Source organism: Oreochromis niloticus, linkage group LG20 (genome assembly GCF_001858045.2).
Source record: "Oreochromis niloticus isolate F11D_XX linkage group LG20, O_niloticus_UMD_NMBU, whole genome shotgun sequence".
Taxonomy (NCBI): domain Eukaryota; kingdom Metazoa; phylum Chordata; class Actinopteri; order Cichliformes; family Cichlidae; genus Oreochromis; species Oreochromis niloticus.
In genome coordinates, this window is record NC_031984.2 from 22,539,879 (window position 1) to 22,595,820 (window position 55,942).

Below are 55,942 nucleotides of genomic sequence, written 5' to 3' on the forward strand. Positions count from 1 at the left end.
TTTACGTTTCCCAATTTTTGCTTTAAGTTATTTTGTTATTTACATAATAATGTAAATAACCTAATAATGATCCTTATTGCTGTTTTAGAGGAGCGGTGCTTCAAAGGATAGCTGCAGATTTCTGTCAGAATCTGCAGATTATACAGTACAAATAAAATGTTCACGTTGTCTTCCCAACAGTTTCACTGACATCTACACTGGATGGCCAGGAAGCGTTCGCGATGTCTTCTCCGGCGCTGATAATTGGCGTCTGTCTTGTGTCAGTGACGTAAAAGACGGATTTAATGCGACATGACCGTTCAAACAGCAGTCGCTTTCTAAAACATCGGATATGTATCGGATTCAGTACCACATACGAAAGTGACCCAGATCGGATTTGAAAATATCGGATTTGTGCCGTTCACACTGTCATACCATGATCGGATATGGGTCGGATAGGGTCAAAAAAATCGGATTTGATGCGCTTTCGCCTGCAGTGTGAACGTAGCCTAGGTGTGTCTTCGCATCTGGTAACCAGGCAGCTGCTTTATTATAAATTAGCTCATCAGCATTAAACTGGTTTGACAAAATAAGCTTCACTCATGGAGCTTTCAGTCGACAGGAGGAGAGAAATGTAGCTGAAAGCTTCCAAACAAGCAAAGAGACTCCTTAGTTCAGATTATTTGTGTCATTTCTTTAAACTGTATTACCTTACCTATATAACTCTATCATAGAGATGCTATACCACCCTTGTGCGTGCATTAACAACAGAACCAGTGCCAAGCTCTGTTAGGAAAGAGCAAATTCAACCATGTCGGAAGCATAAGAATTTTTCTTTGACACCGACGTGAGGTGTAAAATGCAATAATTGTCCAAGAGAGACTTTGAGTCTTTAACTGAAAGTACTGGCAATGTTTCCGTGTAAACACACTGGTGTTTAACAAATAAAAGAACGCGGCAGAGAAGTTCAAACCCAGCTTGCTTTCTCACCTCCACACGGCTGGCAAATCACAGCGTGAAGTGGGTGTGAAGTGATTGTTGATATTGTCAGTTTAGTCAGATAGAGAAATTTGTTTGTTCCGACTACCTGACGTGCCCCGTCTGATGAAGTAAACAAATAAGTGAGCTTCAGAGGTGCTGGCTGTGAATACTGGACAAAGTCAAGCTGACGGTTTGCTAAGCTATGCTTACGCACTGGTCCCATTGTCAGTGTGCTAACATGAGAGTGGTATCAGTCTTCTCTTTTAACCAACCGTGGAAATATCCATTTGAATGTGACATTAGACTGAATGACATTTTGCTTCTCTTCGTGCTATCAAAGGTCAGTAACCAGCGGCCTGTACTACAAAGCAGAGGATTTCTATCCAGGTAACTTTAGGTTAACCCTGGGTTTTCTGTACTATGAAGGTGGTTCGCTTTTTATCGTCATAGTAACTCATGCTGTGAAGCTAAAGAAGCTTTTGTTCCATTTTAGCAACCAACAGGTATGAAGTCACCTCCTACTGATTAATCAATTCTCCAAAAACAGCATCATGATTCCTGAAACATCCCTCACATCTGTGGATAACAGGAGGGTCTAAAGGGAAATCTTTGAGTTTCCCTGATCAGCATCAGGAATAAATTTAACAACAATTTTATTGTTCTGAAAGCGTTAATATGTGATCCTAAAATCCTAAAACAGAGGAGCTACTTATCTATATTTTATATTTATTCTTAACTCTCGGACCGTTAAACACCACCAGGACTGCAGCAGAAAGAATAAAACCTAAAACTGTCTTTTAAACATTAATTAAAGGGAATATTCAATTATAACCCATCAGATTCTCCTGGGTTTTAATGATAGAGCTGTGATATTGATAATTCAGTAAACTTACACAGTGGGCATTTTTTCAGTCCTGGCTTCAAACAGGCTAAATGCTCACGCTTTCATACAGCGCTTTTAATACTAAACTACTGTACAGCGCTTTTCCTCACGCTGCAGCAGCTGTGTTGGTTTCAGACTGTTTCATTTTTAACCTCTTCATTTTTTTCCCATTGCATAGTTTTATCTTCTTTTCTCTGTGATTGGCCAAATGCTGCCAGTGCCAGAGAACATGCAGATCATTTTGCGAGAACGTGCAGGTTAAACCCTGGGTTGACTTATCAAGTTGATAACCAGCTTACCAAGCGTAAGGATAACTGAATTCTGATACTGGAGAAATACCCGGAGTATGCTGAACTCACTTTGTAGTACAGGGTCCAGGCAAAACCTTTAGCCTAGCGAGATAAAGGAAATACTGCATATTCCAAAAAATTAATGTGAAAACAGGAAAGTGAGATTAGAAAATCCGATACAAAAGTAACTAGATCACCCTCTAATTTTGATTTCATATAGTGGTTTGTTGGCAGATCATTGCAATCCCATTCAAAGTTGAACACTGTGGAGGGAAATGTAATAAAAGGTACACCTTGCTGTGTTTTACATCTTAAACAACAAAGTCTCACATCTGAGAAGCTGAAGCCGGTGAACATTTGTCATTTTTCTTTGATAAATGACTTCAATGACTGCTGTTTAAGTTTGCTGAAGCACTGGTGCTGGAAAAAAAGGAATTACATTGGCAGTTACACACCTCTGCCGGTACTGCTGTATACAAGCAAATGTAAAATTTGTGAACGCAGAGCAAAGTCAAATCCATCATTCGGCAGGCTATAACTATAACTAGCGTGAGGCATTAAAACTTTTAGGAGCTTTCATGGTACATTCAGCTCCGCACAATCAAAAGATAAAAGGTAAATGGAGGACAACGGCACTATGAGGTGTTTTATGAGTTTCATCTGGGACACAACCGACTTTTAAAGGATCACGTAAAGATGGAGATGGCTGCAGTATGTTCTGAAAAGTACCACTAACCAGTGTCTATAAGTGACGCCGATACAAGAATCTCCAAGGCACGGGCGCAGGTGAATGAACATGTCCCTACTTTCTGATTTTGGAGAGAACTGAAAACTCAGAAATACAAGGAAACAAACAAACAATCATAAACTTCTCTTCAGGGCTTTCTGCAAGGTTCACTGAGACCTTCGTGATAAGAAAAGTGAGGAATAAAATGTTGAGGAAAGCATGTAGCTATCTTAGCAATAACAACGAGAAGGCTGAAACTACTTTGGCACATGAATGGAAGTAAGGCATCTGTATCATTCTAGAGTCAAAAAAGAGTTGAAATGGAGCATTGTTCCCAACCAGCAAAAGTGGCAAAACAGACTTATGTAAGAAAAAAAAAAGCAAGCGTTTACTGTTAATTAAGTGTCTGACAGCACACTCTTCTCTTGTGCTGCTGCATACTTGCAAAATAACACTTGAAAAAAATATGCGGTACTTTAAAAAAAAATGCAAGAAAAGAAAAAACCTTGACCACTTTCACAAATTAAAGAAAACAAAACAAAACAAGAGCCAATAGTGAATGCTGAAAAAACAGAGCAGAGTCTGTTTGTGTCACAACGATGACCTGAATGAGGATACTGCGATGGTGAGGAACAGGGAGAGGGGGGAGATCTCCACACTGCAGGCTCTGGAGCCACGGGCGCTCATACCTGGGATACAAGAAAAACAAGGTAAAAGCACCGTGGCTGACATCCGTCTGAAATACACATTTCTAACCCAAAGTTTCAATTCTCTGCTCTGTCAGCTGCTGAGAATAACACGCTTAGGTTGTCAAAACATAAAATATGCATGCTGACGTTTCATGGGGGTACTTAAAATGCGGTCCAAACTCGTTTATGTGCTGGCTTTTAAGTGCATGGGTAAAAAATGTATTAGAGGAAGTGAGTGTGAAGGACCCAGAACACTGATGCAGTTTGCTTCAATCGCTGCTTTCTCACTATATAATATACTTGATAAAAATGACTCTGCCAGACAGCGCGTTTCCTGCTTCTCTGGGAACGATGAGCCCATTTAACAAAAAAACCCCCCAAAACATGTTGAATTCTATCTCTCTGAACTGCTGTTTTCAGGGATACGACACAAAAGTTCAACAATGCAAAGTAGCATTTAGGGCAGGGGAACAGCCCCCGCTGGAGTCCCACAGGACACCAATAGCATCTAGCCAAAGCGAGTCTGTGACAGAGATGGATTGTGTTGCATATTTCAGCAAACTATAAGCGCCGAAGAGCGCAGCGGGGGTGGGCTGGGGCCTTGAGTAATGGTAGGTCAGGGGAGGACAAAGTGTCCCTGTCAGATTGACAGTGTTAAGTGACTTTATTTACAAAAATGGGCAAAAAAAAGAAAGAAAAAGGTCCCAGTGAATTCATATGTCAAATTTTGGCATTTGTCTGTGTTCCTCTGTGGTACGAGAGCAGCATATTTTAAAGGGAAGGGTATGAGGAAAACTCAAATTATTCTTTCAGCCTTTCATTTTTGATCATTTAACCACTGCAACTTAACAAAACATGAACACCGAGCTTACTTAGCTGGTGGATTCGTATGGGATCTGATGCCGGCCCTAGTCCTCCTTCACTCAGTGTCTGCACAAAGATGATGTACTCCTCATCGTCCTCAGGGAGAGTCAGCTCTGCTGTTGCGTTGACCGTTGTGAGTGTGATTACCTCTTTGTGTCGCTGCCTCTGGTATGACAGCTGAAAGGGGAACACAAACAAGGTTGTAAATATGTTTTCTAACACCATGACAACTTCAAACGCATAAGCTTCGTGGTTACCCGGTGCACCAAGTTCCTGTGAAAGGAACTGAGAAAGTAAAACTCACTTGATAGCCTAAAACGTCTGATTCTGATTCCATTGCCACCACGGGTTCCCAGTAAACAGACAGCTGAGAGCCCATTAGGTTCCATCCCACATTCATTGGCGGCTGGGAAGGTGCTGCGTGACATAAAAATTATTAACAATTTTATATCAGTGCAGAAACATTAGTGTCACATTGGTGTATAATCCCAATTCCAAAAATTTTGGACACTGTGTAAAATATAAATAAAAACCAACAGTGTATTCACAATAAAACAAGGCAAACATAACAGATAATTAAACTGAGACATTTTAATATTTTATAAAATATAATAGCTCATTTTGAATTTGATGGCAACAACACATCACATCAAAGTTGGGAAAGTAAGTGATATTAAAAAGAAACGGCTAAACAGGTTCATCAGCAACAGGTCAGTGACATGATCTTAAAGAGGCAGAGCTCCTCTAAAGTAAAGATAGGCAGAGGTTCATCAATCTGGAAAAAAAAATGTGTCTGCAAATTGTGGAACAATTTCAGAATAATGTTTGTCAAATTGTTAGGACTTTGAAAACCTCATCATCTGCAGTACATGATGTTATGCAAGATTCGGGGAATCTGAAGAAATCTCTGTGCACAAAGGACAAGGGCAAAAATCAACACTGCATTCACGTGATCTTCGTGCCCTCAGCCAACGCTGCACATATCATGCAAAGAAGCTGTATGTGAACACGATCCAGAAGCATCTTCCCTGGAAAACTGTTCTGTGGTGAGACAAATTGAAATCCGAAAATCTTTCTGCAAAACATGGACACTACGTCCCCAGATTAAAAAGGAGAGGGACGATCAGTGATGGTACGGGGCTGCGTTTCTTGCCTATGGAACTGTCAGCTTGTTCATCTGGAAAGACACCATCAATGCTAAACGGCATGTACAGTTTTCAGAGCACCTGGAGCTACAGTACGTGTTTTAGCATACTATTCCAACAGCATGGCTTTGCAGTAGGAGAATCTGGGTGCTGAACTGACCTGCCAAGTGAAAACATCTGGTACAACCTGAAATGAAATATGCGACAAAGAAGACCCAGAAGTGTTGAGCACCTCGAATCTTATATCAGACAAGGATAGGACAACATCAGTCCAGCAGCTTCTCTCCTCAGTTCCCAGACATTTATGGACTGTTGTTAAAAGAAGATGGGATGCTACACAGTAGGAAACATGGCCCTGTCACAAGTTTTTTGAGACTTATTTCTGCTGTCAAATTCAAAATGAGCTAATATTTTTTCAGTTTAAACTTTTGATATGACTTCTATGTTCAGCTGTGTACTAAATATGAGTTTATTGGGATTAGCTAACCATTGCATTCTGCTTTTATTTGCATTTTACACACCACCCCTTGGTGAGATTGAACAAGAAAGATTTTATTTCACTTACAGGATAACACAACTTAAAAAAATTGAATTAAATACTATTATTAGATGACACTAATCTTTGCCCACTTTGGAAGTACAAATAAAGTGTGGATAAAAGCAGAATGGAACCAGTTCACTTTAAGGTGAATTGGTTTGCAGCTTCAAAATCATTTTGATGCTACACTGATCTGTTAAATGGCAGGTGGCATCTGTTTAATCCCCACTCCCCGACTACAATGCCTGTTTTGGCAGTAAGTAAATTCAGTGAGAGGGTAACACCTCCTGGGAAATGCAAGTTGCCAAGGATAATAAAGGCAAAGCCCTGCAGATTGTGACTACTGAGGACACAAGGCCCTCGTCAAGGGACTGACAGATCAAGGTCCGGTTGCACAGAGTCAAGAGGAAGCAGTGTGCTTGGAAGCAGAAAAGATATAAGCGGGTCAGGCTGATGACTAAGCTAAAGGCTAACAAAACCATGTTGGCTATTCCTTTGGGGGGTTTTTTGGAGGCAACTTTTGCTCACAGGGCATTAAATCAGACCTGCTTCAGCTCTTGTACAAAGCAAACTAATGGTGTATAAAACAGCTTTATTCGGGTTAAGCACGCTAATCTGCCTCCTGCTGCTGACTTGAAATTGCCGGCATTGAGATGAAGACTCTGTGTTTGTTACATGAACTGTTGCTAGTCTGTGTTCCAGCACGTCTCTAACCACTGCTCAACAAATCTTCATATTCTGCTTTAAATTGAAACTACTATGTCAAATGTGGTAAATGAGATGCCTTAGTGTTTTTGAATAATATGCGATCATTATGAACTTAATGTGTTTTTAAAGATTCGCAACAGGGCACGTTTGCCACTACATCTCCTTTTAACAACACTTTGCAAGCATTTGGGAATAAAGGGAGACGGCAGTCTTAAGAAAGATATGTTTTTTATATTTTTTGCATTAAATAGAAATCAACTGCTCGACAGCTCTGCGCCTCGATTGTTTGCTGTGTGATAAAATATGCCATCAACCTGGGAGGGACTACAGATTAAAATGAGACTATGTAGCTAAATCTGGAATATTTACATGATGAATTTAAGTGCTCATAGAGAAGTACAAGCTACTCACGCTATGTATGTGGACATGCACTTTTTGCATGCAACCATGTATATTTTGAAAGCAGTGATACCCGAGGGCCTGCAGAGCATGGTGCTATCCAAACTGGTTTTCAGCCCTCTTCCCCTGCACACAGAGATTTCTCTGGGTTCTCTTAATCTTTTAATATTTGGTCCTGTCGATGATGAAATCCCCAAAGGCTTTACAATTTTACACAGAGTGATAAAACCCTTCCTATCTTTACATCCTCTCTGGGACTTTCCTTTTATATTTTTTGATCTAACTTTTTTGGCACGTGTTCCTGTGAAAAAGACCATATTTTTTCACAACAATACAATCTCTCAGATTTAGCATTTTATATTTGCATAGATATCCTTTACATGCAGTCTTGCAGGGCTCACAAATCATTGCATTCTGTTTTTGTAACACTGCACTGCGTTACTGGACTTGTGTGACTTCTGAGGATGCGGACACGTTTCAACACATGCTAGATTTCCCCAGCATTATTGGAAAAGCTAAGAATAGACTTCAATTAAACCACTAAACGTTTCCACCTCTGAATTCTAAGCAGTGTAGTCACGAAAATCAAACCCCTGAGCAGCAGTATTGTGTGCCGCAACTTACGTGGCTTTTTTGTGGTGACATTGATTGCAGGGAGGAATGGGCTAGTGCCTGCTGTATTGAAGGCGCTGACTGTTAGGAAATACTGTGTATTTCCTGCCAAGCCACTCACTGTGGCCGAGGTTTGGTTCCAAGGCACTCTAACTTTCCCCATGGTCTCTGGTTTAGTGTCATCTTCCCAGTAAGCCACCTATTTTCAGAAAGAGAGCACGTCATTCGGGATAGAAGGCTTTGGATTGGAGCAAAATGTGTACATCTGTACTTTATGTACTTTCTAGCCCATATGGCATAAAAGGATGCTTGTAAATACGCTACATTTGATGTCTTGAAAGAGCTGTCATGATTTTAAATAAAAGGCTTTGATTGTATTCTCTGAAGAAAGATCACAGTTTTCTTTTACCTTTCCAGCTGGATATTTGATATCTCACATTACAAATCCTTACAGTTATATACATACATTCCAACATAAATGAATGATTAGTCCCCTTGCTGATTAATTAACGTATATTAATTGCCAAAAAATAATAAAAACAATATTCAGTGTAAAAGTGTTTTCCCAGCAAACACCCAAAAAGAGAAAAGCAGCAAATACTCCCAAGTGTGGAGCAGGGAACTATAAAGCCTCTGTACTTAATGACTGAAACTATTCATTGATATTAAATTGCCAATCAGTTCTTTTGATTGTTGCTTGACTATCTAATTGTTTCAACAATACCTCATGGCTTTGTAATGTGGCAATATTTTTTTTCCTTAATGGAAAGCTGCCAGATTAAAAATGGCTTTTAAACAGTTATGCTACAGATCGAGTGCCAGCAAAATGTATTTAAAATAAACGTAAGAGATTTTTGTTATTATCCAAACCATTAGCCTGGAAATAAATGATCCCAAATGAAATCCTTTTTAGCAGTCATTCACTTTTCCGTCATCATTATTCAGTGTCTGACATCATAGAAGCAGCTCAAGTATAAAAAGCAAAAAAGAAGAAGACAAAAAAGAAATCTACTTTCGCAGATGGAGTTATGGCAACAACTTTGACTTTATTGAGCAAAAGAATAACAACATCTTTCATTAAAGCCCTTTGATCATCCTGATTATTCCATCAGAGGCATGTGGACGAGGCAATCAGGGTGTCCTAGTTTTTAAAGGTAAGACAGGATGAAATCAGCAGTTCCTGGTTTGAAGTGTAACAGTTTAATGTTTTACTCAGAGGAAAGTAAAAACACGCCACATCTAGACCCGTGTTGCTGCTGTGCTCCATGCATTTCCAGTGTAGCATTTCCCAGTGCCGTGACATGAGGCCCGATATTGCTATCATGATATCCCATGAATGACAGCAACATGAAAAGGCATGTGGCCAGGCAATTTTCTTTTGTTCTCTTAAAAACGCTCTGACATGTTTTCCTGTCGTGTTGCCACAAAGAACTGTATAATTTTGGCAATAACAGTCGGCCAAGTGAAACAGCCATTTCCATGGCGACGCAGAGTTTGGAAGTGATGGTTTTGAGGTACAACAGGGGTTGATGGTGAGCATTTGAATCGTGTTGCTTGTGAGAATGTGTGTGTGATTTCTATTTCCATTTAAAAGAGTAAAATGTACCTCATAGCCCAGAACCCTTTCAGGGATGAAGGAGAGAGCCTGCCAATTCACCTCAATCTCAGAGGCTGAGACACTTCTGGCCCTAACTCCCGCTGGCTTCTCACTTGGCTCTGAAAACAGACAACAGGAGACTGAGCTGTGCCGCCGTCTTCCAAAAGCACAGAAACGAGCAGAACAAATCTCTTCAATTTTTACATTTATAACTGTGCGCATTCTTTTGATCTCTACTCAGATGAATCATCACACACAGGTGCTGCTGGTAAATTGACTAACACTACACTACACACAGAGACACCCCCCACCCCCACCCCTCCACCCCACACCCTTCAGCATACTGAGAGGTAGCACAGATCTAAATGCCAACCAGTTTTTACTGTGGCGCAGCAATTTAATACAGCGGTGATATTTGGAGGCAATCTGCCGGTTCCTACATAAATGTGTTCCCATGATTTTGTACCTCGTTCATATAAAGATATTTCTGCAGATTTATTTTGCTGCGTGTATTTTTATCTACCGAGCACTTTTAATCCAATCCAATAAAAAACAAAAAAATCTACTTTGGGGGCTTTGCTCAGATTCCACTCACGCCCAGCCTTTTACCTGTCTCCGCAGAGTAGATGGTGACCACGGGGCTGAAGGGACCCTGTCCTTTGCTGTTGTAAGTGCCAACCTTAACGTGAAACGGAGAGAAGGGCGCGATGCTGTCGTTGCGGTACACGTAGCGCGACGCGCCAGGGGCGGAGGTGGCCACGTGAGTCCAGCTAGCTTCTCCGAAGGCGCGGAAAGCGATGATGTAACCAAAGCTCTCACCATTCTGTAGTTCTTCGGGAACAGGCTGAGAGTGAAACACAAAACTATAGTGATATTAAAACATATACAAACCACTCACGTTCACACCACCGCCGGGCTCACACAGTCACCACCGTCTCTCATAATGTCAAAAAAAGTGCATGACCCACAAATTGCTTTTGCGACCCACCTGATGAAATAAAAGGAGCAGTAAAAATGCCATTTTAAAAACCTGCGCTCATTACCGAGCATCCGTGCAGCTTTTAAAATGAAAAGTTATTCTGTATATAATGAAATGGGAAAACTCCAATGATGAGATAACATAGAAAGTAATGACTTGTACAATGCCAGCACTGTTATTCTTCCATTCGACTCCTTACTGCTATATTTGAGCATTGTAGATTAGTCTGAACAGTAATTCATCACAGATCCGAGACTCACAAATGAGAATATCTGTCAGATTTACTTCTCTGTTGTATACGCTGCCGCTGCCTTACATGCAAGCAATTTGAGAAATTACAGCGACGACAGACTCCCATTGACCCCAAATTTATGACACCCACAAGCAAAACAGAGCAGGTGCTTTGGTTTAGCGAGGAATATTTAGAACCTCGTTCAAGATGAAAACGACACTGACTCTGGGCACTTTGAATAACAGACTAGAGCATAAGACTGATGATTTACCTCCCACGTGATAACCAGTTCATATCTGCTTCCACCACCTCCACCCACATCACCTGGCACTGCATCTGGAACTACAAAACACAGACCATGATCACATTTCAGTATAAAAACACATATATATAAAGCCGCATAAAGGCAAGTTACAGCACAAAAAGGGAGATCAATACACTGTACCTGCATCCTCTGTCCTGGTCTTCACGGACACTGGGCTGGGTTCTCCGACACCAACGCTGTTTTTTGCCAGTACCCGAAAGTCATATTCAACCCAGGCATTGAGGTCCACCACGGTGGCTGTCAGTGTGTTCCCATCGATTATCTCCGGGACTAAGAATAAAAGAAAACATTGCAGACAGAAGGTCTTTGCAAGAGCCTACATGTATACAAGTGAAGAGCTACAACTAAAGCAAGAGAACAATTATGCTCACATACACTGTTTAAGCAGCGTAGACTGGTCAATAAAGTGTTGAATGCAAGCTGGTTTTGAGTCATGACTGTAGAAGGTGGATGGAGGATAGTGGATTTCAAAGGACAAAGGACAGTAAGTGGTTTAACTGTCAGCCCTGCTGTGTACAGCAGCGTCTTCCTTCATAGTAACACTGAGGGATCCAATGAAATGCCAATAAAAAACCTACAGCCATTGGCTTGAAATGTGCAATGACATTTGTTCGTTACTTCAGTACAGCACAAACAGCTACAGTGAAAAAGCTGACTCCTTGTGGTGTTCTCAAATGTCCATCTATCCATTCATTCTCTTCTGCTTATCCTTGTCAGGCTCGCGGGTTTGGGAGGGGTCTGGAGCCTATCTGAGCTACCCTAGGGCGAGAGGCGGGGTACACCCTGGACAGGTCGCCAGCCTGACGCAGCTTCTCAAATGCATTATACGATTATATGGGCAGGTTGTCAGCAAACACCTGCCAATGCACACCTCCAGCACATACAGGCCAATGTTAGATATCATAAGTGATTTCTCAGTTGTGTTGATTTCCAGTGTTTTCTCTCCTTTTAGCTTTGCTTTGCTCTCAGCTAATTCTGGAGGGAAACATCTAAGCTTTTTAGATGTGATTTTTTTCCCCACCGCATTCACCAGGCAGCTGGCTTTTGTTTTTTGTGAAATGCAGACTTTACACCGTTTTGACTTAAATTACAGGACTGTTTTAGCCGTAATGAGATTGGATAAAACCAATGAAAGGAAACCAAACCAGGTGCAGTCCAGAAAACCAAAACAAGCTCTGTAGTGCTCAGAAAGTTCTGTGATCAGCATTTGACCTCATCACGTCAATTCATCATGCCTCTGTTTTGTTACAAACAGTTGCAGGATTTGTAAAAATTTGATTACAGGAATTTTACCGTGAAGCAACTCATACTTTCTCATTCAGGTCAAACTTCTATTTTGAATTTTGTAAAAACTTTTTTTATATAAAATCTGTACGATATACTTTTAAATTAAACTCAATTGCCTCAAAAAAGCCTCACACATCCGATGATGCCCTATGAGCAAGCACTAGTTGACAGTGGGAAGGAAGAACTCCCTTTTAACAGGAAGAAACCTCCAGCCGAACCAGGCTCAGGAAGGGCCGGCCATCTGCCATGACTGGTAAAAATCTGCCTTTATGCTCACCCCAGCTGATTTATTGTTATTATAACTGTTATTATTTATACTGTTTATTATTATAAGTCTTACCCTTTTTAAGTAAACTAATAAAAACAACTGCAGTATATGCATTCAACCTTTTCTAGACACCTGGACCCAGATGCATTAAGAATGCAGAAAAAGCCTGGTATTTGCCTTTTTCACACAATCACACATTTATAAGATGAGAATAAAAATGAGAGCATGTGTACCTATGTTTAAGTTTTCCCGCATAAGTACAATGTAAAATGTTTCATTTAATGGAATCTGGTCAAATGAAATGTACTTGATTGCAATGTATTGAGTTTATACCTTAATGATTAATTACTTGAATAAATAAACCTTTCGTTTTGTGCATCTCAGTTGCATTTTAATCAAAATTATTGCTACATGTTTACTGATGGTGAAGAACATTTTTTGAGTGTGTTACATTTTGAAAACCTTAGGAAAAAGCTGCAGCTGTGTGTAATGACTGGCTGTCTTTCTCCAAACTCCTCTTGCCTCTTGTCTGCAGTGCCTTTTCTTTCTTTGTTTATTTTCTGCTAGGGTCCTTTTACTCTGAACTTAACAGAGTTGATAGCTTCAGTTATTTTTTCCCATTCAGTGGGTTTGATTCTGTTTGTATTTCCAAAACTGAGGGTACCAAATAAAACACATTCCCTTTTCTCCACTTCTCAGATGAGTGTCTCAGTTTCACATTCTGTGAAATTGCTTGTTTGCTGTTTTGTTTCTTTGCTATGTCCAATAACTTCTGGTGGAAATGGCAATTTTATATGCAAATGATGTTTTCATCCATTCATGGCTGTGGATGGGAGTAGAAATCAGGCTTGTGTAGATGCTTCAGGACCAAGCTGTGAGAAAAACAGACTTGACTTGAAAAGATGAAAAGGACGCTGGTGTTGACTTAGCATGAGTACACAGAAGGTCATCGAAGTGGCTACAATGAAAAAGTACTAATGAAAAAAATACAGAGTCCCCACATAAGCCTCATCTCTTTATATTTTTCCTAAGCAGCCAGATTTTCTTGTCATTTTTAAAGTGGTCTTGAACACCAGCTCTCCGGGATTTCAAAGTTCTCCACTGGACACCAGCAGATTTTTCACTCTTTTTCAGTTCAGACCTTGCACCTGACCATTTTCATATGTATGTCTTTTTGTTTGTTAAGACACTTATCACTAGCATAAAAAGGCACCTAAATCAAGGGATGAACCAGTGTTCTACAGACAACTTGGAAATTTTTTATCGTTAGATACTTTGTTACCAACAGACTGTCATAAGAACACATAATTTATTCTCAATTCTTTAGTTGAATCTCCAAAAAATGCCAAAGATAACAGTTTGACAGGCATCAAATCATATTTTTCGCCCCAACAAGGTGATTCCCAAAGTGCTATTAGCTGAAAACTTGGCATATCTCAACGTGGTGTGCAGAGTGTCCTTAAAAGGACAAGTGGAAGACAAAAGAAGAAGTGGCAGGCCTAAGAAATTATCTACAGTAGATGAACAATATCTGAAAATCATGCCCTTAGAAAACTAGGAAAAAAAATCCACCAACTGATAGAGGACCCGAGAGATGCATCCTGCCCTTCAGCTGATCCATCTGATTAATCCAGATGATTTTTTTTTGTACTGTAAATAGTTGGTTTTCAAACACATGAAGGTGTTTGAAATTTAAAAGTCTCATTTCTAGAGAAAGAACTAGTGACCTAAGTGACTGTGTGTTAGAAATAGTATAATACTAATTGTTTAAAATATCATTTGCAGGTATTTGATGCATATCAGGTTGCAGCAAAGCTGGTGCCAATCCCTGCACAGATCACTGGTACATCTCAGGGCCAACAGTTCACACTCTTACATGATCTAATACTTATTTGTCTTTCCTGAACAAGTTTGCTCTTAAACTTAACTCCATTCTGGGAGTGTGAATCTTAATCTGCATCTGCTCAGCTCTGCTGAGAATCATTAAAGCAATGGTTAGGACTTCTAGTCAATCAAACAGTTAAAACAGATTATTATGGATTTCAAAATCTTCTTTGGGTTTCTTATGTACCTATTTTCAGGCCACTCCTATGAAAAAATTCTGGAGGTGCCCCGACGGTCTTATTGAAACCCTGCAGGTCAAATTTGACATTTTAGGTTCAAATTGTCATCGATATGTAAGAAGGAGGTGAACAGTGAGTGTCTATAGCCATCTGCAAAACACAGTGGAGGCTCTGTCACGGTTTGGGGCTTTATTTTAGCCAGTGGTGTTGATGATCTTGTCAAAAATTAATTGAATTATGAACAGAGAAAAGCAAACTTTTGATTCACCATGTAATACCACTTGGAAAGCTTCTGATTGGCTTCTGCAGTTGCCAATGCAGGCAAAAACACACAATGAAACACTATCATTCATGGACCGGTCTCCTCAGAACCTCAACAGTGAAGCAAGTGTGGGATCATCTAAAGGTATCTAACATGCAAAGAAGAGCTTTGAATGTCCTTCAAGAAGCCTGGAGAGCTATTCCTGAAGGCTACTTAAAGAAATGACAAGAAGGTTTGCCTACGAGAGGCGATCATAATAGATATAAACTTTTAAGCTCATTAGAACTGTGCTACAAACTGTCTTATATTTTCATATATGTTTCCAATTTTCTCAGCAACATATGAAAGCATCAGCGACCGCTCAACACTTTTGCACTTTACAGCAGCAAGGAGAACCTTTCACTGTCTTGAGTAAGAACATGAATCCGCACCATCTCTACCATCTACAACCCTTTTTTCTAGATGACCCCATACTCTGACCCACCTGCCAACAGGGGAAGAGAAATAACAGCATTTCCCTGTGGACATCTGTGAATTATCTGAATAATATCTCATGTGCTATAAGATGAAAATTTATCGTCAAGTGCTGTGTCACCTGTGTTAACCCTCTGCCAGCCCACAGTGAAGGGAGTTCGGGTTTGAATGAGGTAATTGGTGATGGGGCTGCCGTTGTCTCTGCCGGGGCTCCACGCCAGCTGGGCTGTACTGTCTGTCACCTCCTCCACCGTCACTGAGTCTGGAGGGCTGGGAGGGCCTGGCTCAATCACAAGAACAGATACTGTGAGGTATTCGCACATGCAGAGGCACAGACGACGCTACAGAATGTGGACGTAAATGTGTATACTCGCACATTTTGCAAGGAAAACATGACATTTAGTGGCATATAAAGGAAAAGCACACACACACGCATTGGCCAAAATGATATCGCTATACAGCCTTCATATCTTTCAATCAACATCAGCGAGAGAACATTCTGAAAAAAAGCTTTCAGCTGAGAAGAGGTAATGCCCTTCACAAAGTATTAAAAGTTAATTCAAGATTTATTCTCCAATATTCACCCAACTTGTAATCCTTCCCTTTCTCCGTAATCCTCCCGGTAATTGATCGATGAAACAGCAGACGTAAGTGGATGCAGGGAGTCAAATTAAAAGGTAAAAGATGAAAAAGGGGCCTCACAGCCCCAAGGAAACAGAGTTTTATCATTTATTTTTATTATCCCACCAATTAAGCGGTGTGATGTTTTACTTTAGTTTCATCTGCGGGTTCCTATTCTAATGAAGGTGTCAGCTCATCAGAAATAATAGACCACTAGAGAGCTGTGAGATAGACCGCAGAATAATAACGCCCCTTGCTCTGCTCGCACTCCCCACCAGCTCTGAAGTGGTTTCTAATCTGAAGCAAAATATACTAATTATTAAAGTGTAGCATGATTATTTTAGTAAACAATCAATTGTCTGGAAGCACAAATCCTTTTGTTTTCATATCTCCTGCAGCATATATGTATATGTCTGTGTATACATGCAAGGATTTATTGGATTAAGCTGAGCAAGTAACTGCTGAGCGACATCCTTTTGTTTACTGAAGCCTTGGACGTTACTGCCCTCATACATTTGGCCTTAAAACCGTGGCTTTAGAGATATTGATCTCTGTAAAACTCATTAGTGGCTATTGATTAAAAAAAAAGCAACTTTAATACACTGGCCTCATTAATACATATTAATAGGACACACAATCAAAGATCAATTCCTTATCCTCTTAATTACATTTCATTGGCTGAGGCAAGAGGCTCCTGTCAGTGTCTCGAGGGTGTTCAAATAATCTGTTATTAATATGGACAGACTATCTGAGCCTTCATTGTGAACTTGTCTGAGGGAAAATTAATAACCGGCTGTATTTACTGACACGGCAATATTATTCCGATCTCAACCAAATATTTCCCAAATTCTCAAAATGTGCTGCAACACGTGCCAGAAGTGAATCTAAACAAGAGCATATCATAAGCGGGTTGAAATAACAGTGTTAAAACACATCGTTCTGAAGTGTTACATTGACTGTCATGAGTTGTATTTCCCTAAAAACTATCTCTCGGGATAATGATGATGATGGTGGTGCAGCTGTCAAACAAGCACAAGTGTTCCCCAAGTGGTTCGAATGCTAATGACTGTGATATTATCCTTATATTGTGACCTTCTCCAGAGCCACCATCACCACCCAGTGGAGTGTTTGTGAGGCATCTAAAACAGGGGGTTTTTCCACACCCATTGTGAAAAACAAGAACCCAGATGATCACTCAAGAGTCTTTGTGTCAGGAGCGATTATCATTGACCTTCAGCGCTGCGAGAGGAAAGGAGCGAAACCCGATTGTAAATAACACCCTGCGAAATTATCGAGCTGACTAATATACATGATTGTAACAATATGTCTGATGCCAGTAACGCCAACGATCACTGTTACCGCGATAGTAAACGGCCATGCGTGCTGCTGCAGAATCCCGGTGAAAGGAGACGTCTTGCTGTTGTTTGTCTTAACATTAAAATAGATTTTTCCTTTTTTTTTAAAGAACATGCAAATGCAGCCACTGGGGGAAGCTGGCTGCGCTTTCATGTTTCCTCACCTTCCTCTTAAATTATACAGCCACGCAGAATGGTTTGATCTTATTTGTCAAGGTTTTGAGCTATTTATCTCTAACATTTCGGCATCCTTCGCAAAAGAAAGGGGAGTGAATTTAAATTAGAAGAAAAAACACTTTAAAAAAACATAAAAACAAAACCAAACTGCAGATTCAGTCTACCCGATGCTTTAAATATTCCTCACAACATGGGACAGTTTCTTTAGACAAATTAGTTCAATTAAAATCAGGGACAGACAAGGACAATTTCTCTGGGAAGATGAGAGGTGGCAGACAGTGCATTTAGTTGTGAATTTTATTTAAATAATGAGGTTCTTATTCTTTAATTGCCTATTTGAATGATTTAAGAAAAAATGAACTGTGCTACATTTCAAATGTAATGCGAAATAAGCTTTTTTATAAGTTCAATAAGGGAGCCTCTGCTCCTCCTTACTGATTTGGACTATTACTACTATTTTTTTTGTCACTTTCATTTTCCCACGCTGTCAAAATCAGCTCTTTCTCAATTTCAGCTCACTACTTTTGCCCAATTAGCCCGGAGACACTGTTCTCACTCTGCCTGTCAGCAGCCTGTCTATCACAAATACTTCTTCCATTTACACAAGTTGTCCAGGGTATCTTTACTGAACTCATCTGATTACTCTGCTCCACCATCATCAGGGTTTAGTCCTGTCACTATCTTCCACTTTCATCTGAGCCTCAGCTCTAACGTTCTTATTAGATTTGATCAAACTGTAAATACTTACACCTGCGAGCTACATTTCCTTTCCTTCCAAATGACCTCTTCTCATTTAATGACACGTAGCTACAAGCTACAACAGTTTGAAGACAAACAGCTAAACTGGCAGACATCCAGAAAGGAATGTCATCCTATATTTCCCCAAAAAACAAAGACTAGAGAAAATCTCAAGTACTCGCATAGACATGTATTATGATACTCTATCGATACAGGGACACTAAATGTTAATATTTTATTAAATAAATCTAAATATTCTGTGAATACTATATACAAAAGGGCTCATTTCATGCACTAAAATCTTGAGTTAATGTTACTCAAACAAACGTACATGCTTACATCTGCTTACATGCTTACAAAAATTAACAAAAGCAGCTGCCAGCTGTTTGTTTTGAATTTTCCTCACATTCTAGGACCGATTTCAGCTTCCGGTGACTAAATGGTTGCACAGAACTTGAGAATGTTGCACACCCACTACACATTTTGATTGCAAAGTGATTGCACAGATTGCCTGATAGGAGGTAACCTTTCTGCAAACAGTTGCAGTCTGATTTGGAGTGACTGCAATCACTCTCAGAGAGAATGTCGAAGGTTTGCAATTAATTGCTGTCTTATTGGTAACATGTTGCCATCAGTCTGAATGAGGCTCTGTCAAAGAGTTGAATGTTGTACTTTGGTTGGTATCCTTGACAATCTAATTTTGCCTTAAAAAAACAAACAAAAACAAAAACAAAACTGAAGCGAGATAACTTTATCTTCTTGGAAAAACAGATATTGACAAAGTTTAACTTTGAGGACATCATTTGCAGTTCAAAAAAAATGTTGATAGTTCACAATATGTGTTATTGCAACGCTCATACTTCAAAATGTAACAAATGATAATAATATTTGATTGTGCATTAAGTGTTGTGATAATATCGCTCATGACATATCTGGTGAGTCTTACCTGTATGAAATACACAGTTTTTGGAAAATAAAAATTAAGTTAATGCCCCATGTTACCATGAAAATGACTTCAAATACATCTACTTTATATGCAAACCGCTGCTTACACATTGGTGCTTTGATAGTAAAACTGTCATTAATCCATTTTTCTGTCAAGCCACCATTTTTTTGTTAGTTTTGATATTTTTCTTAAATTGACTATTTTATCATCACTGCATTGCTGCTTTCACCCATGTAAAAGGTGCATTTGAAAACTGGCTCTTATCTGTTGGTTTCTACTCCACGTGCTGCGTTAATATTTTGTATTTTGGGATGTCAACATTTGCTTGCTGAATGGTTCATGTGGTATTTTCTGTACCTCACTGTTTAAGTTACTTATCCTCTGACAGGGATAACGACGGTTGGGGTTTCCAAACCCGGACAAAAACGGAACAAACTGCTTGCACTGCACTGCAGCATGTCTCCGGTTGTCTGGAGTGGTATAAAAAAAGCATTTTTTTTTTCTACCTTGATGATTTCTTTCCTGTCCACCTCTTGCTTTGCCACCCAGAATTTGAAGCTATTCGATCCAAACTTTGAGACATCTGTGACAGCTGCCGCGAGCAGGAAGTGTAAATAATGCACAATCTTGAGTCACACTCGAGCTTGTCTCCAGTCAGGAGGCCAATCCATTTCCCTGGACTTGATATTGCTCCAGCTGGATAAACAGCATTACTTCCTATTTTTCTTTGTCCGGAGTCATTCGTAAAGAAATGCTTATTAAGAAGAGCTTCTGCACGTCGAGTTAAATAGCAACTTGGTATCCTTGCAAGATAAAGCTATGGATTCAACCTTTTCAAATCCTGACACTAAAATCATCCCTCACCTCATCTGACATTTAGCATATTTGGGTAGTGTCAATTTGCTGGGCTATTTGGTGTATTGATCCCACCCCGAAACATCCCTCCTCCAATTCCACGAGCAACACAAACACACCGCTCCCTGAAATAAATAACAAAAGTTATTTTGTTCTGCCAAATGTAGCTCTCGACAATAATGTCTCTCAGGAGCTATACATACTGCATGAGTGAGCGCAGACAGGCATGTAAGCATTCTGCTGTCAAGTACACTGCAACAATATTGAAAACTGGTCATTAAAAGACAGGGAGAGGGAGAAAAAGGAACACATCTTAAAAAATGTATCGCTCGTATTCTTAGAATTTCACACAGTTTTGTGAAGTTTCTGCTTCCAAAAACATCTCTGAGTGCAAGAGAAAAGGGAAGCGGCCTCCTCTGTTTGATGTAATGAAGCGCCTTGTAGTAGAAATAAACACTCTGATGATATCCAGGGTGATTCTGATGAGAATATGGGCACTTTGGTCGCACTGCAATCTCAATCTAAAACAAACCTATTTGAGTTTAAAAACCCTATCGAAAACTGCACGCCTCAAAAGATTTTTTTTTTAATTCTCAGCAAAGCATAGCGATGTAATCTCTCTGAAATCTCTTTAACACTGCTCTGCTCAGTAACACTTAAAGACTACAGACTTCTTTTTACTGAGGCTGCATCCATCATCCACTTTACGTTGAGTCTACTTTTTTTAATTTCTCTCTCTTCCTTTTTTTACCCATTAAACATCCCTGGCTGTAAGCCCTGTTTTAATTGGTGACTGCAGAGCAGAGACGAGCTTTTCTTACCTTTCACAATCAATACAGCCACGGCTGATAGACTCTCCACGTCCGTGTCCACCACACAGATGTATTTGCCAGCATGGTAAAGCTGAATGTTCCTGATCATAAGATCTCCTGCTGTTCTCTACCGAAGGAGGAAAGAGAGCTTTATGTAGCATGAAAGATAATGGACCTCGTGACAGCTTATTAAAGAAGGTAGCAAAGCATATATAAAGACACAGTAAATAGCAGCTCCAAAAACCGTTTGCATATCCTTTAGTTACAGTATTTAGCTTGGAAATTGCTGAGGAAAAGTGGCTGCACAGTGTTTCTGGGAGAAATTCTGTGTATATACAGTATCGGGTCACAAACAGCTGTTCAACATGAGCTCGAATGAAAAAGAAAAAGGCCAAAATTCACAAAAACAACAGAGAGTAAATTGAGTTTTTGTGTCTGACAAGGTCTCGACTGCTTTACCCGCCTTTTGCAGAGGTCAGTGCTGTGACCTTCAAGACCTGTTGCAAGCAAATACATAAATAAGCTTTTACTACTGAGTACAGCAGGCAGCTTTTGCTCATTTGGAGAAGGAAACAAAAAAAAAAAAGAAAAAAGAAAAGAAAAGGCTCTCATCTAAGAGGACACCCGTAAGCAGAAAATGGTAAATTAGTGGTGAAATCGTTCTCTTGGCTTTGGCAGGGAAACGTGGCAGCACAGCCAATGTGGTTTAATTATGGAAATTAAATTCCCTGAAGCAGCAAAGTTAAGTTGATAATCTCTTTGGACTGGGGACATTTGAGCATTTCTGGGGAAGGAGTCTCTTTTCAGATAAGAACATTGTCAGTCAAACACATACACACACACACCCAAGAAGAATGGTTAATCTCAAAGGGTGCGAGGATGTTCTCAAAGTGTTTTGTCATTTGGGTCCCTGCCATGCTTTGATTCCTTTACAAGGCACCTCTAATAATACGTATTCCTTCCCGTTATGAAGAGGCTGTGCAGCAGGCCATGTCAAAGCAGAATTTGAAGAGACCAGCCAACGTATTAAAAAATAGATGACTTCAGAAGACTGAGCAAGAGTAAGAGAAGTGTGCTCAAATAGAAGACAACCTGTCACAATGGCTGAGCAACTAGCGCATTACCTACATGATGATTTCTATGTAGGAAGTGTATTTTGACACGACGGCTGCCATGTTTCCATTCACAAGAATACAATTAGAAGCTAAGAGGTCTTGAATGATCTAATAGCGCTTCATTGCAAAGACTTTTCCCCAGCCTTCTTTGCCACCAGAGAGAAATTTAAAATAGCAAAAGAAAAAGGATGGTATCACAGCAAGTGCAGCAAAACTTGCCATGCTCTATCTCTCCAAGAAATACCAGGGTGTCAAACCACAAGCTGTCCCTTTAAACTAATGGCAGGGATGAAGTGAAGCAAGAGAGGTGCCAAGTGCCCATTCGCACATTAGAAAAAAAAAAAAACTACGGCTGCGGGTCACTCACCCCACCCACAAATTCAAAGTGACCGTCTCCCTTGGCGATGAGCTGTCCATTGAAGGCCCAGGAGAAAGAAACATCAAGGACGGGATCGCTGGCGACCTGGCAGGGTAACACAATGCTCTCGCCCACAATGATCTCTGTGTCCACTGGCCCCTGGATGATTCTGGTTGGATCTACCCAGGAAAAATAAAAATAAAAATGTGAGAGCCAGCCATTTCTAAAGGGGAGGGTGGCAATCTTATGTGAGACATGAGACTTTTCACTTCCAGCAGATGAGCAGCCCTTTTGTTGATTTTCAGGAAATAGAAGCAGAGTAGTGACACAACACTTCCCGAGACACAAAAAACATGCTCCGCAATACAGTGAGTCACAGGCAGAGCAGTCCTGTGTATATAAAGGAGGGTCTCATGAAAAACTCAGTCAAATAATGTGTGATAACATGCAGCCTTGCCACCACTAAAACGGCTCACATAATCTTCTGAAATCCTGATAGCAATTACAATACACCATGGATCAGATAAAACTTCATGTAATGAGCTGCTCTGCACAACTAGTACAACAAAAAAAAATTAAAAAATGAAGAGCGCTGCTTTAAAGTCTGCCATAGCAATCATTTGGCTAAGCCTTCTGTGCTTCAAAAAGTCAAGATAATGAACGGCAGGAATCAAATCAAGAAGATACAACACAAAGCAAGTGGATTTGTACTCTCACATCTTACCTTGGAGAAGCTGTCAAGGGATAAAAAAAAGTGTCCCCTCAGTTCTCAAGCTACTAATAATCAATGTGTGGGTCATGGCTCTGTGCCGCCGAATGCTTTACGGCTGTGAGAAAATACTCCGGTAATTTCAAAAAAAATAACTGGCCTTGGCAGTTACAGCGGCAGACAATATCATTCAGCACATTAATAAAAACCAATAAGAAACTCACAGAACATTCAACTCCAATGGAAAAAAAACCCCCAACACGCTCAACAATAACAGCATCTGTAACACCACCTCACTAATGTGCTCACCGCTTCCACTCAGGGCACTTTCATTTATTGCACTAAATTGGTTGCCTCAACTGCTTTGAGGAAAACAATGATCGAGTGTTTCGTCAAACGCCTTCCAAGCACATTACTGCAGCCGCTGCAAAACGCGTCTGGACAAAACGACTCAATAAAATACACGCATAAAGTTTTTTTGTTTTTATTACCTCCCTTCAAATAAAAACAAAACAATCAAATGATTATCTGAAATATTTAGTCTACTTAATCGCAAGAATAGAGACCTTACAAAGTATAGACACACACCTCAGCGCAAAACTTCAAAGTTTATTTTTTATTTTTTTTTAATGTAACCAGTTATTGACCCGGGTCCTCGCGGTACGCTAGCTCTCGTGTGTTAATCCATAGTGTGCAATAAATTCTGCTTACTAAGTGGAGCGCACAAACAATCTGCTATTTAACAGGAGAGCTTACCGGTAACGAGGAGCCTTCCAGTTGTACTTGACATGCCAAATCTATTCCTAGCGAAGCACGTATAGCTGCCTGCATCAGACTTGCTCACGTTGGCAAGCCTCAGCGTTCCATCTGGGGACAGTGTGATCCTATAGGAGTGTACAAACAGAGAGAGCAGTTTACAATCCGACTGCCAACAACAAAGACTCATTTTACCATCAGATAAACACCGACTTCTGGATTTTTCAGCATTCTACATAATGGACATCTTCCAGTTAGGCAGCGTGTGTGTGTGTGTGTGTGTGTGTGGTGAATATTGATTAGACCAAAGATGGCTTAAGATGAGTGTAGCTGGGATAGATAACTGGCTTATATACGGAAAAAACAAGCCTATTAAAGTGTGTACATTGACTTTTTCAGAATAACGTTAACCCTGTTACTACCTGTCATTGGTGTGGATTGGCAGGTTGCCTTTCTTCCATAAAATGCTAGCGATGGGATAGGCCTGGGGTTTACATTCTAAAGTCACTGTAGTTCCTGCCTTGGCTTTGAGCAAAGCTCTGAGGAGGTTCCCTGTGAAGTCTGGAGGAGAAGCTGATGGGAAACAGCAAACTGGCGTTAGTGCAAGACTGCAGCAAATCTCACTGAGCATTTCAAGCACCAGTTTGATCCATGAAAATCATCAAATCCTACAGTAATTGAAACACATCATTTTTTAAAACGGACGAATCAAACCGACATAAAAATCAAGGCTGGAACTGTGATTTTTAGGCAGTTTTATGTATTAATAAAAGAAGAAGAATTGAGCAGAAAATATTCTTATAACTTTTAATTGGTTTTGCAGTAAAAGTTCATGTTTACTATTCAGCTAGGAGTTTGGCATCTATTACACCATCTTCATCCCCACATCAAAGTAAAGGGGGTGAAAAAAATATATATTTAAATGTGTCTGACCCCACAAAAACATCCACATTGACCCCATTATCTGCTAATCCAGACAACCTTTAAGAATGACAGAAAGATGACCTTTAAGATTCTTTGGCAACAAAGATTTGAGGATTTAGAAGAGAGATAAATGCCATCCTACCTAAAACCATTAGTTCAGCAGCAAAATATATGACACCGTGTTTATTCTCGGCCACACACTGGTACATGCCAGCGTCAGACAGGGTCAGCGCAGACACTGACAGGACTCCGTCCTCCACATGGATCCTGTCCTGTGAAGAAACGGATGGAAGAAAGCAATTATTGCCTTACACTTACAGGTAGCTTCTGCTTTCTGCGGCACGCTCTTGCAAAGCTTGACAAGTGCTGGATTTGTTTAGAGGTGCTGTCAATGGACGCGGATCAAATCAGGATGCTGTTGCAAAATAATTTATCGCTATGAGCACAAAGCACAATTTTGTTTTCTAAGTATGGAACATTCATTTTTTTCCCTATCTTGTACACTTTTGGTCCAGTCTATGCAATATTTGAGCTTTTTGTATTATATTTGTACTTTTTTATTTATTTTCTCAGTGTTAACCATATACAGTACAGCACCTTCTAATGTTTTTTTAATCATTAGCTATATTCTGTACTATAAATATGAAACAAATTAGATAAAACTGCAACTTTCATGGTGAAAATCATATTCTGAATCGTACAACAGTAAAAACAATAAACCTCAAATAAAAGAAGGATATTTAAACATTAGTTTTGAACAATATCAGGATGGTTATTGCTACAGTATAATGCATAAGAGGTAAGAAATTAAGTGTCAGAGGCATATCGAGGTCAGCCAAATTTAAAAATCTCAAAATATGCAAGACCACATGTATTTCTCTGGTGGTCTAGAGTTAGGTGTACTGCTATATACAGTGTATTTCACAGAAGATTAAACCCATTGTCCCTCAATATGAAGGAGCTTAAACATGCACCATGAATAATGAAAAACAACCACTGACTCCATTCAGATAAAATAGAGCAATCTCTCGGGAGCCGTACACATCCACTTTCTAAGACTCCGTAATCTGCCAAGGTAAAGCGGAATACGAGACAGTTACATCCATGTCTCATCACTGGCACACCTTAGCAAGATGTTTACCCTCTCCTCTCATCACACTCTGAATTACACTCGGGAAAACAGCAGTGTGTTTTATGCCAGGCTCTCGGAAATGAAAGGATGAGCTGAAGCTGAAGATTAAGTCTTTAAAATGAAACACTTGTAGGTGGCAGACGACAGCCGGTAATTTACCTCTGAGAGGAGCTGTTGGCCGTTCTTCAGCCACGTGTAGGAGGGTTTGGGCCTGCCGTTGGCTCGACACTCCCAGTAAAGTCTCTCCTCAATGGCTAGAGCCGTGTCTTTCATTGTCTGGACCCACTGAGGCTTTGCTGAGGACACAGAATTATCCTCGAGTGAATTATCTGACAAGAACCAGAGGGCAGATTTCGAGGAAGGAGCATTATCGTATTAAATAAGCTGCATCTAAATAAGTTCAAAGGAAAGCGTGTGCAGATTGGCAGCCCAAATTAGGGGGGGATCGTCAATGGGTTTTCCTTTAAGAGGCTAGAGGAGAGAAAATTGAATGCAGTCTATCAGTTACATCTCTTAAATGTGTCAGCAGCCCGAGGCAACCCAAAGATTAACACAAAGGAAGAAGCTCTCATGACCGGCGAAGAGCACCCGATACCAGCACTCACCCCCCCAACTGTCACCTTAATTCTGCGTATAATAAATGTCAGGTCCTGTTTGTTTCCCATCCAGCACACAACCCCCCCCCGATGTCTCTCATATATTTACAGCTTTCAGGAAATTTCATGGGTTTCATGAGTGCAATGCTCATAATAAGCACAGCTCACTTCGGTGGCACTGTACATACTGTCACTTCCAATTTCACAAGTGTCATTTTTCCCTCTTTCACAGATTCACAGGAAAACACAGCGGCTGAAGCAAGCCAAGAACCCAAAATGTAATAGCTGCAGTGAAACGCTTAAAATGCAGGAAGAAGGCAGAGATTTGTGTGTGCATTAAGGTAGCGTGTATAACAATGAGCTCTTGCTATTATCAAATTACTTATAGCTTTTAAACGATCACATTACAATTGTTTTTGCGCTTTGCCATTTACAAAGTCTAACGACGTGACAATTGTCGACGTTGCAGAAAGAAGCAGGGATATTGATTGTTTACCCATTTTGTCTAACTCAATTGTCTGTGGCGTCGTCTCAAAACTCAAACAAAAGTCGCAGTACCATAAAAAGCCAGCCGACCGCTGACTGTGTTCTTCCCCATCTTGTTCTCGGCCACGCACTCGTAACCGCCCGTGTCGTCCTGCTGAAAGCTGGGAATCTCCAGCACGGCGTTCGAGTACTTCATTTTGACTTTGCTGGGGAAGGGAACGCCGTTGGCCCTCCTCCAGGTGATTTCTGGGACGGGGCTGTAAGACACATGCGAAGGAAGAGCTCAGCGGGGAATCAGGTGCAGGTGTCTGTAACAATCTGTAGCAATAAAGCATCAGATGGACTGCAGTACTTTTTTTTTCCTTTTGCTGATAAATGGTCTAGACCACGGGTGTCAAAACAGATTGACCCAGCAAAGACTCCAATCTGGCCCACTGAGTGGTTTTGGAAAATATGAAAAATGGCATAATTTTTGGGAACCTTTAACTTTATTTTTACACATTTTACAGCTTTTCCCACTGATGAAGACCTCCCTCACTGTCATTCATACTAAAACAAAGTAATGAAGTAACAGATAAACAATTAAATGACCTTATCTACTACAGAAATGTCTTTATTTACAATGGGTAAGTAGAAAAAAAGACATTCTCTTGACAAAACTTTTGTTTTATAATTTATGAGCAATGAGCTACCAGATTTATTTAGGTAATTTTACACACCTATTTCTTACAATTTAAGCCCAAAGAGTCATGTTGACAGATTTCCTGTGGGCCGTATGTGCCCACAGGATATAAAATGAGTTTGACATCCCTGGTCTGGACTTAACCCATTCCAACGACACGTTGCTTTCAGACCAATCATGGCTTGATGCCACGCTCTAAGAACCATAATTGCTTAGAAATCCAGATGTTCCTTGTATAGAAAGAAAAGACAGTGAAAGATTAAAAACATGCTTGAGGAAATCCAGCTTACTTCCCAAGGGCGAAACATTCCAGCGTAACTGTTGATCCTTTCGCGGCGGGTACATTGTCTGGGAAATTAACTTCTATTTTTGGCTCGTATTCACCCATCACTCCTATGAGGACCAAGCACAAGAACTTGCTCAGTCTTCCATTATGCATGAGTTACAAGCATTACGGCTGGCATTATGGACCAAACAATAGCACTGGAAAGCTAACAGAGGAAAAAATGAAATGCACATGAGCAAACACTCTCTCATGGGTAAACTAAACTCAAAATCGTGCATCGCTTAAGAGTCCAGTCACCAGAGTGTAGCCAAAACCCAGCGAGGAATAATTTAAATACACTGAGCATTATTTTTCATCTAGAGATTTTTTTTAATCTGCTATTTCAAAGCTCGAGTAGGCAGTTCCTAACCCCTGTTGTGTTTCATTGTTAATATCAGCATTCAGGGAAGGCACTCAAGATCGCGACCAGAAAGTGATGCAACGGGATTTAAATTTATGCAGCTACATGTACAGTACACTGAGTGGAAACTGGCTGAACCACCAGAACACTCAATGTAATGGTCCACTGACGTATGACTTATGTTTAATTCATTCCCAAGGCAATCTTTATTCACTCGTTCTATGAAAGCATAACAGAGAACAGAACAACACGCCGCTGAGAACAGGCCCGAGAATTCATGTGAAAGCAAAGAGGAAGCTTTTAAAGGGACTGCGAATTATAAGAGAAGCTAAGTCAGCAAAGAAGAGATTTGGGTGCTTTGTTTGCTGGCCTACATTGAGGAGCAACTATTTACTTACAGGCATTAGCCCTCTGTGACTCAACTTCAGTGAGGTACAACGAGATAAAGAGCACTCTTGCTGGCGTGATGATTAAAGCCACCTTAAAATGAAAGGCCCATAATGCGAGGCTGAAAGGCAATACTTGTCACGTCAAAGGCACAAGCTGTGTCTTACCATCTGTCCTGAGGATCAGAGATGTGGGGGAGCTCTGAACCTTGCCCTTTGTGATGCTGTTCATCACTACACACGTGTAGTTGCCCACATCAGAGGGCTCCACCTTGGCAATGTAAAGGTTTCCCGTCTGCTGGGAGACGAAGCGCCGATTGTCTTGCTGAACGAAATACGGGTACTCATTGAAGATCCATGCATAAGTAAGGTCTGGAAGGCAAACAAGGAAGCGCATGAGACGATCCTGGATGCTCTCTGATATTAAATGTGATTAAGAGAATTAACTGTGATTAGAAAAGGGGCTAATCAGTGGCAGCAAGATTATGTTTTAATCTTGGCAGAACACTTCAGCAGGACTCAAAACAACAGCAGAATTTACCTCCTGAGGAAGTGGGCGTTCCACAAAGCAACACCACTCCTTGTCCCTCTCGGACGGACACTGCGCTTCTGGTGTGAACTTTGAAATGATCTAAGTCTGACAGGGGGGAAAAATGAAAAGGAAGCTTACTGTAGGATGTCACATATCAGGGGAGTGGAAAAGAGGCTGAGTAAAAGCTTTCTGCAAGACACTGACACAAACCCATAAGAAAGCTGTAATGAAAATTGCACTTCTGCAAGGCCTGAGGGAGAACAAAAGCAACTGAGACAAGTGAGGCTCTGAAACAGAAGAGTTTAGACAGAATGCTGAACCCAGGACCCGAATGAGATATGAGCGATATGCCATTTTATGAAAAAAGGAACTTGGATGTGAAAACCCGCCACTGACTTCATTTATATACATGTTTGTGTAAGCTGTGAAATCACAAGGATTGCCATAGAGACTTGACTTAGCACAGAATCTCAAATAGAAATCTATCCCGCAGCAGCAGAGATGGCCGAACAGGTAAACACACGAGCCAATCATGTTGCTGAACTGAGGCTCGCGCACAGAAGAGATTCATAGCCTCTGTATGAATCGTGTGAATTAGCCTGGCATATGTTCAAGGCTCTGGTGGGAGGAGCGAGAGCCATTCGTTACATCTGCACTCTGAATTGAGTCGTGATGAAGCCTGTAAGGCTGTGCAACTTTGCACGTGCCAAGCAGAATTACAATTTGAGGCTTTATAAACTTCATACTTCAACCTTTGCAGTTTTTTCTTAAATCAGTGCGTTAAAAGGTAGAGTTTGTCCATTGTAAAAATAAACTTTTGGATCTCTCTCTATTCGTTTTATAGTGATTTCAAAATAGCTGCCCAAAAACTGCCTGAGGGAGACGGGTTACCAAGACATTAATATACCATGACGAGATATGCTGCAAGAGCTCATAACACTATAAGAAAAAAGTTGAAACGACTGAAAACTTTTTTATTGAGCTACACCTTAAGGTATATGTACCTATTAGTAATTTTTTCTTGTTATTATTCTTTAGTGTTGCATCCAAATATTGCTAAGTGAATCTGAAAAATCAAAAGAACTATATTTGTTCATTGGAGGCTCCTTTGAAGGTTAAAAAATGACTCAAACTTTTTTCAGAGAGGTTAGATTATCCACTGGAACCCGGTCATTATTCTCAAGTCATTGTTGTTAAGTTAAAATGTCATTATTTCATTTTTTCTGACCGCCCCACATCTTAAAAGCTTGTCAAAAAAGACCCAAAACATCTGCACGGGCAGATACCACCACCGAGTGAAGGTGTGAAAAGGCGCTTTGTTGCGATCTGCATGAAAGGAAGCCTTAATGAATAGTATAGAAGTAATAAGTATTCATTTGGTTATTCATTTGAGTTGTTTACTTGCTTCACCAGCAGATACGTGATGTGAAAGTACATTTTTTTACTGCCTAAATTATTATTTTTGTGGCGATGCATTGTAGTATAGTTTGTACTGCAGCTTTTATTCATTTGCTTTGTTCTTCCTTTTTCATAACAGTGCAGGTATGCTGTGTTCTTATTTTTTTATTCTTCAGGCTCCAGTCCTTATTAAGTTATTCTTCAAACACTACTTGTGCAATTTGGTAGACTACTGTACCCCAGAGTGCATCCAACGAAACTGGAATGACTTCTGATTGAAGCAAACAACACAAAGTGAAATAGCAACTCTTATTCTGCATGACCATAAGTAAGGAAGCGTCATCGCACTCAGATTCTTCCCATGTTACGTTAACATTTAATGCGGCTCCCCACTGAACTCGCTGCATGCTGATAAATACTGCAAATAAAGCGCTTCCATTTTAGTGTACGTCTGCATTATTTGTAGTTAAGAGCATTTACACACCCGTGCTTTTTGTAGTTAAAACTCTGACTGTAACTTACAGGCAAACTGAAGACTTGCTCTTCTGCTGAGGATAGCTCCTACTGTGTTGTAGGCCATACACTGGTACATCCCTACATCCTGGTAGCGGTCCAGGCTGCTTATAATGAGGTTGCCCCCAGACAGACGCCGCCGCCGATCCAGACCCAGATTTATGAGAGTCCCATTCAATGACCATCTGTGAGGGCAAAGACACCATCAGTCCCTGGCAAAACACGCAGTCCACTTCTTCCTTCCAACCAAGGTGGTCTGACAGGAGGTGAGTGGAGAACACAATTCACTGTGGTAACTCACTTGGAATAAGAATAATACACTTTATGTGGTGTGATTTGCGCTGGTGCCGAGGATTTTAAAAGGTTGCTAGTTGAAATGAACTCTTGTGGTTAGGACTTTGGCCAGCGATTATTTTCGGCTGTGATTAAACTTCCTTAAAAACAAACAAATCTGCAAACACAACTGTGTTGTGTTCAGGGTTAAGGACAATGGAGTTGATACACGTGTGACTACCAGCAAATTATGGATAGTTCTGTGCATCAGCTTGATAAACTTTACATGCAGTCATTTGAAAAGAAAGTACACCCTCTTTAAATTCTAAGGCTCGTGCATCAGGACACAATGAAAATTAATTGATTCAAAGTTGATACAAGGTTACTACAGGCTCAGACAAACAGATGATGACATATTATGCCATGCCATTATATACTGAAAAAACCAAACAAATCCCCACCCCAGCAAAATGCAGAAGCAGTGCATGAAAAAACTAAGTACACCCTTACTGATTCCCCAGGAATTAAGAGGATGAGAAGCAGCCAAGCGCTGCTAATCCAGTCCACTTGATTAAGTGATCATCAGCAAGTCTGAGCACCTCTATAAAAGAAAAAAATTTGGCAGTCTGTTGGTCTGTAAAGTTCAGGTGTGTGTTAGCAAAATGCCAAGGAGGAAAGACATCAGCAGTGATCTGGGAGAAGCTGCTGACCATTAAACTGGGTAGGGTCTAAAGGACATTTCCCCACAATTTCAAGTCCATCATTCTACAGTAAGAGTGATTATTCACAAGTGGAAAAAACTCAAGACAGCTGCTAGTCTTCCCAGGAGTGGGAGTGCCAGCAAATTCACCTGAGGTCAGACAGGTGACCTGCAAAAACCTCAAAGCAACATCTGAGTTAGCATTAAAAGTTAAAGCTCATGACAACACAATTAGAAAAACACAAGTATGGCTTGGCTGGAAGAGTTGCCAGGAGAAAACTCTCTTCTCTCTAAAAATAACACGGCTGCTCAGCTAAAGTTTGCAAAGCTGCATCTGCAGAAACCACAAGACTTCTGAAACAATGTCCTGTGGACAGGCTAGACCGTTGTTTGGCCACATTGATCTGTGCCACATTTGGAGAAAACCAAATGCAGAATATCAACACAAACACCTCAAACCAGCTGTCAGTGAGTCGACAATGAACTCCTCCAGACTTCAAGCTGACTGAAACCCTGTGGTGGGACCTTAAGAGAGCTGTGCATAAACAACAGTCTGCAAACTTTGATGAACTGAATCAATGCTGTAAAGACGAGTGGATCAAAATTCCTCCACAACAATGTGAGAGACTGATAAAGTCACGCAAAAAACTATCCATTCAAGTTATTGTGGTTATAGTTATTCCCAAAATGCAGAAACATTTTGCAGAAACCAAAATGTTTCTGCATTTTAGCTTATTTTTGTTAAAATAAATAAATAAACAATACATCATATATTGTGGTACATCTGAGGTTGTATTTAAGTAATTTTAGAACCTGATAAGGACCTGATGAGTTTATTATCTGATGAAATTTACCACCTTAGGATTAAAAGAGAGCGTACTTTGTTTTTCGAGACTTGTGCTGCTCGAGCCAAGCATATTTTTTTGTACCTGTAGTCTAACAGTACCGTAATCAATACTGCTGCCATGTCCATATATCATTAATTTATTCAGCTAACAGATGTCCTTTATGTCTGTATAAACCTTGAAGTGCAAATTTCTTTCCTGTGTTGTATTTTTCCATTTTTCTTTATTTAGCTGTGCTACTACTTGCTGCTGCAGTTATCCCATTTTCCCCACAGGGATCATTAAAGTTTAATCTAGGGGTATCATACACAAAGCTGTCCTTCGCTATTTAAGAGGAGCAGAGGACAAAGGTTTTAGAAGCCATCCTGGACAATGATCATCAGTCTAACCATAATCACCTCGTCTCTGTCACATTAGATTTACATAATGTGATATTATTCCACCTTTGACTCCTCATCAGGACTAAACATTACCACCTGGCAAGAGGTAACAATGGCTCAATGTATCAAAGGAGGCCTTTTAAACTTTTTTTCACCCTTTATTATATCTTTCCAACACTTAGCAGGAGGAAGAACAAAAAAAAAAAGAAGCTCTGTGAAGCAGGTTAAGACGGCGCTATCAAATAAATGAAGCACCTAGAAGAACTCTTAAAAACTTAAGGTTAATTCATTGATTCAAACAAGTCTCATTATTCATTTTCATTCTCCGCCACCGCAAAAACTCTATCTCCTTTTAAATGCTATTCAAAAGCTGAGCATTGATGAGTTCAAGGACAGAGCACTTTTCAAGAATGTTCCATCATTTGTCTTTTAGAAGAAAAAACATAACCCTTTCTTTCACTTAGCAACACACTTCCTTTCTTGCTTTACTTAAGTGGCAACAAGTGGCAACAGACATGTGGGAGATGCAATGGATGACTTTTCGAAAGCATATATGTTTCGCTTCCCAGTAAAAGAGAGAAGAAAAATAAAACATTCTTAAAGAATAATTAGCGATCAGGTGAAACAATATCAACATTGGAATAACACTGGTCATTAAAATGCGTCACTGAATTCATGCGGATTTTACTTTAATGCTTTACATGGTTGCAGACTCATGACAATTGGAGTGGCTTCTTCCAGCCTCAGTAGAGCAATGGGCTCCACTGTATTAAAAAAAAGTGGTGGGAACATTTTGGGAGTATTACAAAAACCGTTTTCACACATAAACTCTGGAAAAAGTTGGGAGTACTTGGGAAGATGCCGTCTTCTCTCACATGCAGTACGCATGGAGATCGCTCGTGCCAGCCATGTTCTCGATGCTGGAAATATTCAGTTTGGTTTAGAGTAGAGATCTTCCTGTGCAGAGTGTCCACAAGGCAGCACAAAGGGCTCGCTAGCTGTGCATTCACCGGGGTATTATCTGTGCTGTTCTCACAATCTGTGCAAACCAGAACCCACTGCGTGGGACATTTGCATTCTCACATGCACCTCCATCAGGTAATATTTCGAAAAGTTGAGGGCTCATATCCCAATCTGTTCAAGCATCTGTGGGATGCCCGATCCAATAAGAGCTCTTAACCCAGCGGACCTCGAGGATCTGCTATCAATGAGCTTGACTCAGAGGTCCTGAATCCATGCCCAAAAAGGTCAGTGCCGTTTTGATGCATCTAAACAATAGGAGGTTTTAATGGCTGATCAGTGCACGTTTATCATGCTGCACAATGAGTTTGTGACTTAACCAATGCCTCTCTGCCTGAAATATTTCCACAGGGCTGCACATAGATTGCTTACACAGAATGCAGACTGGCAGATCAATTTGCTTTCACATCTATGGTATATGTGTATGTGGACATCCTGGAAAGGAGAGAGTGGTTGTTTATTTGACACCAGAGCCTGATTGACAGCTTTCCCACCAACTTGAACAAAAAAAAAAAGCAAGCGCTCAAATATAACACCTTTTTTTTTAAACTAATGAAATGTGACTCTTCATGAACCGTCTGTGCTGAAGAAACAAAGCAATAAAAAGGGCAGAAACTTGAAGTGGCAGGCAAAACTGCCCACTGGTTTCAGAAACATCAAATAACTTTCAAAAAATAAAGCTAAATATCTCCTTTACCAAGAAAGGGAAGCATAACAAACATTTGTGCGAAAAGACAGACATAAACAAGATGATGAAGTCGCTGGAGACGGAAAGGTGAAGAAAGACTCGACTACAAATATCCTGATGCCAGACACCGCAGGACTTCCCCAGAAGTCCCACGTCCATGCTCTGAGGCGAGACCATGCTTTGACGCCACGAGGCAGACCTACACAAGATCAGGCAGGTGGTTTTAATGTTGTGGCCGATCAATACACATGCAGCTTGGTCACTGTATGTAATGAGGTTAACCCTATTACTCTTGCGACTTACGATGAATACCTAAAGGGCTGGAATGACTAGTGATACATGCCTGCATGTTTGTGTAGGTGTCCATGTCCACTCTTGCATTCAGCTCTTAATCCCTTAGCCACCGTTTTCACCTCTTTTTGACCTGCTCTGAAGTGCCTCTGCTGTTCAGTGGTGCCACGAACACAGGGCAGGTGATTGAATGGCAACTGGAAAACTGAATTACTCCGCTTGAAACTCATTTTGTGAACACATGTTGTCTGACCACAGAGAAATTCGAGTATTCTGGATGATCTACCGGTCTAGAGCCACAGGCTTCAAACCTCAGGTCAAGTAAAGGGTAGACAAGTCACCTTCTGTTTACGTTTAAGACACTCACACAGTGTAACTTTTATAGCCTGCAGCGGCAACGATGCTTTTCTATAGAAGATCTGATTTTCTCCCATGAGTTTTTAAATCAGTGCTGTGTGCATAGTATGAAAGTCTCATATCTCTGTGAGTGACAGGAGTGGCAGAGGAAAGGGAAAAGGGGGAAAAGAGAAGAAGGGGGATGGGAGAGAGCAGTGTGAGCCCATTTACACTTCAAGAGAGGAGCCAGAGAGGTGCTGAGGGCATGCAGAGCCTAGCACAGCCAGCTTGACAAGACACCCCGTTAAACATGCTCATCTCACCTTTAATCAGTACATGGAAATACCTGGTCTTAGATGGGGAATGTGAAGAGCCTGAAATAATGAATGTACATACTCCACACCACTATCATTCATTTCATCTGCGCCGGCTGTGCTGCAGTAATTCCAACGTCGAACGCCAAAGACGCTTGTAATCAATGTCTGTTGGTGCCAACCGGTGTCTAGCAACCTGCATCGGCCTCATTGTGTTTTATAAGAGGAGACGATCATTAAGATGCTACACATGTGTCACTAAGATACTATCTGGTGAGACAAGAGGCAGATTGGTGGTGTGTTAGTCAATATGAATTAGTAAAGCCATAATGACACTGCTGCACAGAGTGTCTATGTGCATTTCAGTCTAATTTGGAGAAAATTAATAGAAAGGAAAGCGGCTTGCTTTTCCACATGAAAACTATAATCTAAATTGGCTTTGCAAGAATGGCAAGCTGCAAGCAGCCAGGAGTATAAAGAGGTGTCTGCATCTGTATTACTTTTCTTTTCTGCGGGTAAAAATTCACTGAGAATATCCAGATGAGTACATCACTTCTTCCTTTCCCTCATCTTCTTTTTCCATTTAGATTGCGATCATGTCTCAATGCAGCTTTTATGTTTGCTCAACTAATCATTTACTTTAAACAAGCTCCTCTTTTGACGTTGACAGTTGAGAAAATACCGTCGGTGATGAAAGCGAAAGAGTGGAGAAAGTGCAAGTAACTGCTTATGAGGTGGAGAAGGAGTCCGCCTGTGTTATTTTAAACAAAAGAGCAATACGGCGTTGATAATGTGCTAACTGAACTACAGTTCAGTTAGCTGTAGTCTAAATGAACTACAGTCCTAAAGCTGTAGTTCATTTAGGACTACACACTGTAGTCCTAAATGAACTACAGTTCAGTTAGGACTCTGGATCTTTATTTCCATCAGTTTATATTTGAAAGCTGTGTTCTGGCATCTCACTCCCAATGTGTGAATGAATGTATTAAGCTGGAAGTGAGCACAAGCGGGACCCAACACAGAACAGAGTCATGCATCAGTGACTATAGACGGGACATTTAATAAGTCAGGTACAGCACAAGACAAAGTGATGGGGTGCAGGTGGGTTGCAAAGCACCTTGCAGGTGCAAACATGGGGAATGAGGCAAACCTGGGAAGGCTAAAGCAGCTTTAGTAGTGTGTCCTAAGTGAGATTTGCCAGTTAAATGTATGGAAGAGCATACATTTAACTGAGCAAGGCTGTCAGCTGATGTTGGCGAACGCTGAGGTCAGCTGAGCTGCTGGGATTGTGCTGAGCTCGACTTCTTATAAATGACTGCTACGTGAAACCCAACGAAATCTTGCAAATAATGATTTCTAAATCAGTCTTTCCCCTTTTTTAATAACCCCAAGCTAACATTTTTGAAAACCTGAAGAATAAAAACCTAAACGTGAATGTGCTCCTACCTGTACTGAGGAGATGGTGTTCCCTTTGCGTCACAAGTCAGAGTAGCTTCTTCTTCTATGGAGTCAATGGGAATGAACAAATCACCCGGCTCCATTCTCCATCTCGGACCATGGAATGATCCACTGTCCAGGCAATCTGACAGAGACACAGTTCCAGAGTGAGCATGAAGACAGAATAGAAACCACTGTAAAGGAGTCAGGACTCCATTATTACCTGATTTTTCTTAAATGGAAAAGTGTCATAAAGAGGCTTTTAAAACGGGGAAGCAAGTCTCATATCTTTGCAGGTGTTGCAAAGTGTTCTTGCAAACAAATAGATTTTTAAAAAATGAACCGCTCACAGTGTACCCCGGTACCAGGTTGCCATTTCTGTCATTTTAAAAGTGTCACTGCTCCAGCATTAAAGAATAAAATAAACACCTCTAGTTTAACAAATTCACAAGAAAACTTTTTTAATCATTTACTAACAAACTTTTTGTCTATGCTTGGTAAATACAAACATTACATGATTATTATTCATATAAAATCATTCCCAGCAGAAGGGGAAACCTTTGCTCTCTTTTTATGTTACTTAAATGTTTTTGACTAAGTGAAAAAAGAAAAGTAGAACGCCTCACCATCAGGTTACAATCACAGCGAAAGTGATGACGAAGATTGAGAGCATTGTGTCTGGATTGTGAGTGGAAGCCAATACTGCAGAGTGCTCCTATAAACCTGAGCCATCATCCTCTCTGACACTATTTTTGTCTCATTCCACAGCCGTAAATGTCCAAACCTGAACACACACGTGCGCACGCACCAGAAACCCCCCCAAAAATCCATCACTCATACAAAAAAGGTAGTTTACCTGTCAAACAGTCGATGATTGATAACAGTAGAAGCTGTTTCCATGGCAACGTCATCTTTGGCAGCCAGGGGTAAATGAGACTTTCATCCAATAAGCTTTGAAATGGCACTTGTGTTCTCCGAGAGAGAGAGGAGGCTTGACCTGTTGAAACGAGAATCTCGTTGTAAAATACCAAAAACTCCACCACTGCCAGCGTAACATCTTTTAATCACCTATCAAGCTAAGACAGGGGAAGTGTCAGAATTTTTCTGTCAGCGGAAACATAATCACTGTAAAACTGGAGGAACAGTTTGGTGCCGGATAGCCCTCACATCTCTAATCAGCAATGATCCAGGCAATGTCACTTTGCGCCCTGTAGTGTGGCCAACTTGAACCCAGAGATGTCTGAGGGTGATACCAGAGGCATATGGGAGGAAGTCCATGCCAATCTATTAGGGGAGCAACCAACGCCTAAGCTCATCCTTCACTTGGACGGATTCACTCTCTGGCTGCCTGAGGAGACTTGGACCTGGGAATTGGGTGCCATCCAATCAATTAGATTCACCCACAGCAGCATGTGTCTTCCCACATGCTGGGGTGAATCAAGACAGCCTGATGAGGAAGCCATTCCACCCAGGTCCGTAATCAAGGACAAGAGTCTGACTGCTTGTAGCATGTGTTGCAAATTGCGATGCGCGCGCTTCTTGCAGGAGGGGACTGAGCGCGTAATGATGCAATTACAAAATGTCAAACATACACACAATGAAGAGCAGGCAATAACACAGCAAATAAGGGAGCGGTATCATACACACAGACACACACATACACATATTACGAGTGCGCAGCGTATGGGAAAATTTGTGTATATTACTCTGCGCATGCATAAAAGGGAAGCGTATATGAATAAGTCGGGTCTGAAAATACAAGTTTCTTCAAGAGGTGTTGCGGCCGTATTAAGGGCAGGGGCAGATAATAACATCAATCTGCTAAATGTCACACAGCCCACACACACCTACACACTAAAGTTGCTTTCTCACCATGTACGAAACACATGTAACAGCCAGCCAGCCTCCACACACACACACACACACACACACACACACATATCCTCACTTTCCATTTAGAAGACATAAGCTGTGACGTGCGGCTCATTTGTGGTCTAATCCCAAGGCGAGTCTGGTTCAGAGTGCTACTTATGGAGGGTCTAATTGTTTGTTAGCTGCCTGCATGTCAAATCAGACACGTGGGGGTCTCAGCCAAGATTTTATTTCCTACCTTTCATGTTTGCTCCCCCCCACCCCCTTCCCAAAGTCTGCTAAATTGGATTGGTATGCCTCCTCTCTAGAAGACTTCTGCATGCCTTACCTCAGTAATAGGCCCACAGTGTACAAAGTGCTGGCATCTCAAGACTGAGAATTGGTGTGTGCAAAAGGTATGGAGGGTATTACAGTACAGTCAACTTCGCATGTTGCATGGTTTGCATTTGCAGCGGGGGTTCTGTCAGGGATGGCTCTGAGTTACATGTGTTTTTTTTCCCCCCTACACATCCAATAAATCGTTTAAAAATGCAAATTGGAGGATTAGAGAATTACACCAGTGTAACACATGCTGTATAGAGCTGTCCATACACAGATGCAAGCTGACCCACCCACCCACTCACACACACACACACACAAACACAAGCACACATTCACACTGCTTGCAATAATGGTGCTAACAGGATGGTGACAGAAGGTGGTGAGAAAGCTTTGGGGGGGGGGGGGGGGGGGGGTTGAATCACTCTCAATCAAGAAGGGTACTTTCTGGAACCAATACACCACTGGCTTAACTGACACTTAAAAAAAATTAAATGTATAAACACATATCTACCACCTACATCACACTCTGCCTGCATCCAAGTAACATGCTGACTGAACAAACAGCCCAGCTGGAAAGAGTAGGAGTGTACTTAGTTTGAAGGCCTGAGCTGCATTCATCACAGATTGTTCAGCTGACATTGTGGCATTAAAGTATGCAATTACCTTGTGAACGCTGCAAGGTAGAAACTGTGTGTGTGTGAGTGTGTGTGTGTGTACACCTTTTGCACTCAGTGTATCACATAAAGCCTATAATTACTGATACTTCTGATGGTTTTCTGTTTTATTTTTAAACTTAAAATACAGCCAAAAGAACCTTAATTACACGTTTCTTACTTTTCTTTCTTCTGTTTTAGTGCATGCAAGTCCACCCAAGCCCCATTCAGCCCTTAAAAAATGTGCTGGTCTTTGGCCTGTAGGTTAGCTCTATTTCACGGGGTGAGCTGCAGTGTGGCACCACACCAGGTAAGTACCACAGGAGCAGTTAGGGGGCTGAAATGCCAGGCTGTGACTAACTGCACCCCTTACATCACTTTGACAAAGAAAGGGAGGCATGTTGGAGCCAACTCCTTAATAAAAAAAAGAAAAAGAAGTCTCCTCTTTCTGGATTGCCTCTTTAAAAAAAATAAATAAATCAGCCTGCTCAGTGTGCAGGAATTGGCCGCAGTTGGGAGGTCACGTCACGTTGCTCGAGTCTAAAACAAACAATTATTCTCAAATAAAAGGCATTAGGAGCGGACGGTGCAGTTGGGAACAGCATAAAAACAGGCCGACGTGGTGGCAACAGCATGCCCGTCGCTATTTATATAAATTACACAGTCTTACCTGTTATCCCGAAATATCTTGACACCAATAGGAACCAAATTCAGCCCTCACGGATAAAACGACAAACTGCTCCTCCATGGAAACCTCGTTAGAAGAATTTCGGTCGCAATTGCAAGGTCGTTCGTACAGGTGAAACTGAGCCGGTGGTCAGTCACAGATAACGGGTAACGAAGGAGACATAAACACACGCGTTTCATATCGCTGCTCTCTCCCCACCTCCTCCTCCTTCTCCTCCACTCCCCACCAAAAAAAAAAGAAAAGAAAAGAAAAAAAAGAAAAAGCACACACGCGCGCGCGCGCTCGCACGCACAACACCCACGTTGTTTGCTGTGCTGAATCACATTTGCTACATCCACAGTTACGAGGCTTGACTCTCGCCCGTGTCTGCGCTCCAGTGCGAGTAAGTATGAAATGGGGCTTGAAAAAGGAACCTCGCGAGGATGATTTATTGTGCGCGTCAGAGTCCCGCTCTCCCCGCGAAGGAAGGAGGAGTGGGCTGCACGGCGGGGAGAAGGTCGATAAAGCAGCCAGAACGTGCAGCGATGGGATGGGAAGGTGGTGCGGTGAGGGAGGGAGGGAGGCAGGGAAGAAGGCGCACCTGGCGGGGAACTGCGCCCCCCTGCGTCTTCCTTTGGTACAGTCCTCCTGGCACACGTGCAGCCTACAGACATTAGTTTAAATTAAGCTAATTCTCCCACAGTGCCTGTTTGTGTAGTGTTTAGAAATGACAGAAAACATTCATTTCTTGGATAAACAGTTAAAATGACAAGTAGCGCTGTACAAGTATCAGGAAGTCTGGGAAGTATCAGTATCTATAAAAAGGATGTTATTTGAAATTCTCTGTTTGCTGCTAAAGCCTCTATAGCCATTAGGACTTGCACAAACACATGTAAGATTTATTTGTTTATTTTGCCTGTCCCTTTCTCACTGATTTGAATGGGGAGAGGATGAGTTAGATTAATGTGACGTCTTCTCAAAAATCAGGACTCGGTAGATTTCAAGAAGAATTAGTGGCAATATTTTATAGAGGTCAATTTTATTATGTGTGTTTTTGGTACACGGGGTCAGACTTCTTTAATTCATACCGCTGCATAGGAAAACTTTAATTTGAGAATGATAGATAAAGACATAAAAACAGACTTTATTAATAACAATGGGAGACATTCACATGTTACAGAAGCACAGGGGTCTGGAAGAAAGAGTGAATTAGAGACAGACAAATAAATAAATGAATAAGGAAAAAATGTGTAAACATGTACAAATACAAAAAAGAGCCAAAAATGATAGATAGATAGACAGATAGACAGATAGATAGATAGATAGAAAAGACGGTTCTGAAACATATCTATCCATTAACAATGAAGCTACGGTGAGGAGGCAGAGAGCCTCTGGTTAGGGGTAACACAGTGCACCAAACCTCCTAAACCACAATGAGATTGAAACGAGGCAGGAGCTGCAACTTGTGTTTTTTTACACTGCCGTTTTTGTGCAGATTAAACAAAGGAGACGACAAAGTGTTAATTACTGAGCTTTAAACATGTCACTTCTGTTTTTGTGCTAAACGAGCTTAAAAGCTGCTGGCTCTCTACTCACTCATCCAGTATTCACATCTTTTCTGAAAGAGTTTTTGAAAACCATGCCGAACTATTCGCTTAACAATGTCCAAAACAGAATTTTTGTTCTCACACCAGTAGTGAAAATATATGTCCTCCTTTGTCTCAGAGCAGATATTTTGACATGTTGTAATAGGTAGCTCACAGGTGCAGTTATAAAAAAAAAAAGGGTGATTTTATTTGTGTAGTTACTTTGCATCATGCTGGAGTGATTTATTGCAGTAGCACTTGGTAATGTTATTAGTTCCACCTGTGCTCTCTCTGTCATTTGATTTTTATAGGTTAATATAAAAAGAAAAGCTTAATGCATCTAAATATAGAAACAGTATATAATACCCCAGAGACCCTCTGTTAAAGAGAATAATTACTTTGTCAAACATCAGGGGATAACCTGCAATTTTGCTCTTTTGCTCTGTAACTTTGCGTATTTGTCTAATAGGAATTACTCGTCAGTTGCCTTTCCTCGGGTCTGTTTCCTTTCTTTCTCTGAGGAGGAGCGATTTCACTTCCAAATCAAGGTCTGCAGAGAGAAGACAGTGAATTAAATGTCTTTCAAGCAAATTTGTGCTATTAGCCTGCCTAATAATTGACTTTACTTGTCCTATTTTCAGCAAACTTCAAATGTTCAAAGACTCTAACAGGACCAAACTTATGCTCTATTTATTACTTCTATTTATGACTTATTTGTTTTTCTTTGTTCTTGATATTTATTTTCTTTAAGGAAGAAAGGGCACTAACAGATTTTCTACCACCAGGGGTCACAAAGTGTTAAAGAAGACAAAGAAAATTAGTTCTGCTCTGCCTTGTCTTTGACTTTCTTTACCATTTACTTGTTTATTTCAACAAGCCTCCATTTTACGCTAAACAGGCGGCATAAAGGTGGGTGGACTTGTGCAAGCTTTTGAGATAGGAGTGGCTACCTGTCATAATATGTGGGGTTGGTGAGAGCCATTAGGACTCAAGTATACATGTACCAGAAAACCAATGTAATGAGCTGTAAGTGGCTGAAAACATGGCAGAGTGGGGTGTTCAAATTACTCCAAAATATGTCGATGTGGCTTCTCCTTTGTGTGCAGTTGGGGCATGCATGGAGGCCGAGTGACATCCCTCAAACTAGTTTCTGATGGGATGAGATTGGAGTGGTGTGGGTACAACTGAACCTCTCTTTTTTCCACTGTACCACTCACGGTACAGAAAAAGCACCTGGTTGTCATGGAAATGTAATGGAGCCCTAACCCGTGGTTAAAAGCTATTAAAAACAATATGGTAGTTCACCTGAGCTTTTGTGGAGTCACAGTATGGACAGCTTAGATAAAATATAGAGACTGAGAATCTTCCACACCATCAAACGTACAACTTCCACTACACTCTGAAGATCTGGACGGAAGACAGACTCCATAAACTAAAAGCTGCAAAGTTGGCCAAACAGTGGGGGAAGTAATTATTTGATCCCCTGCTGACTTTTTTTTAAGTTTGCTCAAGAAATGAACTCTCTATTTATGGTAGTTTTATTTTAATGGAGAGAGACATAATATCAACCAAAAATAGAGAAAAAACACACGACAAAAGTTATAAATTGATTTGCATCTCATTGAGTGAAATAAGCGTTTGGTTCACTGCAACCCAGCCAGAATTCTGGCTCTGGCAGATTGGCTGTGTGCCCATGTGGCACAGAGGTTCCAATCAATCAGTCAATTACAGATATTGGCTAAACTACACACCTCTCCACGTAATCAATTTCCATTTTAATATTCACCACCTAAGAGCTGTCAAAGGACGTCAGGGACAAGACTGTAGACTTACACAACAGTGGAATGGGCTGAAAGATTACCAGCAAGAAGCTTGGTGAGAAGCTGCTAACTGTTGGTGGAAGAAACATAAAATGACCATCAGTCGCCCTCGGTCTGGAGCTCTATACAGGATCTTGCCCAGTGGGGTAATGATGATCATGAGAAAGGTTGTGGATTTGTTCAAAACTACCAAAGTCACCAACAACAGCACTGGTAGCACACTACGCTGTAGTGGGCAGTAATCATACAACATCCACAAAGTCCCCCTGCTCAAGATGGCACATGTACAGATCTCTTTTAGGTTTCCCAGTGAACATCTAAATGATTCAGAGAAGGCCTCAGAGACAGTGCTCAGGTCAGATGAAACCAAAACAAAGCTCTTTGGCATCAACTTGAACCACTGTGTTTGGAGGAAGAGAAATGCTGAGTATGACCCAAAGAAAGGGTGACTAACCGTTCTCTTTTCCCCGGACATGTCCACTTTTCACATTCTGTCCAGGGGGATTTTCAAGATTGATGAAAATGTCTGGGTTAAAGAGGACCCATATGTGTGACGTTATCCCGGAGTTGCTGCTTTGTATGTGGTTTTTCTGTGCTCACAGACAGGACAGGCAGCATGCAGCAGTGCGCCTGATGATGTTTAAAAGATGCCAAAGTGCAAGTTCATCTTTTCAGACGAACTGCAAAAGAAATTTCCCTCGTAACCGTCTCAGTACTGGTAAAAATTTTTATACAAATGAGGCATTATCATTTGTATGATAATGCCTCCAAATGTATCATTATTTAATTCCAGAGGTTTTTAAGTCATTTTTTTTGCACTTTTTAACTTGTAAAAGCCTATATGACATTTTTTAGTTCACCATTCATTAACCACACAGAGAAGGCATCGTTTAAATATGTTAAAATTTTCTTTAAGCAAACAGTATTATTAAAGTTCTTCATGACTGGGCCAAGTGTCCTCTTTTCTGGAAGTCAAAATATGGTCACCCTCCCAAAGAACACCAACCTCACAGCCAAGCACAGAGGTGGAAACATTATGCTTTGGGGCTCTTTTTCTGCTAAGGGTACAGGATAACCATCTGTATCGTGGCGCTACTGACGAGTTTACATGGTCCCAAAGTCTTAGAACCTCCCTAACACTGAAGATGGTCAATCCTATAGAAAATCTGTGGAGAGATAAAGCTTTGAGTTCACAAGTCACAGTCAAGAATGTGATGTGTTTTTTCCGATTTTTGGCTGACTTACTGTTTATCTTGATTTCTTTGTGAGAAAGCTAACCAATTGAGCAGGGGATCAAATAATTATTTTCTCCGACAATAGGTGATGTCACCTATGTAGACGCTTCTCCCAACTGATCAATAGTAAGGCAGCAAGTAGCAACCGACTTAATCATTCCAGGCTTAATGGTGTAATTTACTGTAAATATGAACATAATTTCCAGGATGAACATCATGCTGTATTGAAGAATACTTGAAAGTATCAACTCAGACTATAAGCTTCTTAGTAAGATGTTAACTGAGGCATTAAATAAACTGAAAAGTAGAATAAATGTTCTCATAGACCTCTATACAATCACACTTGATTTTGCAATCATAGGAGTCATCCCCTGCTGGCACTTGTTCATGGACTGCATTGACTTATTTATTTACTTTTCAACAGCGCCCAAGGCTATGTCCATCCTTTAAATATAGTCTATTCCTCAGACACACAGGAGGAAAAACTCAACCAATCCTTTCACCCTGAATAGTCTTCAATCTAACACAGCAAGATTTACTCATGTTTATTTTACTTAATTTACTTAATACTGTCATTGTGACATAGCTCTTTATTGTCTTTGTCACTGAATTCTAGCACCAGGAAAAACCTGTGCTTTCACTGCCCAACTCTCACAAGTGCCGACCCACAGAGAGTTAAACTCTGACCTGCATATATAAATTTAATATAACAGAAAAACAGATAATTTGTACCTCGTGGTAGAGAATACAAAATTCAGTTGCAGCTCTGCTGATTTAAACAGTCTGTAGGTTTTAACCTATAATTGCACTCAGGCACTGGTTAACTCCCAGCAGCCTTTGCTGTTAACCAGGATTTATTGCTCACTGCTCCTTAGTAGGTTTTACTTTTTCCGCTCATTATTTTTTCTCCTTGCTTTATCCAAATCTATGGATAAAATGAAAGTTTAAACTGCACTGATTCTAAAGTCGTCCGAAAGAAATTTTGAGCTGCAGAAAGAAAACTTATTAGACTATGATTCAAGTTTGTTTCACCGACTGAAAAGAAATTGGCCTGTTGTAGGCACTGAGTTGCAGAAGGCTGATGTTTGAGTGTTCTTGATAAGCATCCGCTGACAGCTTTAGTTCATTGTGAAAGGATGCATTTCCCATGCCAAAGACTGGAGGAAAACTGCTTTCTCTTCCAGTTCCAGCTCTCTCGGCTTCTCTTTCTAGTCACATTCTCCCGCTCTTTCAGATAAACAACTTTCCTGCCTCTGTCAGTCTCTTCTTTTCTATCCTTCTGTGTCTTTCTCAGACAAAAACACTGAACGCCCTCTTCCTTATACTACCATAATCAGGTTACCCTTTTGGACGTTACCAATCTTCCTCCCAAACACAAACACATGGGTCAATATCTTCGCTGAACTTCAGTGAAGTCTAACTATATTATTTAAGTCTCGTAGTCCCTCAGTCTAATAGGAACCCCATTAAACTTACATTGATCATCCTCATTTCAGGCCCAGGTTTCTTTAACATGTCCAGAACATCGTTAATAATGTTCCATACAGCAGCCATTTGACATTTCCTTTAATTAGGCCTGTAATTTATTCATGCACTTGATCCTAGGAGCTTGTTGTGAAAAGCTTCCTTGAGGAATATTTTATCCTGCTCCTCTGGAGGCTCGTGGATTAACCATCTTAATAGCAAACCCCTAAAGGTATTACTTTCTTCTGTGTCTGTATGCGTGCGTGTGTGTGTGTGTGCGTATGATGGCAATGAGGATTGTGCCTTGAATGCATGTGTTAAGCTGCAAAAAGTCATTAGGTCTTATTTCTCAACCATTCAAGAGACTCAGTAAATTCTCTCATATAACTCCTGTCTCGTCTAATTTTGTGCGAGAGCATAAAGAAAAGAGCAAACGGTTGCAAGATGTGCGCTTATCGCACAATGCAGCGACCCCCATGTTTAACCCAGTTTTTGCGGAGGAAAAACATCACTGCTTAATTTGCTCACTCTGCAGGTTGGTTAACAGACAGCGAAACACAGCAATTTCCCACAAAGTAGAGCAGGAAATCTCAAATGCACACACACACACCGGCGCGTGCACACACACACTTGAAATGGGATTTAAGATGTTAATTATGATGTTTCTTGATCATAGAACATTGCTCAAATCCTGACTGCACACCTGACAGAATCTCTTAAGGCTGTGAGGGGGAAAATGCATGCATTCAAAGATTGGGAAGCAAAGGCTCTTGCATGAATGGGACACACACACACACATAGAGGTAGAAAGGAAGGCAATTTGTCACTCGTAAATGGAATTTAATTTGACAATTTGTCATTTGTCGGGAGTGGAGGCAACACTATAGCATACTTTATTATTTCATGAAAAATTTAACAGCTATTGCTGCAAATATGTAAACCTATATCATCTTCACCTTTTTTATGTAATCATTTTTCACAAAAAACATAAATCCTCCTCCTGTTTTTTTTTTAACATCCATTTGTTCTGTGTGGTAATACATCCGGACACAAAAACCATCTCTCGCCTTTACAGCAGTCAATCTAAAGCGACTTGGGTGTTTTCTTCACATCACTTAAACGTATATCACACAGCCACTTTGTGGGAGGGAGGGCTCTCTCTTTCTCTCTCTGGTATCAACTAACACATTTTTTTCCTTTCTTTTTTTTTTTTTTAGCATTTCTGGTAGCTTTAGTTCATTAGCTAGCTAGGCTCCTTTCAAGAGCCTTGCATAGAAGACTAATTGGCCAGCATACCTTTTATTGCATACAGCAGTTCCACGGCTGTGGAGGATCAAGAAGGGAAAGATCCACTTTGAGATAAATCCGCCTTTTTTTCAATAAGAAATTCACTTGCCTACAGAAGACACCTGCAATTAGAAACCAGCTTGTGAGGTCTGACACGAGGTGTACCGAGAAAAAAAGGCAATGCATCTGTTTATCTATGGAAATGCATATGAAGGCAATTCATTTATTACAAGGCAGCAGAAATAAATTTAATATCTTATGGTAAACAGCAGCATGCTCCTTTCCAACAAGAAGAAATACAGCTTATAGAAATGGGATAATCACATAGACAGACATTTTGTACCACTTAGACTAATAAGAGATACTGTTTTGTACCATAAATTGCTACTAATTGTACATAACACTGCCTTGTTAAAGACACCAAGGTAAGTGTATGAAGTATAACTATATTCAATATTGATAACACTGCTGTTTAGTTGCAGCTCTAAATGACATTTATTTTCCTTTTACACACCAAAGGCAAAGTAAAGCCAAATTTGGGAAAATTCATAATGATCAGATGTGCCAGAGACCATGGGAGGTGTTGTTTCGGCTCAATGGTCATTCAGAGGATACGATTTGTAGTGTCATTAAGCAACTGACGTTCCATTTAGCGCATTATATAATTTCACGGCTTGAATGATGCACCAGAAATTTTAGTAGTGACAACTGCTAAAACAAAACAAAACAAAAAAAGCCGGCTTCACACAAGTGAGTCATTTTTTAAGCTGAATACCAACCAAGCAAGAGTGTTGCCTGGTGTAGTGTAACAGTGTTCTGACAATCTCAGTTTTTATAGTAAGTTTTCAATCAGCATAAGGCAGCTTAAAGAGGCACAAAGACGCAGAAAAGTCTCTTAAGCAGTACATTACCCCTGCAGTAATTTGGGGTTTAGTGCCTTACTCAAGGGCCCTTTCGCAGTGTTTGTGGTCTGTAACAACTGACACCTTGCAGTTGATAGCTTGCACAGTTAATAGCCTACACTCCTTTCCCAGTGCCAGAGATGAAGCCAGCACAGTATCTTACAGTAGTTTATTGATAGTCAGTATCTCTATCTCTACGCCAACCTTGAAGTTTTGACAAGATTAAACTGCGCTGACATCATTATCATCATCTCTTGGTATCTTTACGGTCCTGGTAAGTGGTCCCTAAATCCTAAACTCGTGGTGCAGACAGAGTTAGACTTAACGCCTGTAGCCTCGCACTGCTGTGCAGCAACACTGGGAAAAGAGCAGGTGGCAGGAGACATCACTGCCCACGTCCTCATGCTAGTCTGAACAGGCATTTCCAGTGCAGCTGATTTAGATATAAACTCTGCCAATGGCAACACATGAAGTGATAGCCGTATCAAAATTGCCTCAATGCTTTCGTTTCAGTTGAGAGAGGGGAGGGGACGAGAAGGGAGGTGTTAAGTGTGGTAACGGGTGAGAAGAGAAAATTGTTAAATGGGACAACTCGCCACGTGTTAGGAATTTTCAGAGAGGCAGTCTGTTCTACTTTCAGACTTTATGTGACATTGAGAATGGGATATACAGATCTAACTAATTCTTTTAAGACAGTGAAACTCTTTGTATCCATAGCGACTGACAAGTCTCATAAACCACGTGTATAAACTCATGTATACATCCTCAGTGCTTAGGTTGTACGGCAGCAATAAATATTTAAGAATGTATTCTGTTGTGAAGGCATGATACGCAAGCAGTCTCAGCTGAATATTCATGACCTATAAATATTTTAGCTCTCATTTCACCAGCTTTCCATTGACTCATCTTATATGGGTGTGTTCGCATGTGTGTATGTGTTAATACCTATGAAGATGATGTTTTCAGTGTTCACTTTGTGCTGCCTGATATCTGCAATCAGTAAAGTTACTGAACCAACAAAGTCAGGCTTCCTCACGTGATGCTGTCAGATTTCCTCTCACAAAAAATAAATAACTAAAAAATGTGACATGTTCTTTGGTTGTGTGCATGTTTATATTTATGTAGAGAGTCAATATTGACTTCATGCAAAGAGGTCAATGAAAAGAGCAAATTGATGCATTAATATTTATTGTTTTGTACTTACATAAAACTTACAAGCAAATTGTTTATTTTAGGATTCACAGAGAAAAAGGCTCAGTGCTATGAAAATGAAGCAAGACCTGTTTGCAGGCAATGTAATGTTACCAGATTTTTTTTCCCTAGCTTCATCCAACTTGCTTAACCGAGCATGTGCTGCCTTGGCCCCGTAGCGTGCCTCCTTAAATGAAATGTTTGCCTCCTTCATGAGAAAACAAGGCAGTTTGGAGTTGTGTTTGCTTTCATTTTGAGAGCATTACGGGCTTATATGTATGTGAACCTCGCTATATAATGGAGCAAACAGTGGGAATGTCACCCAAGCGAGGTATCTATACCATCCATTTCCTCTTCGGAGAGATCTCCGACACAGAAACACACATCACGAGTGTTCACCTAACACACACCCAAACGCTCCCGCTGTTTGTCTTCACACATTGCTCTCAAGTGTTCAATGAAAAGATCTACCCCGGTTGACTGAGATTCAGATATGTAAAGATCCATGCAGCAGGCAGCTTCATGGATTTTCAATAGTCTCTTCTCAGCGCGTGTTTTCACTCGGTACTTCCCAGCGACACGATGATCCCCTGCATTTAGCACACTTAAGAAGCTGGGAGCATTAACAGCTTGAGCATAAAACCAAATTTTTCAGAGATGTACTTTGGTCGCAATTAAACACCAACATCGACACACAACATGTGGCGCTCGAAACAGTCTCTTCAGCATGCTCGAGAAAATGAGGAGTTACAATTAACCTCAAACAGCTGGTAACAAGTGACTACGATGCAATTCTCAAGTGTTAAGTTGCGCATTGGAGACAAATGAGCCAGAAATAGGTTTAAAAAAACGTGCAAAGTTTGATCATTACAGCCACTGTGAACGGCATTTCTGCTTGGCTCTCCAATTTTTATGGACAGTCATTAGCCGGTTAAGGGTGAACACATCTGTTTCCTGATGCTTTTGTCTAGCTTGACATCTTGGTGTCAAACTCATGAATTATTCAAGCGTCTTGATTAACATAAATTGTACGATGACGCTAACATGCTGGATAATAAGTGTAAGGTCTGTGCTGAACGAGTTATAAATATATATGAAAACAATGTATAAATGCCGTTCAGTTGTATTAGTTTATATTGATAAACGTATCAAATTTAATTTTTCCCCTGGGGACCAATAATCTTATGAACTGCCTGTAATATTGTTAAGTGGTGATGATGTAAGTTCTTGTATTGCACAGCAACACTGATATTACAGCACTCTCGCACACATTCACACTCCTGGGTATTGAGTCAATAAATGAAGGCAGCTGCCTCTGACTGCACTTATCAGTCAACATTTATTCCCGGTCCGTCTCCATGTAGCTCCCACTGCATGGTTGTTATCTCAATTTCTTTTTCTTTTTCTTTTTTTTTTGTGCATGATGCTCATAGTGTAGTCTACACAAAAGCAGCAGTCATTAAAATACGCACACAGCGGAGGCATTCTTTGTAAGTATGAGACACATCTCTCTTTTTTCCGACACCTTTGTCTTCCATTGTGGCTCTCTTTTCTCAGTCACCTGACACGTTGGAACCCCTCGGCTTCTGCATTATAGTATATCAGAAAAATCCCTGACATCTGCAGGTCAGCGTGATCTGCAACACAAAGAAATTAATAACCTGAAGAGTTTATAATGTATGCAACAATTCCGCTTTGGTTTGAATAATCACTGAAACACTGTTATTATTCCCAGTCTGTACGACAGCCTGCCCAAATGACTGTCCAGTGTGTTTGTAGCTGTAGTGTCTGTGATTTTACTGCACCAACATCTCTTTTTTTTCATTATTTGTTTATTTTTTACTTGTGGCTTTTTGATAACATTGTATATATTTTATATATCTCTAAATTCCTTATCTTTCTGTTCACATCTTTAAATAGATGGATGTAAGATGGATGAGCTGCAAAATATCTTCCTTAATAGTAATTAATGATAAGAAAAGTAGTTTGGAGAGCTGCTTTAACACCTGGATGTCTGTGCTGTGAATACACACAGAGCAGTGTGGCAAAGAAAAAAGAACTCAGGAGCTCCCTCTGGTGTTAATACATAAAATATTTCCATAACAGACCAGTGGAAACAGAACGAAACCCAGAATTTCCCACCCATCAAAGGCTAAAACAGCGGGAACGGAAGGGCTTTTGCAGCTCCTGGAAACCATGGTTTTCTACTAAGATAAAGTGAAGTGCAGCGAGCCTGTGAAAGAGCGTTAAATCTCATTTAGATATCATTCAGATTTCAGCTTAATTAACCAGTTTGCGTCTCCCTGCCCGTCACCGCAGATGGCATCAAGGAGTAATGCTTGTATCCCGCACACAGACACACAGACACACGCATGCACAAAGAGGTCTGGTTAAACGATTTCAAAGCTTTCCGAACTTACTGATATAAGACGACTTCGGATTGTGCCTCTGCTTCCCCGGTGTGCAGAGCCATCTAAGATATCACTAGGGGGCATTGTTACACCGCAGGAGGAAAGGCCGCCAATCAAATATAAGTAGATTTCCATGGCAACTACATTTTCTACACCCCTTTATCTGTGGAATATATTCCGTGTGTTTCCACTGTAAGTCGAAACCTTAAGACAGAGTACAGAGTGAACTACCATTGTGACCACCTTTTAAAAGAATGCAAAATTATCAGATTTATCACTTTGAATAATGAGCATTCAACTTGGGTGAAGCATTGTTTTTTGTTTTTTAAAATATACATTGGAAATAATGTTATTATTAGTACTTGGGTCTATACAGACTCAGATGTGGAGAGGTATCAACAGCCCTCGCTTATTTGCAGTGAAGTGTTTTGAGATGGAGAGAAACACAACTTGAGGTCAAGATTACAGGTCAGTGCAGCACAATGGCCCCATAATGGGTGAAAATGTGTGATGTCCTGGCAGTGTTCTGGTGCCTCTCTCAGTTGGGGCTGATGTCAAGGTTCAGGACTCAGTGTTCACTGCTGGTTCGAGTGGTAATTGGAATGTAAGCTACTTCTCTATAGCTCTACGATTGAGCTTAGTCCTTGTGGGAACAGAGAGTGGCACGAACCTGAAAGTGAAGAGCTCCATTTTCTTCTCTTCTTATTGATCGGGGTGCTGTTTTGTCTTTTTTATTGTCTATTTTTAATTCATGAAGGGCACTAGATTGAGATCAATGTTTTAAAATTATAACATGCTTATTCGTGTTTCCATTAGAAGTGTAAACTTTGGTTTTGTCACAAGGACACAGTAAGGTCTAACCTGGTTTAACCAGGCATACCTGCAAATATAAAACTTCTTAAATCTGCTTCTGAGTAAGAGTTAACAGATGTGAGAGAGGCAATAATTTACGTGACTTAGCTAGCAACAGCAAAGATGCATCGACACTATGCAGATTGCATATAGTAACACTTTTATAGTATAGTGGGGTTTTTTAGCATGTGCATGGCAAAATGAGCACAATGAACAAACAGATTTATTGTCTGTTTAGGTTTGGTTAAATGTTCCAGGTGTCTTCAAAACCTTCTGTGTGCAGGGTCGCGCAACAAATCAATCAGATCATTAAAACAGGCACTGGATGCTCATCTTTTATACCAATATCCAAGAAAGTCCTTGCTTCCTCAAAACTTAAAAAGAAAAAAGATGACATGAACTGTGTGATGTGACAGTCAAATTTTGATACCTTCACGAACAGCCCAGCCTTGACATAAGCATATACTATACCATGTGTTGTATAATGCAACATACACTCACCATGTGCACCTTGCTAGTACCAACAGGGACCTGGTTTTGCCTTAAGAACTGCCATAATTCTTTGTGTCATAGATTCAGCAAGCTGCTGGAAACATTCCTCAGAGATTTGGGTCCATGGCATCACACAGTTGAAGGAGATTTGTGGGCTTTCACATCAGTGATGTGAATCTCCTGTTTCACCACATCCCAAAGGTGTTCTGTTGGACTCAGATCTGTGGAGACTATTTGAGTACAGTGAACTCAGTCATGTTCAAGAAACCGGTTTGATATGATCCGCACTTTGTGACATCCTGCTGGAAGCAGCCATCAGAAGATGGGTACACTGTGGTTATAAAAGGATGGACGTGATCAGCAGCAATACTCAGGTAGGCTGTGGCATTAAAATGATGCTCAGTCGGTACTGATAAGTCCAAAGTGTACCAAGAAAATATCCCCCACACCACTGAAACACTTATACAAGACAGGATGGATCCATGCTTTCATATTGTTTATAACAGTTTGTGTAGACGGTGCAGCTCATCTGCTTCAAGGTTTGATGCCCTTTTAGTTCAGAGATGCTCTTCTTCATACCTCGGTTGTAACAAGTGGTTATTTGAGTTAATATTGCCTATCAGACTGAAGCAGTCTGGCCATTCTCCTCTGACCTCTGGGATCAACAACACATTTCCTCTCAGGGAAATGCAGCCTACTGGATGTTTTCTGCTTTTTGGACCATTCTCTGTAAACCGTAGAGATACTCAGACCAACTCTGGTACAAGCAATGCCACTTAAATCTCCTTTCTAAGCTATTCCGATGCACAGCTTGAACTACATGTGTAAATACACTGCTTTGCTACCATGGAATGAATCAGCTTTTTGTGTTAAAGTGTAAAGAACTAAAATAAAACGTCCTGTTAGCACACTTTGAAATGATTTCATTTATTGTTATGCAACAGGACTCAAATGAGTTAGCCCAGCGTCCTCACAACAATCATGTCCTACGCTATAATTTGTCTAAATCAAAGTAACTGACAGATTAAAATGTTCAGAATCTGAAAGTTAAATAATTTGAGGAAACTTTAAATTAAACAAACAAAAACATCTGAACACAGCCTGCAGTTTAGTACTTATAATAGCCTTTGTCCACTTGTGTTTATGTCAAAGAATATTCCAAAAATAAAATAAAAAAATCTGTTCAAAATGCTGAATTTGACAAATTTAATTGCATGTAAATTTTATATGTCATTTTGTCACATGGGTACAGTGTAATATTGCATCTAATGGATCCTGGTCAGATGAAATTTACTTGACATTCAGTTTATACCAAGCACATTTTCCTTAATGATTTTATTATATGACTTAAAAACAAACAAACATTGATTTTATACATTTAATTTGGATTTAACTCAAAATTACTGCTTCGTGTTTATTGAGGGTGAACAGTATGGTTTTGCTATTTTATTGCATATCTGCACTTCACGTTCTTGTTCATGCTCATGAAAAATAACTTCAGGACAGTGTGTGCCAACTGTCTGCACAGTTGACACACACAGCCCATCTTTATTTGCATTTGTAACCCTTATTCACTTATTAAGCTGATATCAGTTGCACGTGGGTGTGGACTAATACTGTACAAACTTTTTAACCTACATCCACTCTGTGGACAAAAAAAAAGCAGGACTATAGGCAACTGTATTCTCTAGCGGTATCGACTTCAAATTCAAACAGGTAAAATGGTTGATATGTGTTGATGGGGAAAGTAAGGTCCACTCAGCAGCCATTCACCCTCTTTATATATCGGGAAAGGGCAATTACGTGCATGAATGAGCAGTAATTGT

General features: G+C 40.5%; 1 protein-coding gene and 1 long non-coding RNA gene across 2 annotated transcripts; both read right to left on the reverse strand.

Annotated features, from left to right (window-relative positions):
• Nucleotides 1-371: 371 nt before the first annotated feature.
• On the reverse strand, nt 372-41,428 carry cntn3a.2 (contactin 3a, tandem duplicate 2). Its single transcript, XM_005478223.4, has 23 exons — nt 40,880-41,428; nt 38,220-38,360; nt 37,373-37,508; nt 31,089-31,264; nt 29,178-29,273; nt 28,805-29,008; nt 27,855-27,957; nt 26,955-27,139; nt 25,960-26,096; nt 24,811-24,940; nt 24,167-24,317; nt 23,745-23,872; nt 22,289-22,458; nt 20,816-20,933; nt 15,424-15,582; nt 11,069-11,218; nt 10,895-10,965; nt 10,022-10,256; nt 9,422-9,531; nt 7,828-8,014; nt 4,718-4,830; nt 4,422-4,590; nt 372-3,549 (listed from the first exon to the last, which is right to left on the reverse strand). The coding sequence occupies exons 2-23, from the start codon at nt 38,272-38,274 to the stop codon at nt 3,452-3,454; spliced, it is 3,081 nt and encodes a 1,026-aa protein (XP_005478280.1). The 5' UTR covers nt 38,275-38,360; nt 40,880-41,428; the 3' UTR covers nt 372-3,451.
• Nucleotides 41,429-51,880: 10,452 nt separating this feature from the next.
• LOC112843252 (uncharacterized) lies at nt 51,881-52,906 on the reverse strand. The gene is made up of 2 exons (XR_003215466.1): nt 52,782-52,906; nt 51,881-51,998 (listed from the first exon to the last, which is right to left on the reverse strand). It is a non-coding gene; the product is annotated as an uncharacterized LOC112843252 (long non-coding RNA).
• Nucleotides 52,907-55,942: the final 3,036 nt, after the last annotated feature.

Bases quoted from the DNA above. Each gene is read 5' to 3' on its own strand.
- cntn3a.2 (XM_005478223.4), bottom strand. From the start codon at position 38,274: ATGACGTTGCCATGGAAACAGCTTCTACTGTTATCAATCATCGACTGT. The intron at 27,958-28,804 runs GTAAGACACAGC...TGGTCCTCATAG, and splicing joins TCTGATCCTCAGGACAGATG to GAGTGATGGGTGAATACGAG. The intron at 20,934-22,288 runs GTGAGTGACCCG...CTCCTTCGGTAG, and splicing joins ACTTTGAATTTGTGGGTGGG to AGAACAGCAGGAGATCTTAT.